At 49.8% G+C, this 70,545-nt stretch overlaps 1 protein-coding gene across 5 annotated transcripts; it reads right to left on the bottom strand.

The window, feature by feature from the left end:
* Positions 1 to 27,692: 27,692 nt before the first annotated feature.
* AMOTL2 (angiomotin like 2) lies at positions 27,693 to 46,984 on the bottom strand. Of its 5 annotated transcripts, none has more exons than XM_025375686.1 (10): positions 46,890 to 46,984; positions 42,854 to 43,648; positions 39,649 to 39,955; positions 38,431 to 38,575; positions 37,947 to 38,039; positions 33,364 to 33,659; positions 31,930 to 32,243; positions 31,115 to 31,335; positions 30,371 to 30,547; positions 27,693 to 29,597 (listed from the first exon to the last, which is right to left on the bottom strand). In XM_025375686.1, the coding sequence occupies exons 2-10, from the start codon at positions 43,585 to 43,587 to the stop codon at positions 29,539 to 29,541; spliced, it is 2,346 nt and encodes a 781-aa protein (XP_025231471.1). In that variant the 5' UTR covers positions 43,588 to 43,648; positions 46,890 to 46,984; the 3' UTR covers positions 27,693 to 29,538. The 5 variants fall into 5 exon arrangements, with proteins under 5 accessions (XP_025231471.1, XP_025231469.1, XP_025231472.1 ...); XM_025375684.1 differs by lacking the exon at positions 46,890 to 46,984 and adding an exon at positions 46,413 to 46,667 and having other exon boundaries at positions 30,371 to 30,550; XM_025375687.1 differs by lacking the exon at positions 46,890 to 46,984 and adding an exon at positions 46,413 to 46,667 and having other exon boundaries at positions 31,930 to 32,237.
* Between the last annotated feature and the right edge of the window lie 23,561 nt (positions 46,985 to 70,545).

Genomic DNA, 70,545 nt, shown 5'->3' with positions numbered 1-70,545 from the left:
GTCAGACAGATCTGGACTAGTAGCTTAGATCTATTTCTTACTTACTAGAAATGATCTTGACAGGTAGCTTAAATGCGGTTGGTTTTCCATCTGTAAAATGGGTACAGTAGTTCCTGCTTTACAAAATTCTTGTGAAGATGAATCTGATTGTGCATCTCCTTCCTTCTTGCCTTCCTTTCTTCCTCCTCTCTCTCTACATATTTTTCACTAATACTGCACAATCCAGTTGCCCACAAAGGATTCCACAGCTGAGTCATCCTTGGGTCTGCTTAAATCTCTTTTGCTCTAGGGAAGGTACATTTGCCTGTTTCTGCCCTAAGCAGAGCTGTGGATGAGGAGGGGTGTTCATGATGAGACAGTCCCTGCGTGGAGGCTGGGCTGGTCCTCGCTCTCAGAGCAACCACAGTGCTGTGCGTTGCCAGCCCAAGCAAAGTCACAAAAGCCTTGAAGGTAGAAGCAGGAGTAAGGGAGCCTGCCTGACAGATACCACACTGAGCAGACCCCTTTCTTGTCTCTGCTACCATGGCCTGGCTCAAGCTCTCTTTTTTAAAAAATTATTTTTGTATTGACAAATACAAATTGTATATATTTATGGTAAACAACATGGTGTTTGGAAGTCTGTATACATAGCGGAATGGCCAAGTAGAGCTAATGAACATATGCCTTACCTTATACTAATCGTTGTGCTGCAGGGGAGGGGGCGGAGGGGAAACGTGTAAAATCTACTCTCAGCAACTTTCAAGTATACAAAACATTCTTACTGTAGTCACCATAGTGTACAATAGATCTCTTGAGGTTATTCCTCCTAACTGAAATTTTGTATTTTTTGACCAACACGTTCCCAATCCCTTCCAAATCGGATGCTCTTATCACTAGCAGGATCCATGGCTCCTCAGGCCTGAGTCACATGCCACTGGTGGGCAAAGACATGACCAATGGCAAATGGACATATTCTTCTCTTCTCTTCTCTTCTCTTCTCTTCTCTTCTCTTCTCTTCTCTTCTCTTCTCTTCTCTTCTCTTCTCTTCTCTTCTCTTCTCTTCTCTTCCCTTCCCTTCCCTCCCTCCCCGTCCCCTCCCTTCCCCTCCCCTCCCATTTCCTCTGCTCTCCTCTCTTCTCTCTTCTCTTTTTTTTTTTTTTGAGATGGAGTCTCACTCTGTCACCCAGGCCAGAGTACAACGGCGTGATCTTGGCTCACTGCAAGCTCCGCTTCCTGAGTTCAAGTGATTCTCCCTCATGAGTAGCTGGGACTACAGGAGCTTGCCACCATGCCCAGATAATTTTTGTATTTTTTAGTAGAAATGGGGTTTCCCCATATTGGCCAGGCTGGTCTCGAACTCCTGACCTCATGATCTGCCCCCCTCAGCCTCCCAAAGTGCTAGGATTACAGGAGTGAGCTGCCTTGCCTGGCCTAATTTTTGTATTTTTGTGGAGACTGGGTTTCATCATGTTGGCCGGGCTGGCCTCGAACTTCTGACCTCAGGTCATCCACCTGCCTCATCCTCCCGAAGTGCTGGGATTACAGGCATGAGCCACTGCACCCAGCCTTCTTTTCTTTTCTTTCTGTGAGACAGAGTCTTGCTCTGTCACCCAGGCTGGAGTGCAGTGGCACAATCTCCACTCACTGCAGTCTCAACCATCTGGACTCAAGCCATCCTCCTGCTTCTGCCTTCCCAGTAGCTGGGACTACAGGCCCATGCCACTACGCCCGGCTAATTTTTTATTTTTTGTAGAGACGCCGTCTTGCCATGTTACCCAGGCTGATCTCGAACTCCTGAGCTCAAGCAATCTGCCTACCTTAGCCTCTCAAAGTGATAGGATTACAGGCATGAGCCACTGCTGCCCACACTTTTCATTTTAAGAATGTGGCATTTTTATGCATATATTAGGAAAAAAATGAGGTGGTGGCTATAATGGTACAATAGAAGCAACATAAAATGGTTTAAAAATGAACTAGCATAAAGAGAAATGCTATGTAAGAAATGGTTCAAGTGGTCCCTGGTAGATCATGAAGGAACAGGGGAATGACTGAAGTGCGGGGCTCCTGCCCTATCCCCTTCCATCCATCTTCTAACTCTGACCCAGCCTCGGTCTCTTCCACAGTGTGCCCCTGTCCTCTTCCCACTATGGCCAGAGAAGTCTGACTAGAAGGAAACCCTGACAGTTGCATCCTTCACTACAGGGCAGTCACCTTAGGGAAAAGTCTAGGTCTTTCCTTGGGGAGGCCTCAAAAGCCTTCCAGGATGGACTCTGCCCATCTTTGCAGCTTCCCATTACCTTTTTCTCTTCCCATTTTAGTTACCTGAACCCTGAACTTCCAAACTAAGCTTGATGACTGAGCCTCTGAGTCTTAGAGTGTTCTATCTCCTCTACCTGTGATGTTCTTTCTCCCTTGTTTGTCTGAAGGACTCCTATTCAACCTCGACAGCCTTTTTAGGGGCCCTTTCCTCCGTGAAACTGTCTGGATCTCTTTGTAAAGGGTTAATCCCACCTTCCTCTCTATCTTGAATCACACGTTTAATTGAATCATACATTTAATCATGCAAACCCCAAAGCCTCCTGTTTCCTTGTCTGTCTCCTTGCTGAGGTGGTCTCTGAGGGCCTGGCATGTATCTAATTTAGTTCAGGATCCTGGGTTCTTATGCAGTAATTGGAATAGGACAAGTGCTCGGCACTAACGAAGATGCAATTGTTATAGCTGTTGTTTATGAAGTGCTCTCTGCACATCACCCATTCAATCCTTACATCCACTCTAAGAGGAAGAAACTTTTGACACACATCTTTTAGGCATGAGAAAACTGAGGCTCAGAGAGGGGAACTCATTTGCCTACAGTAGATACGTGGAGGAGCAGATTTGAACCCTGGCTGCCTGACCTTTTGTCCCAGGCCCTCACCTGCTCATTTCCCACTTTCCTGAGTACAAAGTTGACCCCTTAGCGGGGTGTACAGGTGACCCCTCAGTGGGGTGTGCAGGTGGGCGCGGGCCTCACTGAGGTCAGTGGACTCCTGGGCACCAGGTGGAGCAGTACCCTCATGCCTCGCTACAGACCACCCGATCCTGTGGCTGCCCTTTCAAGGTTATGGTGTCGGAGAGGGGAGTGGGAAACAAGACAAAGGAGAAAATATAGTTGAGCCAGATGCCCTGTGGAATTTCTGGCCTTTATTGAATTCTAAGAAGAGAAAAAAAATGGCTGTGCTTATTCCAAGTATGTCAAGATAATAAGGAGCTCTTTACTGTTTATATGCAAAAATGTCTGGCAGCCAGCACCTGCAAGCAAGAGGCCAGGAATCTGTGAGGCCCAGGCACCCTAAGCTGGAGCCCCAGGCTCCACAGAGGGGCAGCGGGGCTAGCAAAGTGAGAAGGGAAGGGATGGACCCCTGTCCTCAAAGCCCCTGCATTTTCTGCAGCAGAATTTCATCCCTAACCCTGGAATGTGGGCGAGCCCTTCTTGCATGGAAAGAGAAGTGAACTGGCTACCTCCCTTTGTCCTTCTGGGCACCCCACTCCTTGGCTCTCCAGACTCATGAACCCCTTTTTTTGGGAGCACTGGACTGTCCAGTAGTAGAGCCTCATTCCTCAGCAGCCCTCTCATCTGAGGAGAGGCCCTGCTGGCTCAAAACTCTGCAGAAATACATTGAGTTGGTTTCAGAATCCCTGAATCCCCTATGCTACCCCTTGTTCAGGGCAGATACAATTGAAGTCAAAAAAGCAGAAGAGACCCAGCTAATAGGTAATGGCATGTTTTGGGGGGATGGGGGTGGAGGGCCAGTGATAACAATGGCTTCAGGCTTCCCATTCCCATTCTCTCTGGAATGCTATTTATTTATGCAATCTCAGACATCTGAGTTGAAAATTGAAAAAAGGCAGTCAATTAGCTCTGTCCATGAGTTTAAATGCTCATGAATTCAGTCAACAAACATTTGTTCATTCATTAAATGTGTGCCCTGGGGCTGGGTACGATGCCAGGTGTTGAGTATTTGGAAATAGCTGAGAATGTCGAGACTGATGTTTCTCACTAGGGAGGGGGCACACATGAGAATCACATCCTCAGGTGGGCCCCTCTCAGGACCCTCCTCCATCCAGCTTGATAATTAAGAGTTTTGGGAAGGGGCCTGGGTATGAGGACTTAGAAAAGCTCCCCAGCTGATAAGGATATGAAGCTCTGGTTCAGATACAAGGACCAGACTGGAAGTCTATTTGTCCAAATGTACCTACAGTCCTATTTCTCTGGGGAGGTGTGGGCATAGTCTCCTGCTTGGATTCATTAATTCGTTCATTCATTCCAGTGGAATTTTTGAGTTCTTGCCAGGTGCCATGCCCTGTTCTAGGCACTGGGTTGCAGACCCTGCCCTCCCGGAGCTCTCGCAGGACACCACTCCCATTCACTGCAGTGCTCTCGTTTCATTCTCATAAAGGTCCAAGGCCTTACAATGAACCAGTGACCAGGCTGGTACCCGCCCGACCTCCTCTCCCCCTACTCCCTTCTGCCCTGCTCCAGCTGCCTGGCTCCAGCCTGTTCCTCCCACAGACCTCTGCTAGTTGCTGCTTCTGGAATGCTCCCCGCAGAGGTTGCCCCTAGCTCACTCTGTTGAGAGCTACGACCTCCCCAACTCCCCAGCAATGCTTTATCTGTTCTTAGGCTTCTGTTTCCCTAGCATTTATCATTTTATTTTATTTTAATTTATTTTATTTTATTTTATTTTATTATTTTATTTTATTTTTAGATGGAATCTGTCGCCCCAGGTTGGAGTACAGTGGCGCAATCTCGGCTTACTGCAACCTCTGCCTCCCGGGTTCAAGCAGTTCTTCTGTGTCAGACCCCCTGAGTGGCTGGGACTACAGGCATGCGCCACCATGCCTGACTTTTTTTTTTTTTTTTTTGTATTTTTAGTAGAGATTTCACCATGTTGGCCAGGCTGGTCTCGAACTCCTGACCTGGTGATCCACCTGCCTCGGCCTCCCAAAGTGCTGGGATTATAGGCGTGAGCCACCGTGCAGGGCCACACTTATCACCTTTAACATGCTCTGTCATTTTGAGATTTATGAGTCCATTGTTTGCTGTCCTCTACCTCCCCCACTAATCCTCTGGAATGGAAGCCCCTGGACGACAAGGTCTTTGCTTTGATAATGGATGTAGCGCAAGCATCTAGAACAGTGGGCGCTCAATAAATATTTGTTGAATGAATTAAGCAAATAATAATAAATAATAACACAGGTAAGTGTAAAATTACACCTGTGGGAAGTGCTGGCTACAGAGAATGAGTAAAATTAACTGAGCTCCTCCCAGCTCATCAACTCTATAATTTTTACTTTTGTTTTTCTTTGAAACATCATGCTGTGTTTACAATTATCCAGTGTGGCCAAGACCATTCCATTCTATTTTTGCGATCACTGTGCTTTTCCCACGGCCCTGGCCTCAGGAGAAGAGAGTGTGTTGAAGTCGGAGGAGCAGACTTTGGGGAGCCCGCAGCCCAGGGCTCTCTGGCATCCCCGTGAGTGAGGCCAGCAGGAGACGATTGGTGGCCAGTCACGTATTCAGTCAGCACGAGACACTGAGCCTGTTCAGAAGGCTGAGATAATGGGATTTCAGAACAATTGTAAAAATACCTAACATGCCAGCAGGGAGTTAAACAGCAGATTCACGAGATTCTGACCCTTCACGGAAGCCAAGGGAGAGAGAATTCCAAGAGCATGTTACAGCATGTTAGGTATTTGGAGGGGGTAGTGCTTGTCATGGGCTGATCACAGCGACCCCATCCCCGGGATCCCAGCAGGGATGGGAAAAGTCACCACTCTGAGGCCAAGGACAACCACATCAAAGAATTAGCCCATCAAAGAAAAGATGTGTCAGTTAGAGCCCTGAAGGAAGCCAGACCTGTCCCAGCCCGGCCCAGAGGGCAGAGATAACAGCAGCCTTAGCCCAGCCATCTGGATCCCACACAGTCCCAAGGATGGGGCAGGGGTGGTAGATTATTGTGGTCTAATGCTGCCAGTCAGGCCCCTTTCTTCTGTCTCCACACTCTCCTCCAGGCAGCTTTTGGCATCTGCCTATTGGGAGTGAAATGAGCATCCAGTATCCTGGTCAGGGTAACCCTGAGGGTTAGTCTCTGGTTTGGTTGAATGTTTCTCTTTCCCCAAAACCAGGGATGGGCTCCAGGAAAGCTGGGATGGAGAGCAGACTGTGCTAAGGAAAGAGTGCTATCCTGTGTTCTCTGGAGTAGGGGGGCACCTGCCAGCATTTTCCTGATGCCCCAGCCACTGCTTTGTGCCCCAGAGGCACCACCCTTCTTTAAAGGCACTGGGGATAGTCCCTGGTGAGCAGAAAGATGGGGGACGCAGATGGCTTAGCTGAGGAGCCTGCAGTGAGCACGGGAACAATGGAAAGAGCCTGGTGCAAGGTTCTCAGTGAGGACAATGTGAGGCTGTCCATAGGAGTTTGCAGGGGAGCAGAGATGACAGAGATGCCAGGCCAAGGAGGCTGCGGGAAAGGAGGCCAAGGCAGGAGGTGGCATGGGCTGTGTCAGAGCTGGCACATTGCAGCAAGAGTGAGTCGAGCTCCCAGGGAGGAAGAGATGCCTGGAATCCCTTCTGCTGGCAGTGAATCCAGGCTAGAATTGTTTGTGAATTTGATTTAGTCATCCCTGTCTCAGGTACCTTCTATGGTTCTGACACCCCCAGATCCCAGTCCAAATCCCTCATTGCCTACAAGGCCTTTACCACCAGTACTGATTTCCTTTCTTGACTTCTTCCAAGCCTCAGGACCTATGATCCCTGCACTTCCTGTAACCATGACTCCTTCCTTTATGCCTTTGCTCTTGTCTTTTGTTCTTTTCCCACCTTTCCTTCACAATAAAACACGACCGCTTCCTGGAAGCCTTCCCAAAACATGCTGGCACGCTTGGTGACCCAGAGCAGCTCTTTCCTCTGGGAATGTCCCTTCTTGAGCCACAGGCACATCAACATAGGTGATCCAAGGCCTCAGGTAATGTGCATGGAATGAAGAAGTCTTTTGTGAAGGCTGGAGGTCAAGGGAGCTTAACTTCCCCATTCTCCTTCACCCATGCTCATGTAAGCCTCCAATTAAAAGCCAATCTTCCCAAATGCAATTGGAAAATCAAAAAAGGACAGTGCTAAAGTCAACATACAGAGAGCATAGAGCAGGGAGGCCTCCAAAATCCTGTCTCTGACCCTACAGTTCAGACAGTAGGCCCCAGAATAGGCTCCTTGGAGACAGCGGATCCATTGGGGATGAAAGGTGTCCATTAGGGACAAAAGGAGAAAATGTGTCTCTCCATGTTATATACGCCTTTCATCCGCTGTTACATTAAAGGTTCTGAAAAGTCCTGCAGAAAAGTGCCTGTTTGTGTAGCGTGCGACACCCATTAACATCGCCCAAAGCTTTGGCATTGGACAGCCTTGAACCCCCTTCTCCTCTGGTGTGCCCCATGACTTCAGTCAAGTTCCTTGTCTGCTCTGAATCTCAGATGCCTATTTGCAAAATAAGTTATTATGTTGTCAGTGAAAGCAAAGCACTGGCTTGGCTGAGGTCCTGGGAGGACAGGATAGCTCATATAGGAAACTCTTGTGGTTCTAACTGTGTAGTATGGTCCAGGGCTCACAGGACAGAAGCAAGAGTGAGCCATTTGGAGGGCATTATTCTGGGTTGTATACACAGGACGCTGGCAGGAGCCGCATCCCCCTATCCAGTCGAGGGACATCTCACCAAAAAGCACCCTGCCTGGCAGTAGATGTTTCCTGGAGCCCATGCTATCCTGGCCACTCTCTCTCCAGGCCTGTCTTGCACCACTTGGCCCTCCACTCTCTAGCCATGTAGAATGTCTACTTTTGGCCCAGTGCAGTGGCTCACGCCTGTAATCCTAGCACTTTGGGAGGCCGAGGCAGGCAGATCATGAGGTCAGAAGATCAAGACCATCCTGGCCAAAATGGTGAAACCCTGTCTCTACTAAAAATACAAAAATTAGCTAGGCATGGTGGTGCATGCCTGTAATCCTAGCTACTTGGGAGGCTGAGGCAGGAGAATCATTTGGACCAGGGAGTTGGAGGTTGCGGTGAGCCGAGAACTTGCCACTGCAATCCAGCCTGGTGACAGAGCGAGACTCTGTCTCAAAAAAAAAAAAAGGTCTGCTGTCCTCCCTGTACCTTCCTTTCCCTCGTGTCACCCAGGCTCATCCTCCTTCTAGCCTCACTGTCCTTCTTTAACTGGCCAACTCAACCTGTAGGCCTCAGCTGGGATGGTCTTCCTCTGAGATTTTCTGGCTGCCCCTAGATCACAGGTCTCTGTTCCTGGAACCTCTGCTTCCTGCTTCATAAACACCTGCTCCACATATTATCAACTTCCTATCATCTATCTCCAGCCAGCTTGAGCTCCTCCAAGGCAGAGCTGCTGTGCCATCTGTGCCCAGCACAATATTATAGGAGGGGCTAAAAACAATGCTTGGACATATGATTCTCTGTTCCCTCTTGTCCCCTGGACCTGCTCCTGGTATCCCCCTCCCTCCCTTCTCCTGTGGGGAGCTGTAGATTGCATCATCCTTCTGTTGTTGAAAGTAATGAATCACTTCTCGCCAAGTCTCCACGTGGTAAAAAATCTCCCAGGAGTGCAGGGGAAGTGCCGTAGATTATGGGTTGGTGTGGTCATAGGGAGCAAGTGGGGGGTGGCAGGGTGCCTGTACAAGCAGGGAAGGGTTAAGGATCCCAGCCCCTATCCTGTGCACACTTTTGTTTTCTGCCATCTGGAGCTGTGCAAAGGAGTGGCAATGCGGCCCTCACCTGAGGCAGGGCCTGGGAACCTGAGCATCCCTGGAAGCTGCTGAGCTGGGCAGTGGTGGGGATGGGGGAGGATGGGGCTCAGAAGCACAACCCAACCCAGGCTGTCTAACAAGCAATGGGGACGGGAGAGTCCCGGATAGCTGGTGAGGAGCCAGGGCCCAGGGTGGGCCCTCTCCTTAAGCCCGAGGTAGGAGGCTGGCAGCAGCACTGACGCAGGTACAGGTGAGGGCAGGGCCCAAAATGTGGCCCTGGGGCCTTCCAGCTTGGCCAGACCAGCCCAACGAGAAGCCAGGGCTGGGAGGGCCAGGCAGGTGGGGAAGGCTTACAGGCCAGGCCCAATACCTTGAGAAGCCAATGGGCTTCTAAAGGGTACTTCATTCCGGGTGAGGCCCAAGACATAGTGGCCACACTTCCTCCTATGCCTGGGGATTCTGAGTCTAAGCAAGCCTGAGCCTGATCCCTGCCATGGTCACTGCCCAGCAGGGAATCTCCTGGAGCGAGGCCCCAGGGTGGAGCTGCCCATGGGCAACTTGCCTGCTCCCACCCCTGTCTGTCTCTCCCAGACCTCTTGTAGGTCATTGTTGAGAGCTCAAGGTCATAGCTGCCAAAGAAATACCACAGGGCGTAGCACTGTAGGCCTTGGAGTGGAGGATGGTGGGGAAGACAGGGTGAGTCTACAATTCTTCCAAAAATGCTAATCTCACCTTGCCACGCCTTGCTTGCAACCCTTCCCTGGCACCCTGCAGGCATTCAGGACAGCATTCAACTCTGGCCTTGGCCTACACAGCCCTCTGGGATGGTCTCAATTCCCTCTCCAACCTCATCCTTCCCTCTTCTCCATCTGGTGGGTCACTTTCCATTTCCCTCTGTCCTGGGTGCCTGAGTGCTTGGACCTGGTACTCAAAGGCCACCCCAGCACCCAGCTAAGTCCTGCTTACCCTCCACTTGCTGTTCTAGCAATGAAGTGGCTCTGACTCCCATCCAGACTAGAAGTCACTCCCTGCCTGCAGCCGCACAGCTCCCACCTCTCCCCTGCCAACCCAGTGTACCACTGAGTAGGCCCAGATGCAACACTCCTGATAAGTCACTGAGGTATCACTGTAACAGCCTCTACCCAGCAATTTCCTTTTCAGCCTGCAGGGTCCTCACGCTTACCAGTCTGGTGACAGGGTTCACCCTGTTCTGCCAGCGGCCAGCTCATCCAGCCTTCCTAAGTGTGAATCCTGGCCACCCCAGTCCTGAGAGTCCACTGAGCCTAGGTGTGGGACCTTGGTTACTGTGGGCGTTATGGCGACGTCCAGGCCAGTGCTGAGATCTTTCCTGTTGCTAAGAATATGAGGGACCCTGAGTCCTTATTCTCTGTCCTGAGTCCCTCACCTGTGGGTTCTTCTCATCCCAGGTCCATCACCTCCCTGCATCCCTGTCCTCCCTGCTCTTGGCTTCCTCTGCTGGGACACTCCTGGTGAGGCTGCCTGGCCCAGATTGTTCCTCCCATCTCCCTGAGCTTGTCTCAGATCAGGCTTTCTGGATCTGAGTTTGCTGCTTGTCCTGCGGCCCTTTTCCGAGATCCTCTCCTCCAGTCTCTGGGGCTGTTCTCACCCCAACATGCACTGCTGCCCCAGAGTGCTGCTGCAAGCTCCTCAAGCGGCCATTCATTCACTACCAACTCCTATTTGCAGCCTCTGCCCTACACCAGGCCTAGGCTGGAGCTGGGGCTGCAGTGTGAACAAGCCAGGTCCTGTCTTCAGAGCCTTACAGCATGGTGGGCAAAGAATTCACAGAATCTTGTTATCTGTCACTGCAGGAGGCAGAGCAAGGTGCTGTGGAGGATGGCAGGTAGATGGGATTCTGTCTGGCAGAGCATCTGGGAATATGTATTTGAGTCTTGGGAAACTCTCCAGCTATTTGACCTCAGCTACTTACCTGCTCACACCACCTCCTGATAGCTTCTGTGGTGCTCACTGATCTCTGACCACGGCTTTAGGTACAAGTGTTCAAGAAATTCCTTTGCCTTGAGCTGACCACTTGCTCTTGTGTGCAGCTCATAGGCTCCACATGGCCTGATCTCTTGGCTGCCCCTGGATTGGGGGCCCTTCTGCTTGGTGTACCAAGCCCCTGAGAAGGTGCCTGTCACTCAAGGACTGCTGTAGGAAAGAAGGGCTCTGATCCCTAGAAGGAGGCCCCCTCTGGTCCTGCGCAGCTGAGAGGGGCTCCACAGAGATCCTCCTCCTCTAAATGCTCTGTTTGCCTCCTGTATGAACCAAAGGGCTCACTTCTTGTTGCTGCTGCTTTTACAATTGTGAGCAGATATGTTTTTTGCCAGGGCAGCTTGCTCCAGGATCTCACAGGAGCAGAGGGCATGGTGCCTACAGCAAAGCCAGTCCACCATGGGACTGCTGGCCTCTGCCTGCTGCTGAGTGGGGCAGGCAGGATGTGCAGAGGGGCTGGCCTGATCCCACGGTCCTAATGACAGGGCCAGCTTCGGAAGAAGGCTGAGCTTGTGTGCATGAGGGAGCTCCATTCGCACCTGCTGACCCCCTTTAGGTGAGTGTCTCAAGGTGCAGGGTGAAGGCTGTAGGTAGAAACTAGGTAACTGCCTTAGCATGATGTAAGCAGCCCTCCCAGTGCCTGTGTCTCACCTGGTACACCTCTTCCTACAAGTATGGTGACCCTGGTTGCACCCAGCTCCTCAGCAACTGTCCACTACTGTCATGCTCTCAAGCCTGGTCCACAAGGCCCTTCTGATCTGATGCTGTCTCATTCTCCATCTGAGTCCCAGCCCCCAGGAAATGCTCTGTTCCCCAGTAGTGTTGTGTCAATCCGTATCCTGTGCCTTTATACACACTGTTACCCTCACATCCCAACAGTCTCCTGCAACTCCCCACAGCCCTGCACTTCCCCATCCACCCCCGCCCCACCACTAGTGAGTCTTACCTAAGGCTGTGGGTAGGCGCCTCCTCCTCCTGTGAGATGTTTGTGGACTCCCCTAAGCAACACGGAGCTTGCCTGCTCTGCACTACGACTGTGGCAGCCCCCATCACCTGCCTGTTGTTTTCTCTGCCACTACAACATTTCAGAGGAAAGGATCCATGTCTTCTCTGTTGTATCTCCAGGGCTTGGCAGGTAGAATTGCTCAATAAACGTTCAACAAAGTGTCTGTCTTGGTCAAGATTCCTTTGGTTACAAGCTTAGGCAAAAAGAAGTTTCTCTGGGAAAGTTCTCATAACTGCAGGAAGAGAAGGGTGGGCCTCAGAGACAGCTGGAACCAAGAACTGACACCGCACCAGAATTCACTTACATCTTCTGCCCTCGATCCAGTTCCTCCCCATGGTGAAGGACTTGACTATAAATGGCTCCAGCACTTTCTGACTACAAATCCAAAGGGGCAATAAGCTACTTCTTTACATTCTCACACTGAAAAATTTCAGGGAAGAATGCTGACTGACCCAACTTGAGCCAATTGCTCAACCTTGGACCAAGCACTGTGAAGAGGGTATCCAGGAATATGGCATTTCCCATTCAAAGTTTCTGGTCAGAAAAGAGTGAAGAGTGGATCCCGGGAGATGGAGGATGCTGCTATGGGCAGACAAAATGGGGTTAAACATTACAAGAGGGAACGATTAAGTAAATGAATGAGCCAAGAGCTACACATGTCCTTACAGACAATGGCACAATTTCTGGAGTGTTTGCAAATAATTCTCACTGGTTCTTACTGTAGTCCCATGAACCCACATCTCACAGATGAGGAAAGCGGGTCAAAGTTACAAGTGAAAAAAATGCAGCCAGGATTCCCACCCCCTGATGGCATATTAGATGTGTGTACTTGGAGATTTTCCTCCCACAGAAGTGTAGGCAGATAGACCTCTCCTGAGCAGTCACTGGAGAAGAGGGCAAGCATTTGTCTGTGAGGGAGGGAAAAGGGACTCTGTCAAGGGTTAGCTCTAAGTCCATTTGTGTACCAACCTCATGTTGGGAAACATTTTCTTGCCTCAGTCAGCATGAGAACGTAACTGCTTCTTTGGGGATTTGAGACCATGCCATCCTTGCTTTAGGGTTAAACTATGATTATTTTAGCTTGTATCTGGAGCCCTAAGGGCCCAGGACATGGAGGTCATTATCCAGAACCAAATACGGATGAGAGGTCCTTGACTTGGGACTTAGAGGGCAAGTGGGCAACTCAGTTTTCACTTCCTACTAGCTCTCTGCTATACACACCAGGGAATTCACTGCTTTCTCCTGTGCCTTTATTCTAACACGTGGCACTTGCTGCAGTGCCTAGTCAGGGGGCTAGACTTGCTTCTTAAGGTCAAGGCTGGATCTGTTTATCTTATCCTCCCAGAACTTGAAGTCTATGGTAGATAGTTTGCAAAGATGGCTTCAGTAACCCCTCCCATTCCTATGTGCATGCCCCTTTGCAACGTAACTCTGCTACTTCTTCCTTGAAAAGGTCGAGTCTCCTTCCCTACCCCTTGAATTTGGGCTTGCCTGTGACTTGCTTTGACCACTAGAATGCAGCAGCTTAGTCCTCAAGAGGCTTTGCAGCTTTTAGCTTTTGTCCTCTTAGCATCTGCCAATCTACATGTGAACATGCCTGGGCTAGCCTGATGGAGCATGACAAGCCACGTGGAGTAGACAAATGCCATCCCCGTTGAGGCTCATCAGACTGACTCACTACTGCCAACACCAAGTGTCAGACATGAATATGACCATCTTGGACCTTCCCTTTCAGTCAAGCCACCAGAAGACTGCAGCCCCACTAATGAGTCCAGGGGAGACTAGCAAAAGAATCTCCCAGCTGAGCCCAGCCCTAACTGCTGACTTACAGAATTATGAGCAAATAAAATGGTTGTTTTCAGCAGCTAAGTTTTGAAGTGGTATGTTACACAGTAATAGAAAATGGGTACAGGGTAGTTCCTGGCTGTAGTATGTTCAACTGTCTCTTCTCAAAAAATATGCTCAAGTCCTAACCCCTGATACTTGTGAAGGTGACCTTATTTAGAAATAGGGTCTTTGCAGATGTAATCAAGTTAAGACGAGGCCATACAGGATTAGGGTGGGCCCTAAATCCAATGACTGATGTCTTTATAAGAAAAAGGAGAGGGAGATTTGGATACAGAGACACAGAGGAGACAACAGGGAAGAAGGCCATGTAATGACAAAGGTAGGGAGTGAAGTGACTCAGCTATAAGCCAAGGAATACCAAGGACTGCCAGGAGCCATCAGAAGCTGGGAAGAATTCCCCCTTAGCATCTTCAGAGGGAGCATGGCTCTGTGAACACCTTGATTTCAGACTGCTAGCCTCCAGAACTGTGAGAATACATTCCTGCGTTGTCACCCAGTTCGTGACCATCTGTTATGGCAGCTCGAGGAAATTAATACACGAGTTCAGAATTTTGCTTAGGTAGGAAGTGCCAGCTGGCTGAATGGAGAAGCTGAGAAGTGGAGGATAATTAACTTGCCCTTTTGGCACCTCGCCCCTCCATTGACTTCAGTCACCATGCTGCTGGGTCACCATCTCCCAGGGCTCAGACACCTGCATCTTCTGCCCAGCCCTCGGGAGTCTGGCTCCAGGTCTGCACATACACAGGAACCCAGGCACAGTGCTCAGGGCATTCTTTATGTATGTGTATATACGCACTTTCTTTTCTCCACATAAAAAGAGTTTGTGAAAATCTAAATAAGCTTAGAAAATATAGCAAAGTAGGCTGGGCGTGGTGGCTCACGCCTGTAATCCCAGCACTTTGGGAGGCTGAGGCGGGTAGATTACTTGAGGCCAGGAGTTCAAGACCAGCCTGGCTAACATGTCAAAACCCCATCTCTACTAAAAGTACAAAAATTAGCTGGGCATGGTGGTGGGCACCTGTGATCACAGCTACTTGGGAGACTGAGGCAAGAATCACTTGAACCCAGGAGGCAGAGGTTACAGTGAGCCAAGATCATGCCACTGTACTCCAGTCTGGGCAATAGAGCAAGACTCTGTCTCAAGATATATACACATATAGCAAAGTAAAAAGAAGAAAAAAAACCCATAACTTTATTTTCCAGTGATAACCACTGTCAACATTTCATTTTTAAATAATTATAGTCTTTTCATTTATACAAATATTGGTATATGATTTTTCAAAGCAAAAAATGGGATCAAACTGTTGATCCCACTGTGGTGTTTTGTATCCTAGCTTTTTTACTTAATCATATGCCAAGGACACTTTTCTGTGTCAACTATGAATCTGTTTATTCAGTGCATATTAATTGAATACCCACTATGTGTAAAGCACTTTCCATAATGTCAGGATGCAATGATGAATAGAGATAGTGCATTCACAGTCCCTGTCCACATCCTCATGAAGTTTATAGGCTCCCAGGAGGGGGCACAGGCATCTAGCAAATAATTACACACATACCTTTTTGATTTTTTTCAATTTTGAGATCATTTCAGACTTACAGAGGAGATGCAGAAATGATACAGAGAGCTTCCACATACCCTTCACCCAGCTTCCCCAGAGATTAACATCTTACATAACTATACAGTACGACCATTATGAAAACTAAGAAATTAATATTGGCATAATGCCATTCAGTACAGATTTTCTTTTCTACTTTTTTTTTTCCTGTTCTGGGATCTGATCCTGTGACTCACTTTGAATTTGGTTGTCATGTTTCCTTAATCTCCTCCAATCTGTGTCAGTTCCTCAGTCTTTCCTTGTCTTTCATGACCTTAAGGCTTTTCTGAGCACTGGGCAGTTGTTTTGTAGAATGCCCCTCAGTTTGGGTTTGTCTGAGGCTTTCTCATGATTAGACTGCGGTTATGCCTTATTGGGACAGATACCACAGAAGTGACGTGCTTTTCTCAGTGCATCCTATCAAGGGGTGCAGGATGTCAACGCAACTTATTACTGGTGATGTTAACCTTGGTCACTTGGTTAAAGTGAAATCTGCTAGGTTTCTTCACTCTCAAGTTACTATTTTCCCCTTTGTAATTAATGAAAATTTGTTTTGGGGAAAATATTTTGAGACTATGTAAATATCATATTTCTTAAACTTTCACCCACTGAGTTTAATATCCATGGGTAGATCTTGCCTTCAGGGGCATCTGGTATTCTAATGGTGACTTTGTATTTCTTTCTGTATTCACTGAGTGGACTTCTTCTGTAACGGAGAGCTGTCACAGACATTTCTTTAGTGAGAGTAGTGAAGAGTTTTACAAGGATGCAAGAAGAACCCAAAACAGGATGACCCAACTCACTATGTGGTAGTTGGGGAAATTTTCCCTGAAGAGGTGACATTCATGCTATTTTTTGAAGAATCAAAATGACTTATCAGGGCACAGGGTTGGGGGTGAAGAGGAGAATGTTCCAGCCTCAGGGAAGAATGTGCACAAGATCTCTACGCATAACTGATAGATACTGACATGAAACTGCATGAGAGACTGGGTGGGTAGAAACCTTGGCCACCTGGAGGGACTTCCTCATCTGAAGGACGCAGCTGCTTCTTGCTGCAGCCAGAGTCATGTCAAGTGGAAATGAGGGTCTAGTGTTGCCAGAGTTTTTGGTGTTGAAGAGAAGCTGGACATCTGGATTTTTTCCCATAAAACTTCTCAATCTTTTTAATGTTCGCAAACAATCCCCTTCTCCTTCATAGCCAAACAAAACCTGTGAGCTAATTTTTTTTTTTACCTCTGCATGGCTGAACCACAATTTATTTGTCTCCTGGGGCTGGACCTTGAAGTTATTTTCAATGGTTCCTTGTTATAAACAATTCTGTAATGAACATCCTTGGACAGACAGCTTCAACACCTTCTCTAGCTATGAAAGTTTGCACCAGACAGCCACTTGTGGCCTCACAACCGCCAGACCCTGTGGCCTCTTCAGGCCCCATCCTCCTTCCCCCTTCCTCCCCTACAGGTCTTCACATCCCATTGGTGCCCCAGTTCTCCTACTTTTCTAACAGTTCTTTTTTTTTTTTTTTTTTTTTTTTTTTTTTGAGACGGAGTCTCACTCTATTGCCCAGGCTGGAGTGCAGTGGCCGGATTTCAGCTCACTGCAAGCTCCGCCTCCCGGGTTCACACCATTCTCCTGCCTCAGCCTCCTGAGTAGCTGGGACTACAGGTACCCGCCACCATGCCCGGCTAGCCCTTTGCATTTTTTTTTTAGTAGAGATGGGGTTTCACCGTGTTAGCCAGGATGGTCTCGATCTCCTGACCTCATGATCCGCCTGTCTCGGCCTCCCAAAGCGCTGGGATTACAGGCTTGAGCCACTGCACCCGGCCTTCTAACTGTTCTTTTCAATTTTCTTCAATGTCTTAGTCAGCTCCACCTATGGCTGCAATGGAATCCATATCATTAGTAAGGAGTCTATGAGGTGATCTGGGCTGTGGTCCCACAGAAGCTCACCTGGGCTGAGAGCACAGCTGGTTGGTCTTGGGGGCATTTCAAGCCAAAATCCTGGCCTGGCTGGCTCTGCTGCTCTGCTTCCTGGAAGGGAAGGGCCTGAGGCTGGCTCAGCAAGCACACTGGTTGCTAAAAGACCAGCAAATACATTCTTGGTATATTCTGCCTTGCTCTTATAAGGCAGGTATGGAGGAGATGAGGAGCTAGAAGTCTGGTGCCAGAATCCAGAGAGGAGTTCCCACCACACAGGAGAGAAGAACCAGGGATCCTCTTAGAGCTGGCAGGCAGGGCACCCAGCTCTCTGGCTGTGCCCAGCTTTCTTCCTATGGTGCCCTCTTGTGCCATGGCCTTTGTGTTGTGACTGGACTGTCCTTACTGTTGGCATCAACAGCCAGCCTGAAATGTGGTAGGGAGACAGAGGGTGAGAGGGAGGGCAACTTCCCTTGCCCTCAGGGCTTTTATTTAGGGAGAAAGAAAAGCTTTCTTTCCTCTTTGTCTTGAAGCACTCCTCATCTGTGCCCAGGTAGCAGGTGAGGGTGGTGCCCAGCCAGCTGCTCCTGGGGAGCACCTTGTGCTCTTTGGGTCTTGGATTGACTCAAGTGGTACCTACTGGAAGAGACTGCCAGATTTTTGAAGTTATGAATAAAATGAAGCTACAAGAGAGTCTGGCTGTCAGTGGACTTCCTTCTAAAATAATTGTAAAAATAATAAAAGCATAAAACAATAATAAAAGTTAGCATAAAACAAATGTACTGAACACTTAGTCTATGTTGAGCATTATGCTAAGGGTCTTCATTCATTATCTCATTTAATCCTCATGCCAGCCCCCAGAGTTTAGATTAATAGCTGTGATCTCAGGATGAGCTTAAGAAACCTGCTTAGAAGTTGTATTAGGATCATACCTGTCAACAGGGACAAGCTTGACTGCCACAGGGTCCACAGATCCCCAGACCACAGCAGACAAGACCCTGCTTTCCACAACATACTCTGCTTTCCACAACATACCCACTCATCTGTCTTATGTTTGCTCACAGCAATCCTAGATCATATGTCACCACCTGAGACCTTGGCATGTTTCCTTAGGCTGGGGGGACCTGCATGTGGAGAGAGGGCCCCAAGTCCCCATAAGCTTCCACCTCTCAGTCTGGAACCTAAAGTGAGACACCCTTGACTGTAGTGGAGCAAGCCACCCAATGCCCCCCCCCACACTCAGAAAGGGCTTCATTCTGAGTTTGGGTTTTTTATAACCTCCCTTGATTCTACAGTTTATGTGGATTTTGCATACTTAGACATTTGTGATAATATGATGGTCACTATTCCTAGTGTGAACTCTTTGGAGGCCCGTGAGATCCTGTGTTTTATAGATTGACTTTTTCATTCATTTGTTGAGGTTCACTGAGCACTCTCTGTGCCTGGCATTGCTAGAGGGAATGGGGACAATGTAGTGAGCAGGGGCAGATGTGGCCCTGCTTTCCTGGATCACATTCTTGTGGGAAAAATACTCAATGAAATAGTAACATATATGAAAGAGTATACCCTATGACTCAATGATGTTTATCCCAGGAATGCAAGGTTGGTTTAACATCTGGACATCAATATGATATACTGTATTAATAGAATTAATGACTAAACCACATGATAATTTCAATAGATGCCAAAAAAGCATTTAAAAACATTTAACACTCTTTCAGGATGGAAACATTCAACAAACCAGGAATAGAAAGGAATTTCCTCAGTCTGATAAAAGGCAACTATTTTCTTTTTGTTTTAAAAACACCACAGCTTAACGTTGTATTTAATGGTGAAAAATTGAATGCTTTCCTCCTAAGATCAGGAACAAGGCAAGGATATTTGTTCCCACCAGTTCTATTCAACATTGTACTGAAGCTTGTGGCTAGAGTACTTAGGCAAGAAAATGAAATAAAAAGCATCAAGATTAGAAAGAAAGAACTTAAACTATCTCTATTTGTAGATGCCATAATCTTGCAGTATATAGAAAATCCTAAGGAATCCACTAAAAAACTATTAAGACTAATAAGCAAGTTCAGCAAGGTGACAAAACATGAGATCAATATGCAAAAATGAATTTTATTTCATGTACTAGAAATAAAATATGAGAAAATGAAATCAAGAAAACAATTACATTTATAGTAGCATTACTAAGAATAAGATATTTAAGAAATTAACAAAAGAAGTGTAAGACTTATACATTTTTCCCACTACATTCTAGTGGCAACAGTTGAGAAAATGGAGGGACATCAGCCTGGCCAGGCCACATTGTCAGGGAGGTACAGGCACACCCAGCAAGAATTCTCTGCCACAGCCTTGGGAATTCATGCCAGTTTGCAGCTGCTCTGCCTGACTTCAGTGCCCTTTTGCCCCATTTAGGAAGGTGGCCTTGGCTGTGATCACAGCCCTGCAATTAATGTCTCTATTTCAAGTTATGTAGGTGATGGGAACTCAGTGGTACAAAGTCCAGAATGGCCTCTTATTTTGAGAAACTTTCCAGGGATCGTGGCCTCTTCAGGCCTTATATACAGGCTGCACCTTGGAATGTTGGTTATCTACTACTTCCTGTTGCTGGCAAAAATGCAAGGTTTAAAAAATAAGTCTATTATTTTAGGACAGTTTTAGATTTGCAGAATCATTATGAAGATAGTATAAATAGTTTCTGTATACCCTGCACCCAGTTTCCTCTATTATTAACACTTTTACATTAGTAAAGTACTTGTAACACAATTAATTGTACATGTATCACAGCTAATTGTCATTAACTAAAGTTCGTGGGTTTTTTTTTTCTGTTCCAGGATCACATCTAGGATACCACTGTACCTTTAGTTACCATGTCTCCTTAGGTCTCTCTTGCTTTTGACAGTTTAAAATGCAAGTTTTAGCTTCAACATGATGGTGTTGAGAAAGTCTGAGATCTGCAGTCAGATAAGCCCTGACTCATATCCCAGCTCTGCCCTTATTAGCTGAGGACCTAGAGTAATTTATTTAAGCCCTCTGAGCCTCAGTCTCCACATCTGTAAAACGGAGGCAATAAAATCTAACTTGCAGGGCAGTATCTTGCAAGATAATACATGAAAAACACCCAGCACAGTGCCTAACACGCTGGTGTGCTAAAAAAATAACACTGTTCATAATGTGTTCCCTGCCTCACCCATCCTTCCCAGCACTACAATCCCTCCTAAGCCACTGCCCTCTTCTCCTAGTCTTTGCTGTGCTGAGCAAGAGCCCTGGCCGCTGACACACACTCCATAGCTCTGGTGCTGCATAGACCCAACCTAACTCACTGGCACGGGAAAGCAACACCTACTAACACTGGCTGTCTCACAACAGCTGGATTTTCCCAAGTCTTTTCCAGTCAACTTTAGGTCCCAGCATGTGAGCCAGTGCTCCTTGTCATGGTGACCTACTTGTCAGGAACGCACAAGGCTATTGGCTCCTGACCTTGAGTCAGTACCCAGAAGCTCTGAGTGTACTCCTACCCAGACCTGATCCCCACCCTGGTCTTGCCCTTCTGACGGGCCTGGTGGTGAGGAAACAAGCCTGCTGCCTGCTTCTTCAGGGCTGTATTAGTGGGGCCACCAGGACACATGAGTGAATTTTGTCCCATTCACCTGTTTGCCATTGACTGCAGATGCTGGGTGTTTGCTCAGAATAGAAACTCTCCTGTAGGAAGAGTGAGTCCATGTTCAGGCGACACATGAGTGCCTGCCTGAGGGGTGTGTGTTGGGCATGGGTGTGCATTCAAGCCTCCAAAAATGTGTATGTGTGTGCACGTGTGTGTATAAGTGTGCATGCCCATATTGTGTACCTGGAGGCTTATGCTGGGTTTTTGTGGCAGGTGTGCATGTGGACAAGCCCATGAGTGTATGTCATGCCTGTGTGTTTGGTGTGAAAGTGTTTGTATGCATGTGGTGTGCATGAGCAGGTGTGGAATTGCATTCAATGGAGGAAGGAATCTTCATCCTGCCGCATCTCCTGTGCCATATAACCTGGGCTCAGATGCAGAAGCAAGTCAGATGGATGGAACCTTCTTCACAGTCATGGCCCTGTGCCTATAGATGCAGAAGCAGGACTCAGACCAGCTCCTGGGTTAAAGCACCTCTTGTGTTCAAAGCTGGAGGTAGATGCGCTGAGCACAGCAAACAATGTCATTTTATTAAAAGAACAGCCTGTGTTGTGAGTGACCCACATATCAGGTGTTGAGAGCTGGTTTGTAAAGAAAGAAGGTTCTGAAAGGAGAGGGGAGACCAGGTAGAATGTAACTGTAGCCCCACTCAGGATGCTGGTGGGCCTGGGGTGATTTGGGGGGCCTTTCCTTCACATGTGTCCCTCCTACAATGCTCCTTTGCTTCCTGCCCCTGCCCCTCACCCCTTGGGGGGCTTCAACCAGTCGAAGTTCAACTTTCCTTTTATTAAAACTTCTATCTGGAATGGGTCTTTCTCAGTTACACGCATGACTCACTCCCTTACCTCCTTCAAATATTTGCTCAAATGTCACCCTCTTAATAACTCCTCTTTAAAACTGCAACTCTCCCGCAGCCCTACCACCTTGCTTCAAACTTCTCATCCCTCTCATCCTTCCCTGCTTTCCCCCAAAGCTCTTGTCACCTTGGCACACAGTGTGGACCAGCACTGCAAGAGGACACATATACAGAAATTGAGGGGATGCATTTGGAAGCTTCTATGCCATAACATCTCTAGCTAGGGGATCTCTAAATTTGACATTGCTCAGAAATTCAAATGCAGATGGAAAAAAAATCAACTGGTTTTTCACCAGAGAGAGTTTAAGAATTATTGTTCTCCCATACTCTGTAAAGTTTAGTTTCCTGTTCGTCTTCCCCCACCCCACTCCTGCTAGAATGAAGTTCCATGGGGCGGGGATTTTGTCTGCTTTATTCCCCACTGACTCCCCCCAGTATATAGAATGGATGTGGCACATGCTGGGTCCTTAACGGCTATTAGTTGAGTGAGCACACGTGCAAGGGAAGGTCTGAGAGGTGAATATCTTTCACTGGACATGGGGTGGGATGGCAGCAAAAGTTCAACCACAGGCCCCTGAACTGACCACACTGTTCCCAGGACCAGGCCTTGATGGTCCAGCTGGGGTGCTGCAGGAAAGAGGCGCAGGTCTGGAGCACAGGCCTTTGAAAATGCTGCCCCAAGTAGAGGTACAATGACAGGTGTGAGGGCCAGAGTCTTTCTTGTGGCACAGGACAGGTCCTCCTTTCCCATGAACTTGGGAACAGAAGGGGCAGGGACTGGGAGACGAATGCTTCCACTCCCCAGAAGGCATCACCAACCTCTCCCCCTCCCTTTATTGTGGTGCTCTGGCTTCCAGGGAGGAAGGGGAGGGAGGTTGGCACCTGGGGATGGCATGGAGGCTCTGGGAAAGCCTTTCCCTGGACCTTGCCTGGCTCAGATCTTTGTGGCCTTGATCGACAACCCCTGTGAGTTATTCTAGGGACCCAAACACTACAAGGCATGGCTGGGAACTGCTGCCCTGATAACAAGTGTTCCACCCCACCCTACCCTTGCCGCTGCCCCTGCCCCTATCCTTTCCCAGAGGGAGCCCAGGGCTGTCAGGGCCAGGCAGGAGAAGCTCCAGGCAGGTGCGGCCCTCCTAGGGGTGGAGAGAGTTCTGATTCCGCCTGCCGTTCCCATGACTGGGGCTGGCTACTGCCCACGTGGCAGTCAGCGCCTGGGCCTGACTCAGGGACCAGCCATCTGGCAGGGCCAGTTCTGGGCTCACACACCCACCTCCACCTCCACCTCCACCTGCTCATCCACTCCGCTCCCCAAGCCCTCGGGCACAGCTTCTCCTTCTCTGACCTGAAGACTCCACCCACAGAGTCCCTTTTACCTTCTCCCACCTCTCCCACTTTCAGTGAATGGCGAAGGGGCATGGGTGCCTGGCCAAGGAGGAAGGGCTTGAGACCTTTGGTCAGAATATCCTACAGGGCTACTGTTCAAGCAGGGCCACCTGTGACACCAGCGCAAGGACAAGAGTAAACACCTGTATCATTGAAAAGCTCGGTTATGTCTTTTTACCTGTGGCTCCTTCTCATCCAAGAGGGGTGCGACATTAAGACATGAGTCTTAATGTCTGCTAGCAAGAGCTCCTCCATCCTGCACGCCCCAGCTCTCCTCCCCATCATGGTCCTGTGGGAGCAGAAAGGAAGCTGCAGAGGGGCGACTGCCGGGAGGAAGTGATGTTCAAGCTGGAGGAGAAAAGAGATGAGAAAGGCATTGCGAGGAAAAGGATTGGGATGTGCAAAGGCCTGCAGTTCAAAGAGGCCACAGTGCACTTGGAGCCACCCCTGTGCGGTTTATATGGCTGGGCGTGCACAGAAGCCTGGTGAAATCCGGAGCCCCTGGGAAGGAGGCCTATTTTTCTTTTTTGAAATGAAAGGTCTCACGTATTTATTACAGAACCCAGTCAACCAGCATGTTCCTAACAGATTCAGAGAGAAAAAGCATACTCCCAAAAAAACACGTCCAACTGTCCAGACAGTGGTGACATTTTCAGCTTGACATGGTAACACGATTGTGACCTTCGGACAGCATAAATACGTGTGCCATCTCGTGTGCAATTCCTTACAGACCCAGCTTGGTTCTTCTCCAATGTCTCCTTTTGGAGCTGTACCTGATTTTATTACCAGTTTTCATCCGAATCCACTGGGGAATGGGACGATTTTGCTTTTGTTTCTTGGCTAGGAATTGCTTAATCTTGAAAGTCTTGTGAGAAGACATGGTGAGAGGCGGAGCCAAACACACACTACGATGGTGGAGAAAGAAAGAGAGAGGGGCCTGTTTTTTTTTAAGTTAAAAAGGGTTATTGTAATTTTCAAGGCAAACCTAGCTGTGGTTTTTGTAGTTAGTCACTCTATGGTTGAGATTTTGGTATTTTTGCCATAATGCAACATGCTCTGAAGATTTCCATAGTACACTGTGTTGAGCAAGCAAAGGCTTCAGAAGAGAGACTGGGCAGGGCTCTTTTCAAGGCTCCTGAAGCTTGAAAAGAAGGCCAACTTGATGCAAGAAGAGACAAACCTGTGCAGGGAAATAACCAAATTATTGCCCAACACATCTGGAATGTGCCCCCAGGTAGGAGCCTTTGGACTTGCAAGAGGCATTTATCTCAGGACAGATCATGACACTGGGCTGGCTCAGATTCAAAAGCTGACAGGCCCACAGACTAGAGTAGAATGTGTCCCTGTTGCAATCAAGTGCAAGTGGCATGGCTCTCCAGGGCACTCCGAGAGCCAACTGTCAGATATGCCCCACTCCCACTCCCACTCCCGCTGGGGGCTGGAGGTTTGGCTGGTGGGTGAGAGCAGGGTGCACATGAGAGTCAATTACAGTTTGGTCCTCAGCGAACTGGTCAGCCCTTTCGTCCAGGCTCTGCGGTGATACCCCCTTCATTCGCCTGGACCCCAGGCTCCCTTTATGGGTACCTCTGCCCTACAGAAGGGGCTGTTTTTAGTGGACATCCAGAACCAGCCACTTCATCTGCAGAAGAAAAACCAACTTCATTGACTTCCAGATCCAAGCCTCACCTGGGAGAGACAAGGATGAACCGAAGTCCTGGGCACTTCCCAGAGCTCCATTCCCATCAGGGAAACACAATGCCCAATGCCCAGGCAGGCAAAGATTTACTGTGAAGCTAATGAACCTTGTAGCTCGGGTGCTCACTAGAACAGGCCCCTTCCAAAACTCTAGACCTAATTTTGTATTCACCATTTTGCATTCTTTTTCTTAAAGAAGGTCCTCCAAATTATACAAGCTTCAGACCTCACAAAATTGGACCCACCCCTGCCAATGCTCCTTGACTCCGGAAAACCTTAGCAGACATGGGCGCCTCAGGGCTCACGGGCCTCCCTTCCAAATCTCAGGACCTCCACCCTGGCAGCCTAGGGAATGAGATGTGGGAGGCTCCAGCTCAGAGCAGATAGTGTCCTGGCTGCAGCCCAGCAGAGGTGCTCTGGGGCTGCTGGGCCCAGGATAGGTGAAAGGGGACTGTCTGCAATAGAAAGTTCAAAGTGTCAGCCTAGGAAAGAGGAGCCGACAAGTGTGAAGGCAGCAGATCCAATAACACTTCTAATTGTGTCCATATGGCCCACTGGTGGCGCATTTGGTGATGACCTGTGGTTGACCACTGGCTTAAAGTAGATGCTGTGATACAAAACACCACTGAATGATGCACTTCAAAAGGGTGAATTTTATGGTATGTGAATTCTATCTTGTTTGGGAAAAAAAAAAAAAAAAGATGCTGAGTGTTCAATTGCTGTGGCACTTCTCCCAAGTGTTAGATCCAGGCATGGCACGTCCAGGAATGCACTGCTGGTTGCGGGGGTTTCTGGACCACCTCCAGAAGGGTCAGTCACTCCCAGCAAGGCCTGCTGAGGGACGACTTCATCCTGGCCAGCCCCTTACTTGTGCTAGGAGATGGCAGAGTGGTACTGCAAGCTTTCCTGTGTAGCTGGAGTTCTGCGGGGCTGTAAAATGGCTTTGGCTATCTCTGGGTGACTGGGCCCCATTTTTCTGCCCTTGTCTTGGCATATTTTCACCAAGCTTGCTGAGCCTGGCACATACTTATGCCAGGGGAAGAGTTAACAATTAACCAGGAGGTGAGAGAAGTGAGAGAGGCTGGGGCAGCCACTCATAGGCTGCCCTCCTGCCCTTGGAGCCATGGGCTGCCCCCGAGCCACATCCCCAGCCCTGTTGGTGGAGGCACTGGGTGGAGGCAGGGCAGGCAGGTTAGGGCTGCCCCTCAAAGAGGAACTTGGGCTCCAAAGGGCCCCGCTGAGCCACCTGGGTTCCGGCCCAGGCTCTACCCCTTCACAGGTGTTAGACACAGAGGGCAAACACCTCCCCTGCCAGGGCCTCACCATCCCTGCCACAGCCTGCAGCTTCACTAGGTCCGGAACTTCATCAGACTGCATTTCACAGGGCACCGAGCCGCTCACTCATCCCCTTTCCTGAGAGGAAATGTCACTCAGATGCACTGGTGACCATGTGGCTGGAGAGCACCCATGCCCTGCAGGGACACTAGCCAGAAGATATCGGTGCCCCTCACACCTGTCTCTGGGACACATGGTGAGGCACGCATGTGCACACATGCACACAAATGCACATGCACGTACATGTGCTGGGTACACTGGGACTGATTTCCTGTTCTCCTTGGTCTATGCCAAAGAAACATGAACGTGACTTTCCACAGACTGGATCTCAGAGAAGGTGCAGATGCTTTGGAAGCCCCTGGCCAAAGGTACTGGGGTGAGATGGCACTGTTGTCAGGGCTTATTGTTCACAGGTCTGAGTTGCCAAGCTGTCCTTTGGAACTCCCTGCCGCAGGCACTGACATTTTGTTTTGGACAGCAAGCCTCAGAAGATGTAGCCATGGGCTGGTGTGGCCCAGGGAGGAGCAGTGGTGGGAGGGTGAGGAGCCCTATTGTTCAGGCTGCCTCCACGGACCAGGCCTGCATCTCAGGTGAGTAACCTGACTCCAGTTCAGGCCTCAATGGGAGGAAGGCCGGCATAGATGCTGCCTCAGTGGCAGGAGGCAGGCTGGAGGGTTGGGTGGAGGTGTGGCCATAGGGTGGGGTGATGCCTCTGTATGGAGAGCTCCTCATCCAGTGGGGCCTATCACCATCTGCAAAGTTGCTGAAAAAGTTTTTGGATGTTTCCAATTCTTCCACCTGCTTGTCTCCATACTTGTGGCTGGTAGGCTGGCTCGGGAAGACACCTTCTTTAGGATCTCAACTTAGTTACTCATCAACATGGCTTCCGAGTTCCCACACTGGTCCTGGAAACACTTCACTCACCGCCATGGTGGGGAACCATTCGACATGTAGGCTGTCTGGTAGCCTGCTGCTGCCTCATGGCCAGCGGACTAATGGCCACATTCTGATGGGGAACCTCAGTGTCCTGCCACACTTGTAGAAGCACAAGGCAGGTATTTTGTTTCTGATACAAGAACAAGCAAGACTCAGAATGGTTTTCTCTTTTTTTGAATTGGAGCAATATGCTTTCCTGAGCATCAGGAAAGAGTGGTGATGTCACAGCAAAGCAGGAAGGCAGTGGCTAAGAACACACCACGTCCTTGAATGTCCTCTGCATGATGCCTGGCCTTCTGGACGGTTTCGGACAAGACTTTATATGCTAGGTGGGAGTGGGAAAAGGAGTGGGGGAAGGATAAAGCCATCTTGGGACACCCACTCCCACTGTGGATAACCACAGCATGTGGCCAAACAAAGCTGATTAGAACAGAGCTACTTGGGGAGGCTGCCATCTGGCAGGCCCTCCTTCCCCTCCCAGTCTTCAAGAAATGTTACCTATGAAAGGGGAAAAATGCCAACCATATCCTCATTCCAACTCTGTCCTTAATGCAGCTTCACAAAATTCCTAGATTCTATTTTGGGTCCTTGAAGAGACTGGACTATGACTTGGGTGGCCCCCCAAAATCCTCACCCTTTCCCTTCCCTCAGTGCAAAGTCTCACCTGTGCAAAGACATCACTTTTAATTATTTTTTTTAATTAAAATACTGTGATACCCAGTGGAATGCGGCAGCAATCCTGGTACAGGGTGGCATAACAAAACAGCCATGTTTACATTTTAAATATTTACGATAACTTAAACATACAGACACACATCATGGTCTTTGGCAGAAAACGTTCACAGCACAAAAAATACTTTAAAAGAAATACCAAATATTAATCCAAAATATATTAAGTCGTTTTTTTTTTCTTTCACGATATTTTTTGCCTTTTTTTCTCTTTTTTCTTTTTGCTTTGTAAACAATGCACATGAACCAAATGTATTTTTCAGCTTTAAACGGGGGTAGGGGAATTTTAAAAAAATATGCAATTGTCCAGCAAATGCAAATGTTTAAAAAGGAAACTTGAGGAACCATGGAAATAAAACAACACATACCAAACCTAAAAACGATAAAGGAAGAACACAAAGAATCAAGGAGAACTAAAAACGGTAAAGACAAAACTGCTAAAACCCACCAATAGCTCCTGGGGCTGAAGTGAGGGATTCTCTAAGACCAGAAGTCAGAGTCACTGCTGCTGGCAGGCTGCCATGGGGGTGTTCCACCCCAATTCCAAAGCATCTGGTCCTGCTTCAGGGCGCTGGGCATGGGTAGCTTGAGGAGCCAGCCTCCTGGGCACTGTTTTGTGATGGGGGCTCCATTCAGATGACTATTTGACTCTGGTAGCTCATTAACTAGTTTTCAACCGCTTTGCTCCTCTCCCAAACCCTCCAGGTGGGAACAAAGACACTTATTTATGCGGACAAGACAACATCTCCAGTTTCTCAGAGAGAACTGGTACTGGGGAGGGCCACTGCAGCCCACCTGGGGGTACGGCAGGTGTCTGTTCAAGGTGGCTCATTTCATCTGGCTCAGGGTTTACGACCAAACTGACAGGATGTCCCAGGGACAGGAGCTGTGGAGCCATTCAAGAGGCTGGTGGTGGGGGTCCCGTGGGCATTTATAGGGCTCAAGATGGAGGAAAAGGCAGCCGAGATCCTGGGAATCAAGCAGCTTTAACATCCACGGGCCAGGAACTTGAGGAGGAGGCATAACTGGGAGGCCAGTCAGAAGTTTCAGGAACTGTGACAGTAGGAAGAGGGGAGCACAGCCCATGGAGACACATCAGAACCTGCAAGCCTCAGTCTTCTGTTCCACAAGAAAGGGAATTATATACAAACTGCACACTGTCTCCCAGTCCACTTAATGGCCCCTAACCCACAGCAAGTGAGAAGGTGAGGCTGTGGCTTCTCCAAGACTAACACCCTTAATAGTCGCCAAAAGATTCAAGTCTTAGTATCCCAGGAAGGCAGTGAGGAACTGAAGAGCAGATGAGGTTGGCTGGAACCAAACTTAGCCAGAGAACAATATGGCTGACTTGATTAGTGAACCAGTCTGCCTGGTGTCCACGGGCAGCCGTCCTGGGAAATAAGTCCCCCAAACCAACACAGCCCCTCCCTTCCTGCCTGACTGACAACTGGCAGGGCAGAGGGAGCTCAGCTCCTTTCTGAGCTGTCAGTTGCTACCCCAGTAGCAGGCCTTGGGCAACAAGTCAAGGCTGAATCCTCATTCTCCATAAGGCCGGGAGGAATGTGGGCTAAGAAGCAGAGTCTTCTGGGGGTGCTGGTGCTCTCACAGTTCTCCTCTCCCCTGGGGTCCTCCTCCTGAGCTCCTGGGACCAGATGGTCAATGGGAATGAGAGTCTGGCTGGGGAAAGGGTCAGAGCAGCGGCTGACAGGCTGCTGAAATGGCTGAGAGTGGCACAGGGCAGAGGAGGGGAGAGAATGGCTCAGAGTCCTGAAGCACCACCTCCTTCAGATCAGTATCTCCACCATGTCTGACAAGTCCTGGACTCTGGATGTAGCTACAGAGTCTGGAGAGAGACAAGAACACAGGCACATGCCAATGAGTGTTACTAGATTGCTTTTAAAATCCTGGCACATTTTAAATACAACGATCTTTCTTCACCAACTTTTCCCACCTCTGCTGCCCAGGTTCCCAGAACTTGGCCAACCAAGCACAATGGTCTGCACCCTCTCAGTGCTCAGCCCAGCCCACCAACCTCCGATGTGTAAGATGCATTTGTTTCTAACTTTGAACTGGTTGGAGGGCTTAGACAGAGCAATGGAGAGCCTGAGGGAGGGAGGCTGCAGCATTCTTTTCATGCCTGTGGTTTTCTGAGATCAGGAGGCACAGGCAAATATGCAAAGGCCAGTGTGAAAGGGGAGTGGAAAAAGAAATGGCATCTTCTCAGATTTCTCTTTCCCGGACTCTCAACAGGCTTCCAGAGTGCCATCGGCATGACTTGCAAGCTCCATTCTCTTGGATAATCAAATTGGAAATTAACTATGTAGGGAAGACCATGAAAGAGGAGCTTAAGTGCCTCCCATCTGGTTGCTTTCTTTCTGAATTCTGGATCTGCCTCTAATCAGGGTTTCCAATTTCCCTATTCATGCAGCCAGCCACCCTTCATGTTCACAGTGAGGTGGGCCAGGCACGCTGCTCACCTCTGGCTATGCAGGGCTCCCTATGGAGTACAGGCAATGACCCAGAGGGGGCTGGGAAGAAAAGGCTTTGGTGTTCCAGTTCACGCCCCAGTGCTCCCCTGGCCCTGCCTAGCACAGAAGTGGGGTCAGGAGGACTTACCCAGAGAGGCTGCTCTCTGGCTACTGCTGCACCCCAGAAGGCTGTCAGGCTCCGGTGGCAGGCAGGTGGAGGTGCTGTCTGGGGGACCGTCAGTCTGGGTGCTCCCATCTCTGCTCCCGTGTTTGGCATGGGCAGCAGGGGGAGATGTGACCACTGGCTCCTCTGTGGGTGCCCTGTCTGCTGGGAAGGTAGGTGGATGGTTATTGCCACACCTGTAAGATGTGGCCCTGGTGAAGGACACTGTAAGTTAACTGTCCTTGCTGGGGATTCAAGGTGGAGTGGGCTGCTCTTGATCTGCAAGAACTTTAAGACTAAAAATGCTCCTATTTTAAAATGGGAATGACTACCAGATTGGATTGGCTTCCAAATGTTTTGGGTGGTGGGACCCTTCTTTGTAGATTAAATCTTCTAGAGTTTCTGTGGCATCTGCTTAGAAGGAAGAGTGGAGGGGGCTTGCATAGAAGGTGCATCTGCACAGGAAGCTCTATTTTTCTCAGTTCAGTGGCTGGGGCTGAAGCATGATGGAATTTACGGCGATGGGGACTAAATACCCCTCTTCACACTGGCAGGAGAGCCGTGGGCTGTAGAGTCACTGGAGGCAGAGAATAAGCCAGCTCCCCTGGGAGACAATCAGGAAGCCCTGGCTCCCATGAGCCTCAGTTCTGGGAGGAAAGGTCTGGCAATCTGTGTTCAGGCCCAGGAGAAACTACCTCTCAATCTATCCCAGCAGCAGCCTCCTCTTACCTGTAGTCAGCCGAGCAGGGGCGTCTGCTGCTTGTCGCTCACTAGAAGAGAGCCCTTGCCAGCCCTGGGTTCCTGCTGCCGCAGCCACGAAGACAGATGGCACCGACTTGGCAGGCCGTAGGGAGCCCTGGGTGGCCTTGCCAGGGTCTCTCCTGGAGCGCTGCTGAAGGACCTTGATCACTGCATCCTTCTCCAGGATCTGGGCATGGAGCACCTTTAACCTGAGGGGTGAGAGGCCATGCCCACACTGTCAGACCCATAGATCCAGCCACCCTTCCCGCCTCATAGGAGTTAGAGGAAAAGCACCCCCCCTCCCCTAACCCGGCCAGGCTGGATCTTTCTGTGCTTGTAGCAGGGACCTAGAGGGGGCTTAGAAATGGTACCACAGCTCTGGCATGTGATGCTCTTAGAGCCCAGGCTCTGAAAACCACCAGTGCATAAGGCCCTGGGCCCTTCCCACACCAGGAAAGGCAGGCCATCAAGGGTGGGTTCCAGAGTCATCAGATGATAGCGGCAGCACAGCCCTCATCCTGGAGGGCAGCACTCCGGAGAGGGGAGGCAGGGCCCAAGCCCTAAACGGCACCCAACACCTCCACAGTAAAAGTCTCCTGGGTAGACCAAGGACTCGGTATTTCTAGGCAAATGCAAGTTTACAGCGCCTGGTGTGACAAGCATGCAGGTTCAGCTCAGAAGCAGGAGGGACTGCTGAGCTGTGTGGGGAAAGCGGCTTGTTTATCAGGGATCAAGGGCAGGGCAGTGACTGGACATTGCCACCCGCCTCCCAAACCTCAGGTGCCTGGCCTGCAATGCCGAACCTGCTTTCCATCTCCTGGTGCCTGTGGCCACCAGTGAGCAGACCCTCATTGAAGCTGCTACTGGGCGAGGGCTGTGGGGAGTGTCGGATGAGAGTGGTGTCACGCTGGGCAGCAGCCGTGGCAGCCGCATCCATGGCAAACTGCCTCATGGCACGTTCCTCCAAATACTTCTGTTCCCACTTGGTCATGTCGGCCTCCAGCGCCAGGATCTGCTCCTCCTTCTCGCGCAGTTGTTCTGACAGCCGAAGGGCGCTGAGCTCTGGGGACCCGCCACTGCCACTGCCACTGCCACCACCTGTGGCGCCTGCCTGTCTCTGCAGAGCAAGGAGTGGAGACCGTGGTCAAGGGTGGAGGTTGGGGTGCGGCAGCCACTGGTCTTCGCCTCCACACAAGGACTGTCACTCTTACATGTGCGTGTTCAGCCGTACACAGCATACATTTCCCCATCCTTCCTCTACCGAAATGGGGGTACAGCACAGGTCCCCATACCCCTGCCCTGAATCCTATGGCCAAGGGCATAGAGACCAAACAAATAATCCTCCAAACTGGCAAAGGGGGTGCTATCAATAATTATACTGGGAAAATTGGTGTAAATTAGAACAGAACTGGGCAAACCGGGGGTTCAGCCATGCTAACTCTGTCACAAGGGTAGGTTTGGGAGTGGAGAAATAGCTATTTGGTTTGTAAACACCAAGAGTTGTTTACACAGAAGTCCAAAGTGAGGTTAAGCAGTATGGATTAAGGCAACCATCTTTCCTCCCAATCTCAGGGAGGCATACAAAAGCTGGCTGGTGGCTGGGCACAGTGGCTCATGCCTGTAATCCCAGCACTTTGGGAGGCCAAGGCTGGTGGATGACATGAGGTCAGGGGTTCAAGACCAGCCTGGCCAATATGGTGAAACCCCATCTCTACTAAAAATACAAAAATTAGCTGGGCGTGGTGGCACGTGCCTGTAGTCCCAGCTACTCAGGGGGTTGAGGCAGGAGAATCGCTTGAACCTGGGAGGCAGAAGTTGCAGTGAGTGGAGATTGCGCCACTGCACTCCAGCCTGGGCAACAGAGTGAGACTCCATCTCAAAAAAACAAACAAAAAAAAGCTCGAGGGCCTTCTATATCCAGGTTCCTAACTTACTTTCTCTAGAGGTCAAGGACAATATACCCTGCTGCTGCCGAGGACAGGAGTCCCCTGAGGCTGGATGTGGGCCAGGTGGCAGGGCCTCTGCTAAGACAACAAGTGGAAGGGAGCACGCAGCAAAGGTGGAGCAGAGAGCAATCATCCTTGCCGCCCCGCAAGGGGCCTGCAGCCTAGATCTAACTAGGGGCTCCTGGGGCCTCAGCCCTGGCCTCCAAACCTACAGTCCCCGAGGACGAAAGGAAGCTGACATCCTCAGATGCTGCCCTAGCCTGGACACCTGCACAGGTTTTCTCAGCTCACCTGCTGTGCACGCAGGGCCTTGAGTTCCTGCTCCAGACGAGTCCTCAGACGCAGCTCCAGCTGTTCCCGCTTCTCACAGGCTGCCTGCAGCTGCCCGAGTGCCTGCTGCAGCCGCTCCACTTTCTCCACATAGGCCTGCTTCTTGCGCAGCTCCTCTTCGGCTCGAGCCGCCCGGCCCTGCGCGTTGCCCAGAGCCTGCTCCAGCAGCTCGGCACGCCGCCGCTGGTCCTCGATGGCACCGCGCAGCAGTGCCATCTCTCGCTCCAGCTTCTCTTGCTCCTGCTGCTGCTCGTAGCCTGTAGGGAGAGAGAGGCTTGATCAGTGACAGTGACTACATTGGCTGGCGCTATTGCCTCCTGGGCTCTGTGCTGACCACTGGATGAGCACAGTTGCTTCTCATTCTCTCAACAGTAACACGAATAAGGTACCATTATTAACCCTGTTTCATGGAAGAAGAAACCGAGGCTCAGGTTTAAGTCAGGAGTAAACAACTGGGCTACCCTGCCTTTCTACTGGGACACACTGCCATGGGACAGCCCCAAACACCATCCACTTGTGCCAGGGGCCACCATGTCTAAAACACATCCACAATATCCCTTGAACCTTGTGACGGCTAGAGACTGCTGAGGTAGGAACTGTGATGCCTGTGTACAGATGAGAAAACAGAGGCTCAGGTGGGCTGTGACATGGTCCTCCTTCAAGTGGGAGAATGAAGGAAGAGGGAACAGAACCACCATCTGCTGTCCACACACCAGGCACTTACACATCTTATTCCATGAATCCTCCAGCCCCTCCAGGTAGGATTTGGGATCCCCAACTTATAGCGGAGGAACATAGGAGGTGAATGGTGCTGCCAAATGGAAACCCCAGCTGGCCACACTACAAAGGCCCAGACTGCCTCTGGCTACGTGGTGAGGCGTTTGTACTTAGAGGCCACCCAGAGCTCTGGGGCTCCTTCTGCAGACCCAGGCCGAGAGGTCCGTTGAGGGCTACATTTCCCTCCATGGTCTGAAAAGATCACTGAGATGCAAGCAACCAGGCTCAGGAAGAAATGCAAAGTCTGCAGCACAATGAAAATGACTATGGCACAAGGATTAGTGTGTAAGGGTCCAGCTATCCTGACTTTTGTATCATTTTGTTAATTACCCAAAGAAACTCTGCTCAGAGGCCCTCTCAGCATGGCCAGGAAAGGCCCAAACCAGACCACAGAGCCCTCCATCTGATGCTCTAGCCTTAAATCCACCTCCCAGGCACCTGCCCCTTGAGAGTCCCAGGCTGCCCCCTGAGGAGTGGGTCAGCTGCCTACCTTGCTGGAGAGCAGGAGGCGGGGCAGGGCTGTGGGCCCCCGCTAATGAACCTAAAGGCACTATCTCTAGAACAGCATTCTGATTCAGTGGAATTTTCTGCCAGAGTGGAACTGTTCTATACTGCACCCTCCAATGCAGTGGCTACTAGACACACGTGCTACTGAGGACTGGAAATGTGGCCAGTAAGATGGAAGAACTGAATTTTGAATTTTATTTGTTTTCATTAACTTCAATTCTTGGGCCACATGTAGCTAAGCACCTATGATATAGGACAGTACAAGTTCTGGAACAGAAGAGTGAAGGCTTGAGACCTTGGCATGCGGAAGGGAGGATTCATTTACTCAGGGCCCTGGGGCGGGGCAAGGAGGACACAGAGGCAACTCAGGTTAGCTCTTGGTTCGTTTTGGATTTTTGAAGGCTGAGCCCAGGACGGTATCATTCTGTGGCATGGAGGAAAGTAAGGGGAAGTCCAATAATATTGAAAAGTATGTGTTCAGGCCGGGCGCGGTGGCTCAAGCCTGTAATCCCAGCACTTTGGGAGGCCGAGACGGGCGGATCACGAGGTCAGGAGATCGAGACCATCCTGGCGAACACGGTGAAACCCTGTCTCTACTAAAAAATACAAAAAACTAGCCGGGCGAGGTGGCGGCGCCTGTAGTCCCAGCTACTCGGGAGGCTGAGGCAGGAGAATGGCGTGAACCCGGGAGGCGGAGCTTGCAGTGAGCCGAGATCGCGCCACTGCACTCCAGCCTGGGCGGCCGGCAGAGCGAGACTCCGTCTCAAAAAAAAAAAAAAAAGAAAAGTATGTGTTCATACTTCGCTGGCTTGACATCCATTGAGTGGGGTGGAGGAGCAGCCAGGTTTGGACTCAGGCAGGGAGGACCCTCCCCTACTCCACCTGTGCGTTCACAGTTTGCCCAGGGCCTGCATCTTATTTCAGCCTTAGCGTGACTCTGTGGGGAAGGACTGTCTCAGCTTATAGCTGGAGAACCTGAGGCGCAGGGAGAAGAGAAACATTCTCAAGGGGGTGGAGCTAACAGGCCGGCTTCAGGCCTCAAGGCCAGATCCCCAGGGGGAACGGCTGGCCTAGAGGGGCCAGAAAGGCAGTGCTGGGGGGCTGCGTGGCTTGCCTAGGAGGAAAAGCAGATGGCATTGATGATAATGGCCACACTTTCCTAGTGTTGACTGACCCCAGATAAAAGGGAGGTCAATCAGACACATCTTTCCTGCCTTTGCAATAGCTACACGGAGCAAGGAAGAGCTGCTTGGGTTTCCTCAACCCTAGGGGAGGGAGGAGGGGCCAGCGGACCCAGCCTTCTGCTTCCAGAAGCTTCCTGCAGCTTTGTCCAATCTCTAAGGCCTTGGTGGGGGCTGGGAGGCTTTGGGCTCTGGCCATCCCCTGCCAACAGGACCCTGATAAAGCCCTGGGCCTGTGGGATCTCGGGAAGGAGAGCTCCTCAGTAAGAAATAAGTGGCCCGGGTGCCAGTGGGAAGGGGACGCCCGGAGGCCAGCGGAGGCGGGCAGGAAGGCAGGCGAGGCGCCGAGGGGACCCGGGATGCGCCCTGGGCAGCGAGCGAGCCCCCACCTCCACGTTCCAGGCTCCCTTTGTGCTCACCCTCCCTCCTCCCAAAGCCGGGCGAAGGGCGCCAGGCAGCGCGCACGGGAGGGAGCGGCGGGGGGCGGGCCGGGAGCGGAACAGCTCGCGGCTCTGGAATGCCAGGCATCCAGGTCACCCGCGGCTGCGAGATTAATGGCTCCAGCGAGGAGCCAAGAACAGCCCGGCGCTCACTCGCTCCCCGGGGAGCGGAAACGCCTCCCGGCCGGCCCCCCTCTTCTCACCCCCTAGCAAGCTCCCAGAAACCCGCCCCATGGCTTCCTTTCTTTGGCAGAGCCAGGCCCCAAAAGTCCGCCTTCCTCCACAGGCACCCTAATCTGCCTTGCCCTTGCAGCTTCTCCTCCCCAGACTCCTCAGGGAAACCCCAGGGCTGCCCCCTCCCCTTTCTCCCTCATTCCCTTTGACTCCTTCCCAGAGACCTTAAGCCGCTGCCACCTCACCCCACCCAGCCAGTAGAGACCAGCCTACCTCCTGCCCCACCCTGTCAATTCCTTCAGTGCTGTGTTCCCCCATTCCCTGCCCTAGTCTTTGAACCCTCTTTGAAGGAAGATAGGGGTGCTGCCAGCCAGAGCTAAGTCCTCAAGCTGCTCCTCCATTTCTGCACCCCACACTACTGTTTGTGCCATTCACAGTAGAGTTCCTGTGAAGCCTCAAAGCCACGTTTACCCAGCTACCAACCACTCCCATTCCACTTCTCTGCAAACACCCTGAACGGCAGTAAAGCTCCTAGTAGGAGCTCAATAAATAACTGTTGTTAGTCTCTTCTGATTGCTAGAGCCTCCTGCTGCTGAGCTCAGGGCTCCCTTTGCCACCCACCCCATGTACCTCTTGAACGGCCCAATAACTCCGTCACTTCTGGCTGGCTCTCCACCCCTGCCATCCCCACGGAGCCTCTCTCTCAGGCCACTGGGGCTCCTAATCACCAGTTTCTAGGACCACCCCCCTTGTTCTTTTGAATCTGTGGGAAATTGCTCCTTTCTTAAGCTCACCACTTCTCTCCTGACCTCCCTGCCATGGTACCTTCCTGGGCCTGCTCCCATTCTCTCCTGAACATCTGCCAGATGCTCAAAACACATCTGCTAATGAATGAATGGACTAGTCAATGAACTTGCCCATTCTTCAAAGATGCTTAGACCACCCCCTTTAGAATGCATCTGTTGGTTAAGGTCTAGGATCCCATTTTTGGCTGTCTCAAGTGCCTCCACTTGGCTTGCTATGGCCCAGTTCCATCATGCCCCCTGCCTCTCACATTCCCGTTGCACACTTCTGACCTTTCTGCTGCCTGGAACTCCCTGGGAAGCTCTCAGACGACCTTTCCTTCTTCACCTCACCTGTGTTCAGCGTTACCTTGCCTCCCGCACTGCCCAATGCACTGCACTGATGGTCAGCACCGAAGCTCAGCAAATCACTGCTCCCTGGCTTTCCCTCTAGTGTCAACTGATCTTCTTAATAGATACACAACTAGATCCTATTCTTCTTTGGAAGCCACTTCTCCCCACCATCCCCAGATCCAGTCTAGTGTTGGGCACACAGTAGGCAGTAAACCTGCTCCTAAAGTACTGCTTTGCAAGGGGGAAGGCCAATCTTCCTGGTCCAGAGGGTGTGCAGCAGTCCCATTGCCTGCACACAGGCCAGGATTCTTAGTGAGGCCCCTACTCACTCTGAGCAAGCAGCTTGGCCACCATGTCCTGACTGCCGGCCTGGGCCTCCTGTGTCTTGCTTGCCAGGCGGTGGTTTGCAGATTCCAATCTCTCTGTTTCAAGGGAAGGAAAGATGTTTTAGTGTCAGGTGAAGCTGCCAGCTTGGGATTTTTCCTGACATCCTATCAAGACGGGGCTGCATCCTCCATATTGGGGATGGGCCATGAGGAAATCCTGGCTCAGCTCAGGGCCCGATGGGAGGGAGCCTCCTCTGTCAGAAGCCATCATCCGGGCCACGCGATGGGAGCTCCCTGAAGGGATTCGAGACCCAGTACATAGAGACAAGCATCTCTGTATCAGGGCAGCTCCTGAGGAGTCTCAGCCTGGCTCTCTGAGTTCATCTGCACTTTTAGCAGATAATAGATTCCCAATTTTTCTCTAGAACACAGGAAGTAAGCCCTCTGCAGAGGCTCTCCAACCTCCACCTGTGTGACTGGCTCTCACCTCTAAGATCCCGGTTGAAGTCTTGCAGCCTCCTCATTTCACTGTCCATCTTGTTCCTCATGGTCTTCTCCAGGGCCTCACGCTTGGAGGAGGCTCTGGTCAGGCTCTCATGGGCCTCAGAGAGCCGCTGGATTTCGCTTTCCAGCTGCAAGAGGCAGACAGCAGAGCTGAAGGAAGGTGAGAGCTCCTAGGGAGTGATTCCAGGCTGACCCACTACTCTCCATCAGAAAAGGTGACAGATGAGAGGACACCAAGCAGGAGCAAAACCTCCAGGTTTTGGTGGGATGACTATGGTGGGATGATCAGAAGCTTGTAGCCTCCAGAAGTAGGCTGGACTGCTGGGACCAGCAAACAACGGTCCATCAGCTGCCCCAAGGACCAGATGCTGAGTGAACCTAGGGCCAGGTACTTTGGAAGTAGCTGCCTGCTGGGTGACTAAACATAGCTTCCCTGTGCCCAGTGTCCAGAAGGAAACATTCTACTTTTGGCTGGCTTCCACCAAGAAACAGTACAGTTGGCCAGAAGTGGGCACCAAAAGACTCCAGCCATGTCGGGGTCGTTGGACCTAACTTGGACACCACAGGACAGTCAAAGGAGGCCTGAGGCCATCTGCTAAAACTGAGCCTCAGCAGAAAACTGGTAACCCTTCACTAAAGAAGCAGGCACCAGGTCTAAGCCTGAGCCACCTCTGCCTGGTCCCCCAGGCATCACCGTCCACCCAGAGGGCCAGCTGGGCCCCGGCTGCTCCTCCCACTTGGCTGCTGGCAGGTTCCGCACGTGCTCTTAGCTGGCCTGTGATTCCAACAAGTCTTTCCAAGAGGAGAAGTTTTCTTTTTCGCCAGGGCTGGCCTGGAACAGACTTGCTGTTGTGTGGGGGACACAAAGGGCTCTCTGTGGGAGGTGTCCATGAGAGGGGGTGTGTGCAGGGCAAGGGTGCGAGTGTGCAAGGAGCTGGTGAATGGGCTCTTTCTAATCACCACTGGCCAGCAACTGCTCATGCTCCAGGCCTGCTCTGCCGGCCTCTCGGCTGTTCCCCAGCTGTCTGGAGTCAGCTCAGGAGGGTGCATGAGGGGTGAGGGAGGTGGAGAACAGAGGGATGGGGGAAATCAAGCCAAACAGTTTTCAGGCTCCTCTGCCTCTCCTTGGACTACCCACTCCCCAGGTAGCCCCTCGGGGTCTCTTTCTGGTCTGCCCCTCTGAAACCCCAGCAGGGCCTACCTTCTCAATACGGCCGGCCTTCTCTGCAGAGCTCTCCAGCTCCCTCTGCAGCCGCTCATTGTCCCTCTGCAGCCTGGCATTCTCCCTCAGCACGGCCTCCATGTGGGCCAGGTGGGCACTGCCCGAGGTGGCTGAGGAGGCCTGGGCACTCACTGGCCCCTCCACAGCAGGTGGGTTGAGGGAGCTCAGGGGGCCATGGCCAAGAGCAGCTGGATGTGGGGGAGGGGGGTGCTCCTGGGGTTGCTGCAGGTACTGGTACTGTTGCTGCTGTTGGAGGAACACAGGCGGCACCTGGGCCTGCAGGATCCTGGGAAACAGAAGAGACGGTGCTCAGAGACAGCACAGACCCTTATGGTTCCCACCCGGAGCAGCCCAGAGTCGCCCCATTCCTAGGCATATTGGGAAGATGGTTATTATTCATAACTAATATATTATTAAAATTGCTGCAGATAATTATTCAACCCTCCAGTGGTAGGCAGGGACCAGTGGGGAAGGCCTTTTCCAAATGTTTCTGCCTGAGGCTCTCAAGAGTCAGACAGCAGAGCTGGAGGGGATTAATGTCAGGATGCTTGTTTCATACCCGCCTCACAGTGGCTGGGGCCTTGGAGATCAGCCTGAGCAATCCTGGGCCTCCTAAGCAACTAATGCTTAAATATGTCATCTTGAAAAATGCACCCTGACACTTCTAGTCAATGGAAGGTTCTTTTTGGGGCTGGAGGCCATGTCAATCATGACTGAGCATATAACCTTCCAGGCCCAAGGACAACTTGGTGGCTGGGCCCCAGCAGCAACCTTATGTCTATTACATGAGTGGCCAGTTTCAAGACTGCCAAAGCAGCACTCATTTTCTCCTTTCTATTTCAAGTCCTGCTACCCCCAGCCCCCACCCACCCAGAATCATTTTTAGAAGACTCCAGTTAAGGTTAGAACAGTGAGACAGATGTCAGGGTAAGAGTCTGAGCTCTAGAGTCTGACAAATAGGGGTTTAAATCCCTGCTCCAGTTGTTTAACCTTGGGCAAGTGCCACAGCCCCACAGACGGGGCATTGCTCTGTTGCATCATGAGGGTCTCCAGCCTCACCAGGGTTTGTGAGGATGATGCTATGTAAGGCCTGGCAGAGTGCGGGGCCGGTGCTGGGTGGGTGGCAGGTGCTCCTGTAGTGGTGGCCCATCCTCCATCTCTTCTAGTAGGAACCTCGGTTTACCCTCAGTTTAGAGAATAAATGTGGCCCAAACTCTGGGTTTCCTTGGGAGTAAGGGCTGCCTCTGGACTACTGCAGTTGCTGAGTTCAGGGGACAATGTTCTATTGGCCTCTGGCACTGGTGTAACATCACCCATAGGGCTCCGTATTGAGGGAAGGAGCAAAGGGCGAGAGGCACGGGGAGTCCAAGAGCCTTTCTGGGACCTTGTGATTCCCAGCGTTACAACTGCCTCAGTTTCACAAAGATTCTTTCAAGTCCCAGAAGCCCCGCAAAACCCAAATTCTCCTTCTAGGTGCATCATGTCAGCACTCATGCACACCCAGCCTGCCCCTGCCTCCTGCCCCCATACAGCCTATGGCCCCCCTGCTCTTCTCAGGACCCTAGGCTAGGAGTCTAGCCCCAAGTTCCTAACAAATAATCTTCATCGGATCATCCGAAAGGGGATATTGGGCAGATGTATTTCTCCTACTATCTAAGATGGGGCTTCCAGTAAGAGCTGGGAAGAGGGTCCCCACTGGAGTGCTTAAACTCTCCATTCCACTGCTAAAATGGCCATTCTCAAGGTTGCTTCAAGAACTTGCTCCCCCCTGCACTGGGCCAGGCAGACACAACTGGCATTCTTTGGGGATGACTTAGCTCTGAGAAAGAATAGCAACTCCTTTCCCTTCACACTTGCTTTCCTTTCTCCTTGTCCTCTCCCTCCCCCGCTTTTTGTTCTCCTGCAAACAGTCTACTTCCTTGCCACGATTACTATCTTTTCCTGACAGAGTTCAATAAGGCTGGTCCAAAAGAAGAAACCACCACTCAGCTTCCGAAACTCTTCCTGATCGAGCCCTGAGAAGGGCGATAAGGTGCGAGTCTGGAGGGGGTGGAGGCTGGAGAAAAACCAAGAGGCTCCATCCTCTAGTTCCGCCATACCAACCCCATCATGTCACACATTTCTCGAGAGCAAGGAAAGGCCGGACGGTGGGAAAGTGGGTGACTAAAGGAAAACTCAGCAGGCATGAAGAGAACCAGACTTTGACCTTGGGCCACCAGAGGAAGAGTCTGAAATCCTTGGGGTCCCTTGGTGGGGTTTCTTGGACTCCCACAGGGGGAGATGCAGCAGTGATGGCTGTGTCTGCTTCTCTGAAAAGATGCGGGCCAGATGAGAAGCCTGAGGTGGGGCCTTGTTTCTAGGAACACTCATTTCTTCAAACTCTCTAGACTTCTTGCCTCCCTCAAGTCTTCCTGCTTCCATTTTGGCCCCTCACAAACCATGCTCTGCATGGTAGCCAGAAAGAGCACTTAGAAAAGGAAAACCAAATCACATCCCCCGAGGGCCTCCCAGCATACTCAGAATCAAACTCTAAGTCCCTGCCCTGACCCAGCAGCCTCTCCTGAGCCTCCCCAGAAAGAGGCCCACCTGGACCCAGAATCCTGTCCCACTGCAGGCTGCAGATGCAGGGAGCGTATGGCAGTAAATGGGGAGGAGAGACAGGGAAGCTCCTGCCCTGGTGTAAGATGCAGAGACGTCTTTAATGAGGCCACCGGGCCTTTCCAGCTTCTAGTTAGGAATGCCTCCCAATAATCATAGAAGGCAAGTTGCTCACATTTTCTTAAAAAACCTCCAGAGAGGGAGGTCCCACCGTCTTCCTACTTAACTTGGAAACAGTTTGGCAATGATTCCCAACCTTGCCTTTAGGAAGTTATTTCTGAAATCTAACCTTTAACCGCCTGTTGCGATTTGTGTCCTCTGGGGACGGTAGTTACTGGAATGCTAAAGCTCAGCAGACAATGGTGCCTATCTCTGAACTAAGGCAAGGGACGCCACTAACTTCTTAGGGGACCTCAGTTACGTCTCTCTTCTCTGCCAGGCAATAGCTCTCCCTTCTCAGGAAGGCTGGAGGTGGGGTGGGGATCTGGCCAGCTCTGACACAAGCTGTGATCTTGAGGCTCTCCTCCCTGACAGCCTGTGCTGGAGGAAAGCCAAGAACTGGAAAGCCCAAGGTGGGGAGAGTTACCTGACTTCAGCGTGCTGGAAGTGCGGGCTGCCGCGGGCACGGTACCGAGGGTCAGTGACAGCAGTGGTGGTCTCATGAGCTAGTACAACGTGAGGGTACTGAGGTGGGGGTCCTCGGGACTCTGGGCCCTCAGGAGGGGGGCACCTCAGTGGGGGGCCCTGCTGGCTGCGGGCCAGCTGTGGGAAGCTGTGGGAGGAGCTCATGTGGCTGGGGGCCCGGGCGCCGTTCCTCTCCAGGGACAACTGCAGGAGCCGTTCACTCAGGGAGCGCACATGCCCGTGCCTCAGCTCCCGCAGGGCCTCATCCTGCCTCCGACTGCCTCCAGGGGCCCCACGGGGATCTCGGTCCCCTGCATGTGGCCGGGGCCCCACCTGCTGGGCCGCATAGTACTGCGAGTGGGCTTTGGCCTCCTCATAGGTGGGCAGCTCCTCTCCCTTGCTGGGCTGTGGGCATAGCCGGTAGAGGGTGTTCTCTGCCAGGTGGTTCTCACCGCCCTGGTGCTCCTGGCCCTGGGGCTCCTGCCTGGTGGCTTGCTGCAGCACCTGACTATCCTCTGGTGCCAGGATCTCCAGGGAGGCCTGGGGGCTCCCTGTGCCCCCAGTTCCTGCCCCACCCCTCAGGGCCTGCTGCTGGATGGCTAGCAGCGTGCGTGTCTCAGTCAGGTTGCCATAGCGCAGCTGCTCCTGGATGAGGCGGTGCAGGACTGTCCCCGAGGAGTCTTCCAGTGTCCTCATGCTTCTCTGGCTTGCACACAGCTGCCTGGACAATGGCCGGTGGCACCTGGCCCCAGAGCACCTAGAGGAGGCGGGGGAGAGAGAGAGACAGAGAGAGAGAGAAAAGCAATCAGTAGGAGTCCATGGGAAAGGAGAAGGTTTTCCAGGATTGCCATTATTACTCTGGTGGAAAGCACAAAAGTGAAGAGCAGGGGTGGGGCGGGTCACATAAGCTTGGATTCAAGTACCAGTGCTGCTATCTACTGATTAAGACAAGTTATCTAACCTCTGAGCCTCAGTTTCTCCACCAGAAAAATGCAAAGAATTCTGCTTGATTCATGGAGATGAGAATAAAAAGAGGCAGTGGCCTGTGAGCTCCTGGTACAGTGAAAATCCTGGTAAACAATGACTGTGATAACATTCATGGTGACTTACTATTCCTGGAGAGAGACAACAGGAAACCAGAAGATAACCCACCAGGAACCACCGCCCGTACAGCCAGCTACACATCAAACAGCCTGATGGGCAATTCCAAGGCAGGCCTAGTTCAGATCTAACCACTTAGCTATTCAGTCTAGGGGTGGATGGGGCCCCAATTTATTGGCAGGTGATAAAAAATGCATGCAGTCCAGTAGAAAAGCCCTAGGCAAAAGGCCCCCAGGACCCTCTACACGGAGGCATGCCAGAGCCCAGCCTTGGCACAGTCAACCTACCACCCTCTAGCCCGCTGAACCCCTGCCCACTTTTTTCACTCTCCCTGAACCAGAGAGCTCCTGGAGGATGGGCCTGGGCTCTGCTTCATCAAGTGCTGCTGACAGAATGAATCTGGGGCTCCCTGTCATGGGATGACCTTGGCAGTCACTCCACAAGGTTAACAGGAAGAAGGAGGAATTGCACCTGAATTGGTGAATAAGGGATGAATAAAAATGCTCCAAGAGGACAATGGTATTGTGAGATGAGGCAAAAGGGTACCACCCATTAAGGTTAGTGGGTCAGTCTTTGTGCTGACAGTAACTGCAAGAGAGCTCCAGGAAAAAGGATGGCATGATGTCTTTGATTTTATGATTATACACACACACACACACACACACACACACACACACACACACACTACTTGGAAAAGCCCCCACTGGTCCTCTAGGCACATAGGGGACAGGCACTCAGCATCTTTCTTGACATCAGTGTCAAGGAAGCCCATCTTGACTTGGGCTAACCGGAGAAGTAAGGGGAGGTTGTTGGTTGAGAGACCTGGGGCAGAGGAGAGGGGACTGTGAGCCTAAAGTGCTCGGAGATAATATCAGAGAAAGGATTTCCCTTCTAAGTCTGGGCTCCCAGTGGCTCATGGACTGGAAAGCTGCCTGCCTCTCTCACCCAGCTTCCTTTCCACAGCCTCTTCCAACACAAATCTCCAAACTGGGTTCCAGGGAAAACTAAACAGAATCCACACTGCCACAGGTCCTGTGTGTATGGGCAGCGATTGGGGGGTGGGTGGGAGGAATGTGGCCCCTCCTCTGCCACTAAACTAGCCCTAGTGTCCTGCTTCAGTTTGGGCTATGGCATGTTAGCAGAGCAGTCATTCCCAATCCTTCCCTTCTCCCCACCCCAGGACTACAGCTGCCCAGAGGTGGGGAGTGGGGGATGAGTCTGGAGGGCACCTCTGTACCCATCCTTCCTGGCACCGAGTCATGCACTCCCCCCCGCCCCCGCACACAACGAGGGGTAGATGTGCAAGACTCCGGAGCTACCCGAGGCAAAGCAAGCAAATGGGATTCAATTCGCATGGGATTCAGTTCGCCCTGGAGTTTTATCTGCGGGCATTTCCTAAGATAATCACTCTCTGGGCCGACTCCCACAGAGGCAGGGGAGCGGCAGGAAGGAATGCGGAGCCTTCCCGACAGATTCCAGGCGCTCCACAGTGTGCCCGGACTGGGAGCAAGGAACACCTCCAAGGCCTCTCATCGCGAATTTGTCCCGGCCAAGCCCCTCAGATTCACGTCCTTTCAGACACCAAACGCCTGAGCCTTTACTAAAACCTGCTTCCGCGCCCCCGGCCGCGCCCCTCTGCTGCGCTCTCTGAAGGCCGCCTTTCTAAGCCAGCGCGCGTCTCCAGCCATTGCCTGGGGTCCCGCTCGCCTAAGGAACCAAAGTGACAGTCTCCAAGCTAGGAGACTCTCGCACCCCAGCCAGGGCTCCCGCCCCACCACGAGCCCGGGCGGACCTGGAGCACCGAAGGTCGCTGGTACGCCTGGGGCGAGCCGGTGAGGGTAGCCCGAGGCCCGGAGAGGTCTTTAAGCATCGCGGGTCCGCCTCCCTCCCTCTCGAGCCCTCTTTGTTTTCCAAATACTCTAACGCTGACGTCACCGGGCTGGACAGCAGGCTGCATTCTTTCTAAGTGAGAGCCAATTCGTGGCTCCAGAGAGGATTTTCCAAGGAAGACAAAGAGGAATTCTTGGACTGGTTGGGGGCAAAGGCACCTGTAACCCCCACCTAACCAAATCAGCCCGCAAGACCCTGCAACTTGAGCTCCAAGCGGCGCCTCCATCCCTGTCCCCCGCCACCCCCACCCCAGCCGACCCGCAAACCGAAACACCGTCGCTCTTCTCTCCGGAGTCGGCCCGCTCCCCTCTCCCCCAGCCCCAAGGGACCCGCGCGCTTCTAGAGCCCCGCAAAGCCCAGGGCGCTGGGCTCCCCGCGTGGAACGGCTCTTGCCCAGCACTGCGGCTGCCTCGAAAGGGCGCACTGCGCCCCGAGCACGCTCGATCCTCGGGGCTCCGACTCCCAGCTTTGGCTGGGGCACGTTTCTGTGGCCTCGCGCGCTCTCCCGGGCGCGGAGCAGCCTTCCTTACCGCTGCGGCCCGAGGGTGCCCGGCGCAGTCAGACACCACAACCTCCGGGTCGGCGCGGCTCAGCTCGGCGGCGGAGATGTGTTCTCGGCCGTGGCGCCGACGCTCTGGCTGTTCGCGCCCCAGCGCGCAGCCCCAGGGTCGGCCCGCGCCGGAGGCGGCTGCTATGCCAGGAATGTGAGAGTTTCAGGTTCCCCCTCGGGATCAAAGCGAACCACAAATAACCTCTCAGCGCGCCGCCCTCCTCCGCCCTCCGCCTCCTCCCGCTCCCTCCTCCCGGCCCCCGCCTTCCTCCGGGGAGGCGGCGCTGCTGGCTGAGCGCCGGGCCGGCCCCCGAGCTCCGTTCCTCCTCGCCCAGCGCCCTCCAGGCCGCGCTGTGTTCGCCCCTGCCCCCGCGTTTTGCCTTGGGAGCTGCTGGAGACAATTTAATCCAACTCGGCTTATTATCGTCTCTACTCCCAGTCGCCGACCCGCTCTCACCCTTCATCCCTAAACCTATCGACGGGACGACAGCAAGGGCTGTACCACGCGTGTCCCGAGGTTGCTGCGGGAGGGGGCTCCGGCTGTGTGTGTGTGTGTGTGTGTGTGTGTGTGTGTGTACCGGGGGAGGGGGGAAAAGGAGGAGGGACTGCAAAGACATCCATATCCTCTGGGCTGGGACAGTGCCCCGGGCGAAGTGAATGCTTCCAGCCACCCAGCCTCTTTCCCCTAACCCCCGCTGCTTTCACCCCCAGCGGCAACCTTTGAATTGCAGTTGTGTTTACAAACACCTTTGCCAGCTCTTTTACGACCTGTCTCCACAGGAAGTGTGAATCTGGGTTGGAAAATCCGGTCAATTTGACCCACCTACCCAACTTAATCACCCGTCGTCAGGCGCTCTGTCCAATTCTTCCCCAAGGTGATAATAGGCGCCCCTTTACTCAGAGCGCAAGGTGTGCCACCGTTGGCTTTTCGCCCAGTCATCCGATTCAGCCCTGCCAAGCACCCTTCAACGGCGTTCTGTTATCATTCCTGTGTTATAAATGAGGACACCAGGGCTCAGAGAGCTTAAGCAGCGTGTCCAGAGTCACACACAGCGAGAACCAGGTAATCAGCCACGGGGCTGCTTGGTTTCTTATTCTCAGAACCCCTCCCTGGCTATCAGAATCCAGGCTCCCTAGATGGACAGGGCAGACGCTGGGAGCCCTCCTCTATTCACCTGCCCTGTCCTTGTTTTAGTTTCTTTTTTACCTCCCCATACACCCCTGCCAGCCAGGGGGTTTCCCTTGTACCCACTTCGGTGGCTCCTGCGTGGAATCCTCTCCTCTGCCCCCAGGACACTTCCTCTGCTAGGTGGAAACCCCTTCTTCAGAAAGCCTGCTCTGACACACTCTCCCCGTTCCCCACCACACAAGGCCTCTCTACAAGTCAGTTGGGGTGAGGTGGGGGCAGTCGGGCCCTGTCCACCAGGATAGTCAGGGCTGATTTCTACCCCTGGCTAGGTCCTCCCCTCAATATGGAGTTTGCAAGTCCCAAATTCACTGGAGGCAACCAAGGACAAGGAAATTCTGCAAGCTTAATTGCCAGGGACATTGTTAATTTTTAACAAAACTCACAAAAAGTGTGTGTGTGTGTGTGTGTGTGTGTGTGTGTGTGTTTTACTTAGAAGCCAAATACTGTGTTTCAAATAGTGATTGAATCTGAGATGATTGAGCAAATGGATCATTTGTGCCAAGCTAAGGGATATTTGGCTTTCCAAGGATCCCCTTACAAAGAGAAGCTGTGATCAGTATACCACTGTAGGTAGGAATTTTAGAAGTGAAAGGAAAGAGGTCTCTGAGTGGCCTTACCTTATGGACAGTATAACTGGTGGAGGCAGGGGAGTGGTTGTGGACATGTGAACTCTGGGGCTGTAAAATCGGGGGAAACACAGCATGGTACAGTCTTGTCTTTCAGGCATTTGGGAGGATGCCTGACAAAATGTTTGACAAATATTCTTGAGATGGTTGCAGAAAGGCGTCAGTTCAAGGCAGCTAGAGTGGAGGAGGTACACCTTGGAGCCGACAAGCCTGCTGCGGAGCCACACAGGCACCCATGATTGCTAATTTCTGTCCCCAAAGGGACAGAAGCGGGAGAGGGATCCCAAAACCTAAATGAGAAATGTGCGTGTACTTTTATTTTTCCTTTCCCGTTCTCTCTGCAGAAAGAACGGAGGGCACGATCTCTCAGGCACGGGCTGCTGGGAGGCTCCGTGGAACCTGCCTAAGCTGGTGGCCATCCCAGCTCTGCAGGGTGGTTGGTTGAGAAGGTGACCACCGTTGAGATGTGCCAGAGGCAGGTATGCACAGGGGACACTGGGCGGGCCAGGCTGCTTGCCTCCGAATCTCTCTTCGCTTACAGCAGAGGGGAGAGAGGCTTCTTAGTGAGCCAGTGCTTTCTTCTTCCACTTTTGTCTCAGTCTACTTTGTCCCTTTCTCCTTTACCTCCTCTCTTCCTCCTGCAGGTTATGATTCTTCCCAGATGACAATGTGGCTGACTGGGTCAGGAATCCTACCCAGGAAAGATGCGGAGGTGACCTAATTCTCAGAGTAAGCCAGGCTGGAGGCCTTTGCTCTGGGAAGTGTAGCTCCTTGGGGTGTGGCTGTATCATAGGTGTGTACATGGCTTAGCAAGGGATTCAGGCACCCACACCATTGCCTCTCCCTAGCCCGGGTCCGGGTCTGTGCCTGGTTTATGGCCTCAGTCTGGCCCTGCAGCTGCATCCCACAGCCCCCAACCAGAATATGAAAGTGAGCTCTTGGTGGGACCCTAGTAGCCTCCTCTCATACAGCTGGGAAGGAAGTGTTCCCCTTACTTCCCAAATGCTTGCTTAGTGGAGGAGAGCTCCAGGGTGCAGGTGGCAAGATCAAAGGATGACTGTTAGTTGTGAAATTCACTTTTCCAGCTTCCTCTGGACACTCCCTCTGACAGGTTATGGGAACAAAAAGCCTACTGGAGCACGAAGCAAATTCATAGGAAGAATCTGAACATTAGGATGGAAGTTCTAGTGCTCCAGTTCCAAGAGCAGAAGACCCAAGTGGGGGACTTTCTTCTCTTTGTCCTCCTGCAAACCCCTGTCCCCCCTTCACTCCCTTCTCCACCCCTCCCTTCATCACTCCCTCTAGGTTTTCTCCCCCAAGTCTTCTCCTTCCACTGCTGCCCCCTCTCCCTTTCACTCTCACGCTTCAGGTCTGGAATCTCCATTAAGCACAAAGGGCCTCACAGGGTCTGTGTCTTTAGGGGTTAAATCCTCCGGAGTTGGAGCATTTATGAAATTAGGCCCCACAATGGTTTAGGTAAGAGAATATTGTCCTAAAAAATGAAGAAGCGGCCAGGCACGGTGGCTTACGCCTGTAACCCCAGCACTTTGGGAGGCCAAGGCGGATGGCTCACCTGAGGTCAGGAGTTCGAAACCAGCCTGGCTGACATGGCAAAACCCTGTTTCTACTAAAAATACAAAAATTTGCCAGGCAGGGTGGTGGATGCCTGTAATCCCAGCTCGGGAGGCTGAGGCAGGAGAATAGCTTGAACCCAGGAGGCAGAGGTTGCAGTGAGTTCAGATAGCGCCATTGCACTCCAGCCTGGGTGACAGGCAAGACTTCATTTCCAAAAAAAAAAAAAAAAAAAAAAAGGGAAGAAGAAGCCCTGCCTCTCCAAACTGCACACATTCCTTGAGCCCCTGGCCTTCCTCTGTGGCCCTTTTCTTCTTTGTGGTGCCCCTGCCGGCCCAGGGCTAAGAGGATTCCTATGAATGGTGAGGTTACACAATGGGCAGGGAGCTCTGAACCATGCTCCCATTTCCTCCCCTTTTTCTAGGGTGTGTAACTGCCCAGGGCCTTCACAATTTCCAGTCCTGCATGGAAGACTTGTCTGGATATTGGCAAATACTTGGATGAAATGCAGGAGCGCACACTTGAGTTTATTTTTGTGTGGGCAGCCATCAGACTGGGAAGGAATGGGGTGAGGATCTAAGAATGGGCACATTCTGGCAGGTGAATAAAGACCATTTTGAAATATCAGTGTAACCCCAGACACCTGCCTTTTCTGCAAAGCTACCTTATACTGAGTGAATACTGATATTGTGGATGTGCCATTGCTGCCTGGAAAGATCCTCTGCTCTTGGCAAGAGGCAGCAGGGAATGTGAAGAGGCCCCTGAGTTTGCAGGAAAGGGCCTAGGGGCAGGGTTTGTGCCTGCTGGGGCAGGGCTGGTGTGATGGAAGAGTGCCCCCTAGTGAGTCACATCTCCAGTTGCTGGGGTCAACTCAGCCCAGGGCTCCCTGGGTGGGTCTTGGGTCTGAGGTTGGGGGTGAGGGTAGGGGAAGGGGAAGGGATGTTTGGGACAGGATTTCATCCTGGGACAGGTGTCTCTCAGACCTCTCCAAGAATGGACTCATGGCTCCAGTTGTGTTTCGGCACTTTCCTCCCATTTCAGCCTCTGCTGGGTTTTCACGTGGTCTTTAAAGAGATACCATCTTTAATATAAACAGCCTCATATCATTGACGTGGGAAAACACCTTGCATTCACTCACCCGTTCACCCTTCTATATATCTATTCTGTCATGTATTTTATACCTTCAATCAACAAATATTCCCTGCGCACCTGCTCTGAGCCAGCCCCTGTGAGTCAAAGGGGGCTTTCCTTCTTGCAGGGCTGGGAATGCCCACTGGGTGCAGGGGAAAAAGAAACAAGTACACTACAAAGTGAAGAGTTACGCCTTGAAGGAAGGGAGCATGGGCACAGGGAGGTAGTCATGACAGGCTTCCTGGAGGAGCCATTTCTCAAGCCGAGTGCTGAAGGCCAAGTTGAACAGTGAGGTGTTTTCCCCAGGCTGGCATCTGGAGAACCTGCACTAGAAGCACAGACCCCTGGTTCACTAAAACAGTGAACTGTTGAACCATTCTTGGATGGCAGGAACTGTTGAACCATTCTTGGATGGCCATTGATCTCCAGTCATCCATATGTCCCTGCCTAGGAGTAATCCTGGAGGGAAGGAGGACTACAAAGGCACATGGAAACTTGAGTAGAGGGTGCTGGATATGTTTACTCTCTTGACTGTGGTGTACATATGACAAAACTTACCAATCAAACTGTGCATTTTAAATAGGTGAGTTTATTATATATTAAGTATACCTCAAAAGGGGAAAAAATCAAATAGTTCTATAATGTAAGAAAGCAATCCCCTGTTTTACTCTTCCCCCCTCCACCAAATTCCATTCCAAAGAGACAATTGCTTTAAACATTTTTAAAATTTTATTTTTATTATTATTATTTCTTGAGATGGAGTCTCACTCTGTCACCCAGGCTAGAGTGTAATGGTGCGATCTCAGCTTACTGCAACCTCTGCCTCCCGGGTTCAAGCGATTCTCCTGCCTCAGCCTTCCAAGTAGCTGGAATTACAGGTGCCTACCACCACGCCTGGCTAATTCTTATATTTTTAGTAGAGATGGGTTTTGCCATGTTGGCCAGGCTGGTCTCGAACTCCTGACCTCAGGTGATCTGCCCACCTCGACCTACCAAAGAGCTGGGATTACAGGTGTGAGACACCATGCCCTGGCCTAAACTTTTTAAGATGTTCTATGTTTACATTTGAATTTCTATAGAATATTCTTATTTTTCTTCTCTTAGTATGTTTCTGCTTTAGGTGTTATCTACCTCATTCCTGCTATAGAAGATTAGGATTGTACACCACACACACATCTTTCCTTTATCCTCTTGACATGGCTACACAACATTTTTGGTTAAGTTACTATCCAATGTTTATATTATTGTGACTATGTAAACATTGTTAAGAACAGAATCATACACTGTGCTGTGATTAAATTTTCTTTCTTACACAACTTTTGTCTTGATTGAAGTTAAACTTGGCCTCATTTTTCATCTGCTTGGTGTTCTACATATTTAGCATTAAGTTGCGCCAAAATCGACACACATAACTCTAAGTTTCCCTCAATGAATGTAGACCCACTGGTGTTGTATCAGGTCTATCTCTCGTGGCATCCCACCTGGAGAATTGGGATGATACACTCTCTGGTCCTACCAAACAGCTTTCATCCTCAGATCGCCCTCCATCTTCACTGTGGCCCTTCCTCTCAATTCTCTTCTGTGTGGTTCCTCATTTCCTGGGTTCGTTTTCTCCCTCTTTCTGGGTTTACTTGTCTAGTCGCTTTCTGAGAATGGATCTGCAAGAGGCAAATTTTTAAAAAACCACTTGTGTCTCAAAGTGGCTTTATTCTACCCTCATACACTGTTGATAGTTGCCTGGGTATAAAATTCTAGGTGACAAAGAATTCTCCCTCTGTATTTTGAAAGAGTTGCTTCATTGTCTTCTTGCTTTTGGTGTTGCTATTGAGAAAAATAATGTACTTTTGACTGATGATCTCTGGATATAAACTGTTTTCTCTTTCTCTGGAAGCTCACAGGATTTTCTCTGCATGCCTGATGTTCTGAAGTTTCCCAGTAATGTGCCTTGATATGTTTTTATCCTTTATTCTGAGTCTTTGGTGAGCCCTTCAATCTGGCATCTCATGTCCCTAAGCTCTGGGAAATTTTCTCAGATGATTGAGTTGTTACTTTTCTCCAATTTATCAGTTCTCTCTTTTGGAACTTCAGTTATTTGGATATTAGACCTCCCCAAATGATTCTCCAACTTTTAATTTTTTTCCTATTATCTTTTCTTTTCTGGGAAATTTCTTCCCTTTTTAATTTTAACCCTTCTATACTTTTGCTGTCATTTTAAATTTTCAAGAGCTGTTTCTTGTCCAGGGTTCTTTTTTATAACATCATCTTCTTGTTTCATGAGTTAATTATCTTCTCTTATCCTTCTGGGGGTAGTAATTATAATGAAAATTATTTTCTTATTCCGATCTTCACATTTTCTCTGTTTCCTTAAAGTTCATTTTGTTCTGTTTGTTTGTTTTGGTTTCTGTTTTTTTGTAGTTAAGGCTTTCCTCAAATGACTTTGATTCTTGGCTGTCTGATCCTATTTAAGAATGAGGCAGTTAGCAGCTGACGGAAGCCCTGTGTGGGAGCAGAGCTGGATTCTTGGAGGGTTTCACAGAAAAAGGGTGGGATAGGATTCTGGCCCTAATATTGGGGACCCCAAAGTAGCAGAATATGTAGGTCGTTTCCCTTGGGCCAGCAAGATTTCCAGTGAAGAATCCTGTGAGCCTCCTGCCTGGAGGCTGGCAGATGAAGCAGAGTGAGGAGGGGGCGATGAAGGGGGTTGGAAGGAATAAGCATGACCAGGACCCCACCACTGCCATCCCTGCCTTTAGGCTTTCCAGATGGTAACTCTCCAATTTGGCAGCGAGGAGGGATACGGAGTAAGGGGTTGATCTTCCCTTCATGAAGTGAGGGAGAGGATCTTGGAGCGTGCTACCCTTCTTCAGGTTCTTACTCACAGCCCTGTTTTGGATCTCACCCTGGCCCACTTCAAAGAGGTGTCTGGTGCCTCCTAAGCTTGTTGGAGATTCTTCCCTAAACGTTCAGCAGGGAGAGAGGAAAGAATCTCGTTTATCTGCTTCCTCCTTTCCAGAATTTTGTTGACATCCCTCTCCTGCTTCTCCTCTCCTGCCTTCTTTCGCCGAAGGGTTTGGCTTTTTCTTTCATCTCTTGCCTTCCAGCAGGCGGAGTTTGGGGCGGAGCCAGGGTGAAGGTATTCACTCCTCGGTTTAGCTTCCTCTTTCTTTTTCCCACTGAGGTGGCTCATTCCAGGCCTTGTCAGGACTGGTGTGGGCACCTGGGCCAGGAAGCTGGCAGGCTCAGGGCTGTTCATCTGGTTCTGCCACTTCAGGGCTTGCTTTCCATGCTGCGGGCTGGGCTCCCATACATCCGCCAAGGGTAAACCCAGGGGTGGGGATGCTTCTGTGAAGGCAGTACTCTGGATGGACTCTGTGCTTCAGCACTCCAGAGCCAAAGCCAAGACCTTCCAAAGAAAAACTTGAGGTCCTGGGTTGCAGAGGCCCAGGGCTAATCCTAGGACCCCAGGGGGAGCATGATGCTCCCTTCAGACACCACCTTGTCTTCACCAAACCTGCTTATCCAGGAAAAGGCTGACCCAGAGCTGCCTTTGGGTGTAATTGGGTAACCTTTCCTCTTCATATTCATAGGAGAAGGCGGTGGGAGAGAGCTCTGCCTACTCCAGGCCCACCTTTTGCTGTCTTCTGAGGGCACAGCTATGCTTCAGCCCCTTTGGGAAAGTTCTGCTCTTTGACCTGGCAGGGTTGGGGCTGGAGTGTCTCTTAGGAGATATGATAATGTCTGCTTATTTTGTGCAGAAGCCCTCACAGTGTGTTGTGTGGGCACTGGTTTTAAATACCAAGGAGATTCCATAATCAGTGTTCTTCTTTAGAGATTCACAATGACATCGATCTCTATGAAGAGGCTGAAAATTCCTGCAGGAAAGAAACCACATATTATGTTTAAGGCACCCACATAAGTGAAGACAGACTGAAATAAACTAGATGATCTTAAAGGATATCAAGCAAGAGACAAACTGGAGTACGGAGCCTAACATCCTAGTAGAGAATAAGATGGCTCCAGTGTTGAAGACCACGAATAGTGCAGTCTTAGTTAAGATAGTCATTGGCTAAACTCTGTTGGGGCTCTGGTGTTTCCTGGTTCCCCAGCTTGCTTTCTCAGACCTTTTTGGCAGGACCCATCTTGCTCACCCCAGCACAAATCCAAAGTGACTGGCGCAGGAGGAGAAATGGAATCCAGCACTTGCACAGAGGGGTTGGCCCTGGAGAGGCACACAGAGTTTTGTCCTAGGAGTCAGAGGGAAGTATCAGAGAGACGTAGGCTAGGCAGAGATGAGAGCACAGGAAGATGGGAAAGACAGGGACCATGGAGTAAGAGCAATTATTAGTGTTTCTTTTTCTTTTCGAGACTGAGTCTCGCTCTGTCACCCAGGCTGGAGTGCAGTGGCGCGATCTTGGCTCACTGCAACCTTTGCCTCCTGGATTCAAGCAATTCTCCTGCCTCAGCCTCCTGAGTAGCTGGGGCTACAGGCACATGCCACCATGCCCAGCTAATTTTTGTATTTTTAGTAGGGATGGGGTTTCACCATGTTGGTCAAGCTGGTCTCAAACTCCTAACCTCGTGATCTACCAGCCTTGGCCTCCCAAAGTGCTGGGATTACAGGCGTGAGTCACCGCACCTGGCCGCAATTATTAATATTTTTGGATGGTGTTGTACCTGCATTTTTAGTAAGCTGTGACAATATAAAAGGGTGTAATAAAATTCAACCATTTGGGTGTATAGTTTGAGAAATTTTGGTAATTATATGCAATTGTATAACCGCAACCATAATAAAGATTTAGATCATTTCCATCTATTTGTTTATTTATTTTTATTTTTTGAGACACGGTCTCACTCTGTCACCCAGGCTGGAGTGCAGTGGTGTGATCTCGGCTCACTGCAACAACCTCCATCTCCCAAGTTCAAGCACTTCTCTTGTCTCAGCCTCCCAAGTAGCTGGGATTACAGGTGCGCATCACCATACCCAGCTGATTTTTTGGTATTTTTAATAGAGACGGGGTTTCACCATGTTGGCCAAGCTGGTCTTGGACTCCTGACCTCAAGTGATCCACCTGCCTCCATCTCCCACGGTGCTGGGATTACAGGCGTAAGCCACCACGCCCAGCTTCTCCATCTATTTAAAAGTTTCCTTGTTACGCTTGCAGGCAAGCTCCTTCCTTGACCTCCAACCCCGCCTCCCAGGTTCAAGCGATTCTCCTGCCTCAGTCTCCCGAGTAGCTGAGACTACAGGTGCCCCCCACCACGCCTAGCTAATTTTTGTATTTTTAATAGAGACAGGGTTTCACCATGTTGGCCAGGCTGGTCTCAAACTCCTGACCTCAAGTAATCCACCCACCTCTGCCTCCCAAACTGGTGGGATTACAGGCATGAGCTACTGTGCCCGGCCCAGACTATATTTTCATTTATTTTTGTGAATAGTTTGGAACAGAATTGCTGGGTATGTGGAAAGTGTATGCTTAACTTTGTAAGATACCACATGATTTTCCAAAGTGCTGTGCTGTTATACATTCCCATCAATAACGTGTGAGAGTTTTAGTTGCTCTTCATCTGTCAACACCTGGTATTGTCAGCCTTTTAAATTTTACCCATTCTAGTGGGTAAGTAATGGTGTTTCATTATGGTTTTAGTTTATAACTCTCTGATGACCTGTGATATTGAACATCTTTTCCTGTGGTTATTGGCCACTCACACATCTTCTTTTATAAAATATCTGTCCAGGCCGGGTGCAGTGGTTCACATCTGTAATCCCAGCACTTTGGGAGACCAAGATGGATGGATCACTTGAGGTCAGGAGTTCAAGACTAGCCTGGCCAACAAGGTGAAACCCCGTCCCTACTAAAAAAATACAAAAATTAGCAGGGCATGGTGGTGTGCGTCTGTAGTCTCAGCTACTCAGGAAGCTGAGGCAGGAGAATCGCTTGAACCTGGGAGGTGAAAGTTGCAGTGAGCCAAGATCGTGCCACTGCATTCCAGCCTAGAGGGCAGAGTATGACTTTGTCTCAAAAGAAGCCCAAAACCAAAAAAAGTATCTGTCCAAATGTTTTACCCATTTTAAGAAAATTGAGTTGTTTTGTTTTTAATGAATTGTGAGAGTTCTTTATATATTCTGGATGTAAGCTCTTTATCAGATGTATGTTTTGCAAGTATTTTCTCCCAGTCTCTGGCTTGCCTTTTCCTTTGGGTTGGAGATGGGCCACTTACTCTCTGGGCGACCTTGGACAAGTGACTGTGACTTAGCTTCTCTAAGCCTTGTTTTCCTCATGTGTAAAATAAGAATTTAAAATGTTGCTTAGGGGTACCAGCAGCTCAGGAAGCCAGAGGAGCTGCAGCAGCCAGGCAGCCCTGCTTCACCAAGGCTCTTGGCACCACTTGCTGCAGGCACCTGGCACACACCCTCTCCACCACCAAGACACCCAAGAGGAAGGTTAGCTCAGCTCAGCCAAAGGGTGGTGACAGAAGAGCCCAAGAGAAGACCTGCAAGGTTGTCAGCTAACCCTAAAGTGGAAAGGAAGCCCAAAAAGGCAGCAGGAAAGGAGAAATCTTCAGACAAAAAAGAGCAAACAAAAGGGAAAACAGGATGAGGTGGCTAACCAAGAAGCCAAAGAAGCTTTACCTGCAGAAAATGAAGAACTAAAAAAATGAGGAGAGCCCAGGCTCTGATGAAGCCCAGAGAAAGAAGCTGACTCTGATTGATATTATCTTCCCTTTCCTAGCAGTGGTCTCTGTCCCTCTTCTTGTACAATCCAGAGGAATATTTTTATTAACTATTTTATAAATGCAAGTTTTTTAGCAGCTCCAGAAACACTTTCAAGAAGGAGGGAATCCCTTCTCATTCAACCTCTAAGTGTAAACGCTTTTTTTTTTTTTTTTTTTAAAGGTAAAGTAATTTGCTGATTGTTTATTTTTCGGTATGGCCAGATAATAGTGGCATATTGATTACAGAGGGCTTTGACTGTCTTGGTTGTCAGCTTAACATTCCATAGTTGGGGATGGGTTGTCTATACCCTATAATACAAAGCGTCCAAAATGCAATTTGCAGTCACAGTCGTGCATTTACTACTTTTTAAACATTTTAAATTACTTCTATTCCCAAGTTGTTTATAAGTAGAATTGTTAAAGAAAACCGCTCCTTGATGATGGCACTCTGTGTCAGAATAGTGTGTGCTCGGGAACATCTTTGGTCACGGTAGTCCAGTTTTCCTGATAACTTTGGTAATGTGCTGTGAAAAGTTGACAATTTGAGTATGTGGTATAATATTAAATTATAAATTTGCAGAAATTATGAGGTAACAGCTTATCAACATTTGAAAATATTGATAGTTGATATCCTCTTAAGGAATATTTGCCTCTAAATTTTAAGCTGGAAAGTCACTGGAATAACTAATAATTTTATTTCAGAAGTTTAAATCATTGCAAATGATATAATATTTAGTAAAAACATTTAAAAATAAGGCTGTTCAGTTGCTCTTTTAAATGTATCATAGGGAATCTGAATATCATCCCAATTTAATACCCATCCATATGCTTTAGAAAAACAATACATGAAGGAGTTCTTTTTAAATAAGAATCAGAAATTCTAGTTAGTTCTTTTTCTCCTTGAAGTTGTATTTCTATTCTCTTCCCCCATGAAATTTTTTACTCTTTATATGTATAAATACATATAATTTTTTACTCTTTATATATAAGTATATACACTTTTTTACTCCTTATATATAATATTACATTATATAAATAAATAAAATATATATGTGTATATATACATACATATAATTGCCAGCCTGCCCTACAGATTTCAGACCAATCAATCTCGACGACTGCGTGAGCCAATTCCTTAAAATCTCTCTCTCTCCCCATTTTATTGGTTTTCTTTCTCCAGAGAACCCTGATTAATACAGTGGCCAAGCTTATATTAACTGTTTTTTCACATTACAGGCAACATTCTCCTAGGATTTTGGTGAAAAAGGAATACATTTCTTTTCTTTAAGGCCCTGAAATTTTGGGGTCTGTTTATTACTAGTCTTACTCCATGCTAATACATGTACTTACTCTGTGATAGATATTGTCCTGGGCACTGGGGATGATAATGTTCACCTCCAAGTTTTGTTGTGAAAATTTAACAAAAACTTATATGCGAGAGCCCTTAGCTTAGAGCTGGCACGTAGCAGTTCTGTGTGTTAATAAGCTAGTTTTACAAGTGTCCTTATGTGTGTAAGCAGCCATAAGAAGCAGCCATATGGGGATGGCTGTGGGTGGAAAGAATGTGCCACTGGACTGATCAGGGGCCACGGACAGAGGGGAGACCCCTGGGCATACAGCCTGCAAATGTGGTAAGGATACCCTTAGCAACTTGCTCTTGGTTTGGTTTCCTCTCTAACTTCTCTTCTATACTGTCTCAACACTCACCTTCTTTCTGTATTAGTTATCTACTGCTGTGTAACAAACTATCCCAAAACTTAGTGGCTAAAACAACAATAAATAGTTATAGCTCGCAGACTCTCTGGATCAGGAATTTGAGAGTGGCTTGGCTGGTGGGGGTTCTGCCGTGGGGTCTTTCAGGGGGTTGCAGTTGAGGTGTTGATTGGAGCTGCAGTTATCTGAAGTATTCATTGAGGTTAGAGGACCCACTTCCTAGGTGGCTCACTCACATTGCTAGCAGGTTGGCGCTGCTGGCTGTTGACTTGAAGCCCCAGTCCTTTCTCCTCTTTGAACATGCATCTTTGGGGAATGCCCTGAGTCGCCCCTTTCTTTGCCTGGGAAGCTCAGTGTATCCTTAAAGTCTCAGCTTGGTGCTTACTGGGAGGAAGTCTACTGAACTTTTGGAAAAGCCAGCTGCCTGTTGGGAGTAATTCCATTTGCTGAGTTCCTAAATAGCTTCAATGACAGCTTTCAGGTTGACTTAGGAAATGTCGGAGCCCTTGGCACACACTAATAACTTTCATTCTGTAGGACCCCGCTGGTCTCATGGGTACGATCCACCAGCATGGCCCTGAAGCTAGCTGCAGGAATGTCATCTGCATCTGCAATAGGTGGAGGCTCAGAAGAGACCAAGCTCTGTCCACAATCTCCCTTCCCTCCTGAAATGGAGTTGATTCTTCACAACTGGGTCCCCTGTGCCCTTGTAGACCTCTGTCTTCACACCCAGGACAGGATTTCAGTGATCTTGTTTCCTTGACCAACTTCTTACTAGATGCCTTGCAAAGAGGGGGTTGGGCCTTTCTCATCTCTTGGCACCCAGCACTTAGTAGCTGTCAGTAAAGACTCATTTTTCTCTACCCCTATTGTCCCCACCCTGGTCCAAACCACCACTTTCTCCCTCCTGGCCACTGCAATAGTGTCCTCACTCATTTCCCTGCTTCCACTGTTGCCACACTTCAGCCTGTTCTTTGCATTGTAGCTGGAGTGCTCTTTCAGAAACATGACTTAGATTATACTGCTCCTCTTCTTAAAAACTTTCCAAGGTTCTTGGAATCACATCCAGAATCCACCCTTTTCTGCACCTCTCCTACAGCTCTCTTGCCTGGTCACTGGGCTCCAGCCACACTGGCCTTTTGGACCCAGACCTGCCAATATCCCGCCCACTGCAGGGTTTTTGCACCTGCAGTTCCCAGCCTTAGGACTCTGGCTCCACATCTTCTCATGGTTGGTGCCTTCTCTTCCTTCCTGTCTGATCTCACACATCGCCTCCTCAGAGAGACCCCCATGACCACCCAGCTTAAAACACCTCCAGCCTCGGGCACTCTCTGGCACACCACTCTTCCTGTTCTCTGCATAGAAACAAGTCATTTCATCAGTAACTAATTATTTATGTGAGGGATTGTTTCTTTATGGTCAATCTACCCTCAACTGAATGTCAACTTAATTAGGAGGGACCTTGCTTTGTTCCCAGTGCCAGGCACAGTGCCAGGCATGTAACATTGACATAAATATTTATTGGATCAACGAATACAAAGCAGAAAGGGAGGCAGGAAGAGAAGAAAGGGAAGAAAAGAAGAAGATGGAGGGAAGCATAACAGATCAGGAAGGGGCAAATGGAGGGAGAGGCTCTTAACCACCACAGTGGTGAAGAGCCAGGGTCATTGCCTCAGTCAACCCTGGTGGTGTGTCATCTCGAGCGTGTGATCACTCACGTCTCTGTGCCTCAGCCCCTCCTTTATGAGATGGATTTTCCCTCACAGGGCTGTTACGAAGATGAAACAACATAACATATGTAAATACTATCCTGGTGCCTGGCACTAAAAAAGCACATGATTAATGGGGAAAGAGAAAGAGAAAGAGAAAGAGAACACAGTCTCTTCCGCGCACACTTACTGGGGAATTCGTTTGCTCTCCCTCCCTCCCCGCCATTCAGGGGACTGGAGCCCTGGGGAGCATCTGAAACCCAGGGTCAGCCCTAGTTGTATGTCTTCATGTCCTGACACATGCTGGGGTCCAGTCTCCACCCTGTACTGGTGGCTGTCCTGTTTATAGCCAGCAGACTGCAGTGGCTGAGCAGTCAGACTCCAGCTGGGGTTCCCTGGGAGATCTAATGTCCGCAGCACATTCCAGACCTGCTCCCTTGGGAGGCAGTGCCAAGACGGCATCTTCCCTGCCGCCTCATTTCCATGAGGAACAATGGCTAAGGAAGGAAGGTCGGGGGATGGAGAGTGAGTTGGGGGGTAGAATGGGATGGGGGAAGGGGAGAGAGCCCTTGGTGTCTGCAACTGCAAAGCCTTTAATGCTGGAGACCTGGCCGGCTCATTTCCCCCTATACTTGCAGCTGCCACCCATCCCCGGGCCCCCAAAGCCCCTCTCAATGACATAGTCAGAGGAGGATGAATGCTCAGCCCAGGGCTCCCAAGAGGAACCAACTCTTCTTAGGGGTCCTTTCTTTTTACTTCTGAGCTGAAGGTACTCTCTTCTATTCCTACTATTGCCTGCATGTTAGTCTGATAAGCAGTCACTAGAAATGGTGGGATGGGTCTAGGGTGGGGGATTGTAAGGTGCTGAGAACAACAACTCAGGAAAGCTTCTCTCCTCTCTTACTGGCTTTTCCACCTGGAACAAAAAGATGAGCCTCACTCTCATCTTGTGCAAAATAAGCATCGTAATAGAACTTAGCTCATAGATAAGATTGTTGTTTCTAATGGTTTCCAGCACATGCTCAATAATTACCTTCTCATGGAGCAGTTCTTTAAATTCTCACCTCTCTTCACCACAGTGGGACCTCCCATGTGCCAGGTTTCCCTCACTAAGACTCAATGGCAGTTCTGAGCCAGCAGCACCCTCTGCCAAAGCTGTTCATGAGGATGAGTCATGTTCTCTGGGAATATCTCCTCTTGCTTTAGGATGAGAAGGTTGAAGCTTTCTGTCCCTGTCTTTGTCTATTATTCACTCCCTTGGGTCTTTTATCAACATCATCCTTTAGCACAACCTTCCCTGATCACCTTATTTAAATAATAACACACTGTAGTACTGTCCTTTTTCCCCATTTATTTCCTCCACTGACTTACTACCATTCTACCTATTATTCATCTCGCTTATTTATTGTTTTGTTGTTTGTCTTCCCCACTGTAATGTAAACAGCACAAAGTCAGGGAGTTTTGCCTGTTTTGTTTGTGTCTATGTCCCCGATGGCTAGAATAATGTTTGACACATAGTAAGTGCTCTATAAAAATTTGCTGAAGGAGTGAAATGAACTCTTGGACATTTGTTTTTGTCATGGGGTGATCCATATAACATTTTGTTTGGTGGCTGCCTACAGGAAGCCACTTCCCCCCCCCAACTCATTTAAGGTGCCTATAAAGTACCCTAGCAATATCCCTCTGAGTCTGAGAAGCGGGCACTCACAGGGTATGCATGTGGCTGGTCCCGGTCTGCTAAACTCTTCTGTGGTCTGATTGGTCCAGTGGTCTCATATCTTGCAGTATGGTAACACTGTGATTATTATCAGTTGCAGGTGGAATGCAATCCAGTGGCTTTAACTGGGGTGAGGTTAGTATCAAACAATCAGTGGGTTTTGCAGATGTAATGTCCTAAGCCTTGTATATTAGGAATCATGTTTGGCCGTGAGTATTGGACACCACACTAAGAGTGGCTTAAACTTAAGTTAGGGATTCATTTTTCTTCCATAATGCATGAAGTCTGCAGGTGGGTACTGGGACTGGTGTGGCAGCCCCATGGCATCTTTAGTGTCCCAGGCTCTTTTTATCTTTTTGTTCCTCCTTTCTTTGCCCACAGCTTCTAGACTTAGCCTGATGGTTGTTAAGATAACCACTGCACTTCCAGCTATCAAGTCAGCCTTCAAGCAGTAAGAGGGCCAAGATTAAGCAGAGCAGGCAAAAGGGTGCCCTGAGTTAGTCTCCTTTAAAAAGGACCCAGTCTGGCAATCTTTGATTTTAATTGGGACATTTAGCCCATTTATATTTAGTGAAATTATTAATATATTAGGGTTCAAATCCACTATCTTACCATTTGTCTTTTATTGATTTTACATATTTTGTTTTCCTTCTTTCTTGCTTTCTTGTGGATTAAGTATTCTTATTATTCCTACCCATTTAGATTATTAGTTATAGTTTTCTTATTTTTTTTCCATGATCACTCTAGAGATTATAACATGTAGCCTTGACTTATTAAAGTCTTAACCTATAATCCCAGCACTTTGAGTGGCCACAGAGGGAGGATTGCTTGAGCCCAGGAGTTTGAGACCAGCTTGGGCAATACAGGGGGACCTCGTCTCCATAAAAAATTTAAAAATGAGCCGGGTGTGGTGGTGCATGCCTATAGTCCCATTTACCCAGGAGGCTAATTGGGAGGATTGCTTGAGCTCTGGACTTGGAGGCTGCAGTGAGCCGTGACTGCACCACTTCACTCCAGCTGGGTCAACAGAGAGAGAGCTTGTCTCAACAGCAACAAAAAGTCTAATATAAATTAATAATTTTGCCACTTCCAGGGCAATGTAAAGACTTGAGAATACTTTAACTCACTCCCCTCCCATCTTTTCTGTTCTTGGCATGTATTTTAATTTCATATATATTTTATTTTATTTTGAGACTGAGTTTTGCTCTCTGTTACCCAGGCTGGACTTCAGTGGTATGATCTTGGCTTACTGCAACCTCTGCCTCCCAGGTTCAAGTAATTCTTCTGCCTCAGCCTCCCAAGTAGCTGGGATTACAAGTGCGCCACCATGCCTGGCTAATTTTTGTATTTTTAGTGGAGATGCAGTTTCGCTATGTTGGCCAGGCTGGCCTTGAAATCCTGACCTCAAGTGATCCACCAGCCTTGGCCTCCCAAAGTGCTGGGATAACAGGTGTGAGCCACAGTGCCCAGCCTAGTTATATATGTATTTTAAACCTCACAAAATATTATTTTACATATTGTAATGAGTAAATCATTTGGAATTACTCATTTATTGACCCACTTTATTGCTTTCTATTCCTTCCTACATCTCCGTGCTTCCATTTGGGGTCATTTCCCTTTTGCTCTGTGTTTCCTATATCTAGATGATAACAAAAGCTTCCCATTTTTGTTGGCTGGAAAAGGTCTTTATTGCAACCTTCTCCGCCGTTTGCGAAGAACCAGAGTACCATGGGTTCCAAGGTAGGACACTGTGAAGAGCTGGAGGATGCGCGCTGGATGGAAAGTTCACATTCCTTTTTTCCTGGGCATGAGAGGCATCAAGTCAAGCCAGTGTTTGGCCGAAGTCACAGGCAGCTATTTGATTCTGACTTGGACCAAAAAGTCAGATCTGGCTCTGGTCCAGTTTCCAAAGGGGAAGTGCTCTTGGCTGTTCCTCTTACAAATCAGATTTTCCCCTAGGCAGCTGTGGTGTCAGAATCTCAGTGTCCAGCCTCACTCTGAGCATGGTGGTGTGGAGAAGGAGGATCAGCGGGCCAACCCAAACTCTGCCTTCTCACCTACATGATGGAATAACTTTCTAAGGCCTATGTTTTTCCAAGCGCAACTCATTTGGAAACTGCTCTCTCCATGTATTCCTCAGATAAGCCTCAGGCCTGTTTGGATAGAAGTGAATGGTCGTCAGTGTCCCTGGCTCTGACCATCTCTGGGCAGCTAGAGCGGTCCTGGCTGGATTTCTTAGACCCCTGTTGGAGTCTGGCCCAATGTGAATGGGTGGACCCAAGGATCCCAGAGTGAGCTGGGCCATTCAAGGCTTCTCCAGCTGGTATTCCTGTAGCTTGTGGCCCCAGTTCCCCAATCCCTACATTCTCTACCCCAACTCAAGTGGGAAAACCACACCAAGGTAAATGGTAGGACAAGAAGGCATTAGACTGCTTCTTTCCCCACCTCAAAATCACAGAGGTCCCGCCTGCCAAGGTGTGTAACTGCCTATATTGAGGATGTAGGAAAGAAAGAAAACGAAGCACAACTTGTCTCTGAACTCTGACTCTCTCTGTGGGCAGGAGTGAAGTTAGAATGCAGCTTTGGTGAGCTGCTAGTGCTTAGCTAATTTTTTCTACAGGCTAAACAGAGGAGCCAAGAGCCTTTCCTTCTCTAAATTTTGTTTTGCTAAGTGAAACAAAAACTCATTCTAGACTGCTCCTTCTGTCTGTAACACTCTTTCCCTAGATAGCTCATGGGTCACTCCTTTCCTTGCAGGTCTCTGCTCAATGCTGCCTTCTCAGAGGTCTTTCCTCTTCACCCTATTTAAAGCTACAACCACTATCATCCCCACCTCACCATTCACCGTTAAACCCTGGCAATTCCCCAGGTCCCTCCACTGCTTTATTTTTCTCTGTCACTATCTTACTCCATTTGTGCGGCTATAACAGAATACTTTAGACTAGGTAATTTATAAAGAACATAAATTTATTATCTCACAGTTCTGGTGTCTGGGATGTCCAAGATCAAGGCTCTGGCTTCTGGTGTGGGCCGTCTTACTGTGTCTTCATATGGTGGAAGGTAGAAGGGCAAGAGAGAGTGAATCCACGTCTGCAAGCCTTTTTTTTTTTTTTTTTTTTTTGAGACAAGTCTCATTTTGTCGTCCAGGCTGGAGTACAATGGCGCGATCTCTGCTCACTGCAATCTCCACCTCCTGGGTTCAAGCAATTCTCTTGCCTCAGCCTCCCAAGTAGCTGGGACTACAGGCGCCTGCCACCACACCTGACTAATTTTTTGTATTTTTAGTAGATACGGGGTTTCACCATGTTAGCCAGGATGGTCTGCATCTCCTGATCTCATGATCGCTCGCCTCAGCCTCCCAAAGTGCTGGGATTACAGGCGTGAGCCCCTGTGCCTGGCCTGCAAGCCTTTAAAAAAAAAAAAAAAAAAGCAGCAGCATTAATTCTTTCAAGAGTGTGGAGCCCTCATGAACTACACACCTCCCATTAGCCCCCAACTCCCTGTACTGTTGTATTGGAGACTAAGTTTCCAATACATGAATGCTGGGGGACACTAAAGCGGTCAACATGCTTTATCATCTGCTTTCACTCATTAGACATCGGCTACATGAGCACTGGATGCTGTATGTTTTGTCCTCTGCTCTGTCCCCAGAGCCAAGAATAGTGCCTGGCACAGAGTTGGCATCTGAGTTATTTATTGCTTCATAACAAATTATCCCAAACCTTAGTGGCTTATAACAACAATGTTTACTAACTTACAGTTACCAAGGATCTGAAGCCTGAGGGCCTCAGGTCCTCCCTGAATGGCCAGAAGTCACCCTCTGTTTTCTTTTCTTTTCTTTTCTATTCTTTTCTTTTCTTTTCAGATGGATTCTCACTCTGTCACCCAGACTGGAGTGCAGTGGTGTGATCTTGGCTCACTGCAACCTCCGTCACCCAGGTTCAAGTGATTTTCATGCCTCACCCTCCTGAGTAGCTGGGATTACAGGCACGCACCACCATACCCAGCTAATTTTTGTATTTTTTTTTGTAGAGACAGGGTTTTATCATGTTGGCCTGGCTGATTTTGGACTCCTGACCTCAAGTGATCCACCTGCCATGGTCTCCCCAAATGCCGGGATTATAGGTGTGAGTCATCATGCCCAGCCCACCCTCAGTTTCTTGACACATGGGCTTCTCCACAGGGCAACTCGCAACATGGCAGCTACCTTCATCAGAAGGAAGAAACATTGGGATAGATGGAGAGGAAGAATAAAAACAGGCAGGGGTTACTGCTGTTGAGCAGTGGGTTCTTTCATACACTGGAAAGCCAGAGGACTTGGGCATCAAAGAGCTTGCCTTTCCACTTGTCACATGCTCCATTTTCAAGATTGGTTAACTTCCACTCTGACTCCATCCTCCTCTTTTGCCCACAAATGCATGCATGTCCATGACATAAAAATGGGAGGACAATTCATTCCTCAGAGAGGTGAAGAAACTGGCAAGCTTACACACTGGGCTCAGAGGTTTGTGAATTGCTTTCAGAGGAAAAGCTGGGGAAATTTTTTTAATTTTGGGAAAAGCACATTTTTTCCCACTTGCACAACTCAAATAAGGCTGAACACTCCCATGCTGGAATTTTCCAAACCTTTCCATTTCTCAGATGGAGAGGAGAACATTTAGACAAAGCAAAGCCTTGTTTCTAAGGGATAAATGAGCTATATCTGTGGTGTACCTTTTGTAAGCTCACATAAACTTGCATTTCAGGGACACAGAAGAGATAAAAACACAGGAGGCACAACCAGGACGTCTGGAGGGACCAAATCAACAGTCAGGAGACCACTGCCTCAATCATGGGGCTCAGACATACTGTGCTATCAGAGATCAGGAAGAGGGTCCACAGGGCTGATGTGGGCAAGGAGGGAGTCTGGAAATGGATGGGTTAGAGTTTCACCTTTGAGTGTGAAGTGTTTGAGGAGGAGGTGGGCATGATAGGTGAGGAACACAGCAGAAGAGGCAGGGCCATGGGAATTTCTGAAGCGTGATCATGTGTGGAGAAGCAGACCTGAATACACAGAAGGTAGAATAATGACAGACTTCTGGATAGGGCCTTTCTAAGGTTAAGAGGTAGGATTAGCAGGACTGGCTTTTGGAAGAGAGATGAGGAAAGTACTCAGTTCTGGTGATATTAGCTCATCTCTGGGCTCTTGGATACCGCTGCCAGGGGAACAACAAAGTGCACCCTGATTCTTTGTTGTCGGCTACAAGATTAGGGGAAAACCATCATAGGAGACAAAATAAGAGCAGGGTCACACTAGAACTTCTGTGCAACTTCCTTCCCTGTCCCTCCCAGCTCTGTCCATACCACTTCCTGTCTCTTTGTCTCCTGTCCCAACTCTATTTTTCTCCACCACACTTTACCGACACCTGAGACATTGTATGTTCACTTATTTGTCTTGCATATGGTCTGTTCTCCTGGCTGGAATGTAAGCTCCAGGTGCCAGGATTTCCAGAGACTACAAGAGTGCCTGGCACAATAAATATCCATTGAATGGAAGAAGGAGTAGATAATATGGTCCAGGCCTGGTTTCAAAGTGACAAGCTCTGTGACCGAGTTTGAACTGGTTAGGAGAACCAGCAGTCAATTTGCTACCATGCCCACAGCCAGCGTAGCTGTGTAAGGTATGAGTGTGTCTTTACCTGCCAAGAATAGCTTGCTCTTGTGGGGAACACCTTCACCTCAGCTGGGGCACTAGGGAAAGCTGCAGGTGACACCGGCCTCCTTCAGGGGTACATCTGTGCTCTTGCTCTGACTCTGCTCAACGGTGTAACTTCCCAGGTCTCTGAGTTTGGGGCTTCCGCTGCGCTGCACCTCTGCACAGCCTGAGCCTCACCTCCCTGGATGCCCATGGATAACCCCTCTCCCCTGCTGCCCTCCTGCCAGCCTCAATGGGCACCATGGATTGCTTCTGTGTGAGACCCTGGCTGGAAAGGGCAGGCAGAACTGGGGTTTGCTCTTCCCAACACCCACCCAGCCTCAATAAGCACCAAGAAGAAGGGCTGGCAGGGACGTTTCCATGGCTCCGTGACCCCGTAAAGTATCTTTCATTTTTCTCACAAAATGAGCCTCTTATTCTTTCTTATATTTTCATATGGTACCCAGAAGCCCCTGGATTTCCTGGCATTTATGTAAAGAATTCCAGCTATTCCACCCATAATTTTCACACACTGCCCCTGCCAACAGACTTTGGCCATCTGGGGGGCAGCCCACGACCGTGACCTGAGCTTGTGCTCCTGAGCTCTGGAGATCTGGTAAGGACCCTGGCTTCCCCGCTGACCCCTTGTGTACTCTTGGGTATTTTTTTTTTTTTTTTTTTTTTTTTTTTTTGAGACGGAGTCTCACTCCGGCTGGAGTGCAGTGGCCGGATCTCAGCTCACTGCAAGCTCCGCCTCCCGGGTTCAGGCCATTCTCCGGCCTCAGCCTCCCGAGTAGCTGGGACTACAGGCGCCCGCCACCTCGCCCGGCTAGTTTTTGTATTTCTTAGTAGAGACGGGGTTTCACCCTGTTAGCCAGGATGGTCTCGATCTCCTGACCTCGTGATCCGCCCATCTCGGCCTCCCAAAGTGCTGGGATTACAGGCTTGAGCCACCGCGCCCGGCCCTCTTGGGTATTTTTTAAATGCTGCTGGATCACGAGGTCAGGAGATCGAGACCATCCTGGCTAACACGGTGAAACCCCATCTCTACTAAAAATACAAAAATTAGCCAGGCAAGGTGGCGGGCACCTGTAGTCCCAGCTATAAGGGAGGCTGAGGCAGGAGAAAGGCGTGAACCCAGTGAGCCAAGATTGCGCCACTGCACTCCAGCCTGGGCGACAGAGCGAGACTTGTCTCCAAAAAACAAAACAAAACAAAACAAAACAAAACAAAACAGTCTTGGCAGGGCACGGTGGCTCACGCCTGTAATCACAGCACTTTGGGAGACCCAGGTGGGCAGATCACTTGAGGTCAGGAGTTTGAGACCAGCCTGGCCAACATGGCGAAACCCCGTCTGTAGAGATTAGCCGGGTGTGGTGCCACATGCCTGTAATCCCAGCTACTCGGGAGGCTGAGGCAGGAGAATTGCTTGAACTCAGGAGGCGGAGGTTGCAGTGAACTGAGATCATGCCATTGCACTGCAGCCTGGGCAACAAGAATGAAACTCCGTCTCAAACAAACAAACAAACACCCAAAAAACAAACAAACAATCAAAAAACACAACAAGTCTTATTTACTGTTATGGACATAAACCACATATAACAGTTTGTTAATTTCAGCATTTCAGTCCTTCCCTTCCACCCCTCTCCCCCACCCCATCCCCGGGCAATCGCTGATCATCTTTCTGTTCTTATAGATTAGTTTACCTTATTGAAACGTTTATATAAGTGGACTCATTCAGTAGGCTCTTTTTTTTGGTCTGGTTTTTTGTTTTTTTTCACTTAGCATAATTCCCTTGATGAGTCATCCATGTCGTGTGTATCAATAGTTCATTGCTTTCTATTGCTAGGTAGTATGGCATTGTATGGATGGAGCACAATTTGTTTACTCGTTTCTCTTTTAATGGATATTTGGCTTTTTTTCCAGAATCATTACTATTACAAATAAAGCTCCTAGGAACATTCATGTTCAAGTATTTGTATGGATATATAGTTCCTTTTATCTTGAATAGTCACCCAGGAAAGAAATGACTGGTTAATATGGAAGGCATATGTCAACGTTTAAAGAA

The sequence above is a fragment of the Theropithecus gelada genome, chromosome 2 (genome assembly GCF_003255815.1).
Source record: "Theropithecus gelada isolate Dixy chromosome 2, Tgel_1.0, whole genome shotgun sequence".
NCBI lineage: Eukaryota > Metazoa > Chordata > Mammalia > Primates > Cercopithecidae > Theropithecus > Theropithecus gelada.
This window is presented reverse-complemented; position numbering and strand designations above follow the sequence as displayed.

Bases quoted from the DNA above. Each gene is read 5' to 3' on its own strand.
- AMOTL2 (XM_025375684.1), bottom strand. From the start codon at position 43,587: ATGAGGACACTGGAAGACTCCTCGGGGACAGTCCTGCACCGCCTCATC. The intron at 38,576-39,648 runs GTAGGCCCTGCT...TGCCTCTTGCAG, and splicing joins AGGCCGGCCGTATTGAGAAG to CTGGAAAGCGAAATCCAGCG. The intron at 32,244-33,363 runs GTGAGCTGAGAA...CTTGCTCTGCAG, and splicing joins AGGCCCTGCGTGCACAGCAG to AGACAGGCAGGCGCCACAGG.